Raw genomic sequence first — 72,089 nt, 5'->3', positions numbered from 1 at the left:
CCTCCGTTCCTCCAAGGAGAAAAGGCCAAGTTCACTCAAACTATTCTCATAAGGCATGCTCCCTAATCCAGGCAACATCCTTGTAAATCTCCTCTGTATCCTTTCGATAGTTTCCACATCCTTCCTGTAGTGAGGCGACCACAATTGAGCACAGTACTCCAAGTGGGGTCATTGTTAACTTTCCGCAATTAGTTTAGGGTTAATCAGGTTTGAGGGTTGCTGGGGCAGCCTGGATCAAAGGGCTGGAAGGACCTATTCCGCACTGAATCACTAAAATAATAAATAAATCAGTCACAAAAAAAATGTAAATGAAACATATGTTTTATATGAAACATATGATTGGAAAGCTGAGCTTGCTGGGCCTGAACACCTCCCTCTGTAACTGGATTCTAGACTTCCTGACTGGGAGACCTGTCAGTCTGGATCGGGAGCAGCATCTCCAACACCATCACACTGAGCATGGGGGCCCCCCAGGGCTGTGTGCTCAGTCCACTGCTGTTCACTCTGCTGACCCACGACTGTGCCGCAATACACAGCTCCAATTACATCATCAAGTTCACCGACGACACGACCGTGGTGGGTCTCATCTGTAAGGACGACAAGTCAGCATACAGAGAGGAGGTGCAGAGGTGGCTAAAGGACTGGTGCAGAGCCAACAACCTGTATCTGAATGTGAACAAAACAAAAGAGATAGTTGTTGACTTCAGGAGAGCACGTAGCGACCACTCTCCACTGAAAATTGACGGCTTCTCCGTAGAGATCATGAAGAGCACCAAATTTCTTGCTGTTCAACTAACGGAGAATCTCACCTGGTCCCTCAACACCAGCTCCATAGCCAAGAAAGCCCAGTAGCATCTCTACTTTCTGTGAAGGCTGAGAAAAGTCCATCTTCCACCCTGCATCCTCACCACATTCTACAGAGGTTGTATTGAGAGCATCCTGAGCAGCTGCATCACTGCCTGGTTCGGAAAAATTGCACTGTCTCGGATCGCAAGACCCTGCAGCGGATAAAGAGGTTAGCTGAGAAGATCATCGGGGTCTCTCTTCCCGCCATTACAGACATTTACATCAGACGCTGCATCTACAAAGCTAACAGCATTATGAAGGACCCCACGCACCCCTCATACAAACTCTTCTCCCTCCTGCCATCTGGCAAAAGGTACTAAAGTATTCGGGCACTCACGCCCAGACTGTGTAACAGTTTCTTCCCCCAAGCCATTAGACTCCTCAATTCCCAGAGTCTAGTCTGACACACACACACACACACACACACACACACACACTCTCTCAACTGAACACCACTCCACTCCCTTTGCAATTTTTGCTTATTTCTTTCTTAATTCCTGCTAAAACATTGTTTACATTGTTTACATTTACATTTACATCATTTATTATCATATTGTAATTTGTCCTTTTCTGTGCCTATTGTCTTGTTTATTAATTATTGTACTGTCTTGCACTGTTTTGTGCACTTTATGTAGTCCCATGTAGGTCTGAAGTCTAGTGTAGTTTTGTGTTGTTTCATGTAGTCCAGTGTAGTTTCGTGTTGTTTCATGTAGCACCATGGTTCTGGAGAATCGTTGTTTCATTTTTACGTGTACTGTACTAGTAGTTATGGTTGGAATGACAATAAAAGTGACTTGACTTGATTTGACTTGAAAGAATACAATTGGTACAAATAAAAGTCCATTTTACTCCACCAAGTGTTCATAGTATTAATAACCGCTCACGATTAGAGCCATTTCTATTAGGTTTTTAAGGAAACCATCTGCAGCTACTGAATGGCACACACACTCAAGATAATCCTAAATCTGCTGAGAGATGAACCTTACTTTTCCACAGGGCAATTAAATTCATGTTCATCACTTCAGGGAATATTATGAATATGATATCTGTAACACATAAGGATCTTTCCAAACATCTTTGGACACAATTTCATTTATATTTTAGCAAAATCTATTCAACATTTTATATTCAAACTTCAGCTACCAGATGTAAGTAATGTCTCACTCTGTCAAACTGGACACCTTATAGGAGACACCAACAGAAAGGTAACCCATAGTCAGGGATAACTTACAAGTGCATCTCGTTTGTTTTGACAGGAGGAGAATTTAAGATCAGGAAGGACAAGACCAGCTGCCACAGGAGAGATGGATGGAGTACAAAGGGTTTCCTTTCATGTAGTCCTTCGTCTCTGGTCTGCCAGCATGTCCATTGCTATAATTGAGAACCTGAAGAGACTTTTTGCTGAGCAACAGTGAAATTTAGAACAACATAACAACCAGAAACTCCAGTGGTGATGGATGCAAGGAGGCTAGATGTACTGATACAGGAAAATTACCTCGAATCAGCAGTTATGTTCTACACCTGAAAGCTCCTAGTCAGCACCTGTAGGTAAACTCACATTGTTATCAACATTATTTGGACTGAATGTTCCACAATAATGAAGTAGTTCAGCTTGTGTTATGCAATGTAGAAATGTGATGTAGACCTTAAACAACTTCTGTGTTCCTTGAGGTAAATTTGTACCCTAAAGGTACTGCATATAGATCATCCTTTCCTCTTCCTTTATTCTATCCATCTCTAACATTTGGTCAACCAAAAAATATTAATCTCAGATTTAAAAGTACTGATTGGCATAGAACTTGTTGCCATTTGCAGAACTGTTACATTGCCATTTTCTACATTTAAAAACATTTTCCAATAATAGCCCAGAGAAAACTAGCTCTAACTTGTAAACTTATCCCCTTTGTCCTCAGTACTCCAAGCTCTGGAAATAGTTTATTTTTATTTACTTATCAATTCTCATTAAATATCTTGCAAGGATCAATTCTCTTATCCTAAATCCCAAGAAAATAACTCTAATTTGTATTGATGTATTTGAAAATTTAACTATTGTTGTTCAGATATTGTGATCATCTATACTCCAAGGTTAATAGCATTTTCAGGTTTGATGCTCGGACTGCTTCCAGCTCTCCAGATGTGGTCAATAGACAATAGACAATAGGTGCAGGAGTAGGCCATTCGGCCCTTCGAGCCAGCACCGCCATTCACTGTGATCATGGCTGATCATCCACTATCAGTATCCAGTTCCTGCCTTATCCCCATAACCTTTGATTCTGCTATCTTTAAGAGCTCTATCCATCTCTTTTTTGAAAGTATCCAGAGATTTGGCCTCCACAGCCTTCTGGGGCAGAGCATTCCATATATCCACCACTCTCTGGGTGAAAAAGTTTTTCCTCAACTCCGTTCTAAATGGCCTACCCCTAATTCTTAAACTGTGGCCCCTGGTTCTGGACTCACCCATCAGCGGGAACATGCTTCCTGCTTCCAGCGTGTCCAATCCCTTAATAATCTTATATGTTTCAATAAGATCCTCTCTCAGCCTTCTAAATTCCAGAGTATAAAAGCCCAGTCGGTCCAATCTTTCAACATATGACAGTCCCGCCATCCTGGGAATTAACCTTGTGAACCTACGCTGCACTCCCTCAATAGCAAGAATGTCCTTCCTCAAATTTGGAGACCAAAACTGCACACAGTACTCCAGGTGTGGTCTCACCAGGGCCCTGTACAGCTGCAGAAGGACCTCTTTGCTCTTATACTCAATTCCCCTTGTTATGAAGGCCAGCATGCTGTTAGCTTTTTTCACTGCCTGCTGTACTTGCATGCTTGCTTTCAGTGACTGATGTACAAGAACACCTAGATCTCGTTGTGCTTCCCCTTTTCCTAACTTGACTCCATTTAGATAATAATCTACCTTCCCATTCTTACCACCAAAGTGGATGACCTCACATTTATCCACATTAAACTGCCTACATCTGCCATGCATCTGCCCACTCACCTAGCCTGTCCAAGTCACCCTGCATTCTCATAACATCCTCCTCACATTTCACACTGCCTCCCAGCTTTGTGTCATCAGCAAATTTGCTAATGTTACTTTTAATTCCCTCATCTAAATCATTAATATATATTGTAAACAGCTGCGGTCCCAGCACTGAACCCTGCGGTACCCCACTGGTCACTGCCTGCCATTCTGAAAGGGACCCGTTAATCACTACTCTTTGTTTTCTGTCAGCCAGCCAATTTTCAATCCATGTCGGTACTCTGCCCCCAATACCATGTGCCCTAATTTTGCCCACTAATCTCCTATGTGGGACTTTATCAAAGGCTTTCTGAAAGTCCAGGTACACTACATCCACTGGCTCTCCCTTGTCCATTTTCACAGTTACATCCTCAAAAAATTCCAGAAGATTAGTCAAGCACGATTTCCCCTTCGTAAATCCATGCTGACTCGGACCAATCCTGTTACTACTATCCAAGTCTATTGTAGTTACGACTACTGGTCTGAGCAAAACTTTGCACACTGTGATATTGGTCCTACCATCTTATATTCTGCTGCTCCAGCTGTAATGACCTGGATTCCATTAGCATTTTTGAATATATTTCTGTCTTGTCTGTGATACTTCAATTAGCTTTTAATGTTACCAATATAGAAACTTAATTCTTTTGAATTCTAAAAAAAAAACAACAGGAATTCTGCAGATGCTGGAAATTCAAGCAACATACATCAAAGTTGCTGGTGAACGCAGCCAGGGGTCTCGGCCTGAAACGTCGACTGCGCCGCTTCCTATAGATGCTGCCTGGCCTGCTGCGTTCACCAGCAACTTTGATGTCTTTTGAATTCTGTTACTCGAAGATTTTTCTAAAAAGATTTAAAATTACTCTTTTTACTAGTGTCTTTTTTTCTGGATTTCTTTTTATCAGTGTTCTTTTATTCTGTTCTGTTCTGTCCCTCTGTTTATTCCTTTGTAATGATTTTACATGGCATGTTTAATTCAAGTTTATACTTTCGGTTTGAGACTCCGTTAGACAGAAAATAGTCTTTGGTGGCTCATTTTAATGGATGAGTAAGCAGCCACTTCTCTGACCTATATACAGGAATGTACTGCTGCTGCGAAAGAGCAAACGTCATGTAATATTAGTCAGTGATTATAAAATCTGATTCTGATTCTGCAATCTGTACTCCTGTCTGCCTCAATGAAGATTTTTCAATTTAATTTGTTAAAGAGACACTCTATTCACTGATCTTCCATACAAGGCAACTGTGAGCCCCGTTTTTTCATTACAGGATGCAACATCGATGCCTGTTTTTTGAGAAAAGAGTTGGTGCAAGGAAGATCACAATTTATACATTGAATAAACCTTCACTGGATAAACTACCTACTAGGGGAATTACATTTTTGAGGAAAAAACAGGGCATAGAATTTTGTCAAGCAACACACATAAAAGTTGCTGGTGAACACAGCAAGCCAGGCAGAATCTCTAGGAAGAGGTACAGTCGACGTTTCGGGCCGAGACCCTTCGTCAGGACTAACTGAAAGAAGAGCTAGTAATTTTGTCAGTATTTTTCTGTTCAAATAATGGGAGAGTAATAATATTTTTCATTTAGCTCAACAAATATTATACACAAAATAGTAGAAGGATAACTGAAACTTTGGAAACATGCTGTTTAATGCTTATAAGAATATAAAGTCTTTGTTGAAATTCAAAATGTGGATTCTCTGATTTAGGATGACTAGGTTTTGCAGAATAGATAAGCAGTTAAACTGTTAGTAGTCGTGTGATAAGACTGTGATATAAAACACAAAGCCTAACATTGTTACCAAGTTACCATTATCATGAATGGAACAAAACAGGAAATTTAAATGGCAACATTGATTAGTAATCTTTCTTTAGCACAATCAATGTTGTAATCAATTCTTTTTAAAGTTAAAAGGAAAATCAAAATGGGGACAATTGTTTGTGATGCAGAAAAACAGGATGCATTTTGCTCCTTTGTGCCAATACATTTATTAAGCTGGACAAGCTTACAATCATAGGATTTCTCTTTATTTTACAACAAAGAAAGCACGGTTTACTTTGTAAAACAGAACATGTAGAAAATCAACAATTCACTGCAATAGAACACATCACAAGCTAAAGCATTAAGTCTTTGAGCTGGGAAATTAACATTTAACCAGATCAAAACTATTGTTTCCGCTCTTTCAAATCAAAAGGGATCAAAGCTGTTATCCCTTCCTTTCAAACCGGAATTTCTGCTTCAGAGCAGTTTTATCAGCTCCATAGGTTCTAACTTATCCCAGCACGAAACAGACATTCAGTCCCATTCTAGGGTTGTAAAACATAAGTGGCTTACAAAATACTTAAAATAGCCACAAATTATTTGATAAAACTGCACTTTGTAATTACTTCCATAAGGAAACTTCCTGATAAATAACCATTTTTATTACAGTTTCATTGAACCACAGCCTCTAAGCTACAGGGGGTACAATTAAGTAGGAGATGCTTAGCAGAATGAAGAGTCTGCCCTGCCGGTGAATACAAAATTATTAGTTATGTACACACACACAGTTTTAAGAATTCTTGATTTATAAAACTCTACATCTGACTGATCAGATGCACTTGGGCAAGATGTATGTTAACAGAAAACAAACTATTGTAGGAACTTAATGGACTGGAGGCGAGAGTTGAGTCGGTTCAGCTCTGCAATGTTTTACTTCGCTCTCTTTGGCGCTGAGGCTGAGGCTGCTGGGTGCTGGGTGCTGGGTGCTTCGTGCCTGCAATCTTTGTGGTGATTTGCCCTGCTATGTGATGAACTGAGACAATGCTATATGCCTTCTCTGGCTGCTCTGGGATTCTGATCTATGGACTCAATCTGGTTTGGATTGCTGTTGTTTGCATGTTTTTTTTGTTTTTTTTTTCTTATTCTCTGCGCAGTGGGTGTTGGTATTTTTTTAAATTGGGTTTTTTCAGGTTTCTTGCTTTATGGCTGCCTGAAAGCAGATGAATCTCAAGGTTATATAATTCATACATACTTTGATAATAAATGAACTTCGAATCCTTTGAATCAGGCAGCATCAGTAGAAGGAAATCGACAGATGACATTTCAGATCGAGACCCTTCTTCAGGACTGAAATGTATAGCAGGTTCTTCCCGAGTTTGTCCTAGAACAACGAACGACCCAATATTTGGACAATTTAAATGCCAGGCCAGATTAAAAAGGCAGTGTATCAGGCCGATTCTGCTTGCTACTCCGTGACATTTACTCGGCTCTGCACTGAACTGAGGCTGAGGCCTGCTCACAGAATGAGCCTTCTGCAGCTGCTCCGGGCTTCACGTCTACAGACTCACTTTCATTCTTGCTTGCTTTTGTTATTTGCACAACTTGCATTTTTACCTCTATGCATAATTGGTGCTTGACAGTCTTCTTTTTTAGAGGTTTCTTTTGGGTTTCTTTGTTTTGTGTTTTGTAAGGAGCCAAATCTCAAGGCTGTATATTGTATACATATTTTGATAATATATGTACTTTGAACTTTTGAAGATTGACATTCAACATTGAGGATCAATATTGATTTCCTGTTATCACCAACTCCTAACCATCATCACAGAACAACTACCTGTAAACATACAATGTTGCTGCTCCTTCATCTCTGAAACATCTTAGTTGTCAAGTAACTGGTTTAAGTTGCAAATATATTTCCACGCTGCAAGTTTTCCACTGAGAGCAATATTTTGCTGTTACGAAGGTGGATTTTCCTATGACTAGTTCAAAGTGAGCAGCATTTTGTGACATAGCCAGCATTTTGCAGCTTACATTACAGCCTAGTACAGAGGCCCCAATATACAGGATTGAAAGAGGCTGCAGAGGGATGTTGGAATCAGCCAGCTTCATCTTCAACCCTCCTCACCAGCAAGGACATCTTCACGAGGCAGTGCCTCAAAAAGCCGACAACGATCATTGAGGATTCTCACCATCTGAGACATCCCTCTTAATGTAACTACCATCGGGGAGAAGGCACAAGAGACTGAAGTCCCACTTACAGTGTTTTAGGAACAGCTTCTTCCACTCCATCACCAGATTTCTGAATGGTGCATGACCTCATTATTACTTACTTACTGCCTGTTACACAGCTGGCACTTAGAGCAGCAATGAAGGTCCTCCATCTCTGTCTGTTCTTGGCCATCTCCTCCGTTGTGCCCCATGTGTAGTTCAGCATCTTCATTTCTGCCTCTACGGTACGGCGCTAATTGGCCTTTAATCTCCTACATTTCCTCCATCCTTCAGAGGTCCAATGAATTGCTGTCTTGATGATGGAGTTGGCCTCCATTCTCTCCACGTGTCCAATCCATCTCCAGGGTTTCCTCATGACAATTGTCGCCATGTCCTCTTGATGACACTGAAGGAGTAGGGTGTGGTTTGAGATCTTTCTTGGCTGGAATATGCAGAGGACCATTACTACCTCATCATTCCTCTTCTATACTGTTTATTTATTTTTGTAACTTACTGTAATTTCCATTCCTGTTAATGGGTCTCAGCTTGAAACGTCAACTCTTTATTCCTCTCCATAGATGCAGCCTGTCCTGTTGAGTTCCTCCAGCAGTTTTGTGTGTGTTACTCTCGATTTCTAGCATCTGCAGAATCTTGTGTTGGTAGTTTTTATGTATTGCTATGTACTGCTGCTGCAAAATGACAAATTTCATGGCATTTGTCGGTGTTAATAAACCTGATTCTGAAACTAAAATGAAGAAAAACTTATTTTTACCAGTTGGTGAAATGTAAAATGATGGTGTAAATTTAAAAAAGTAACAAAGTGTTGTTTTAATATAAGTATATGAGAAATAGAAGAAGTAAGCTATTTTGCCTTTTGTGTCTGCTCTGTCATTCTGTATGCTGTGGCTGATCTTTTATCTTAAGACATTGTTTGTCTAAACAGAAACAATATGGAGGGTTGGAAGTTGGTGGGGGCGTCGGAAGCAGATACTGGAAATCTGTAAAGTGTTTACAGGAAAATAATTGAAAGGGAAATATTAAAATGTTAAAATTGTGTGGAGAAAGGAAAGGGAAATGACTCAAGTGCAATGGCCCTTTGATGCAGAACAGCAATAGTTTTGTCCTTCAGAAATATTCACACATGTAGATTGATATGTGAAGTAGATTTAGGAAAGTTTTATGAAAAAATAATATCTTAGCACCATTGTGTGTAAGTAAAGATCTGTCAGTTTGAATTGCTCAATGGTTGAATGTTTTCTCATTCATATTTATTCTAAAAGTCCTGGAGTTGTTTTATTTTGTTCCTTAATAAATACTTGAACCTGAAATTCTCTGTCCTCGTATTAGCAGAAAACATTAATTGCATTCATACATGTAATATATTCTTCACAACAAATTTGGGAATACTCGACTACATAATCCCTTTGTCTGTTATTTTAAAAATAAAGTCCTTTGTCTGAAATTAAAATCTAAATCATTCATGTGTGTTAATCATTCTTGTGCTAATATTCTCATGGCATAATTTCAGAGCCATTCTCTTTCATCACTTTCCATCTAGTGTCAGATCTTTTCTTGACTGCTGTATTTTTAAACATGTTTCCATGCCACTGTTGCCAAGCAACCTCCGCTGTAGAAGGCCCATGATTCATTACACTACCCTTGAGTTTATCTCCCAAGCTTTTACCTGTTAATGCTTCCATTCTGGTCCAGAATATCTTTAATTTCTATATTCTAATCCTCTATTTATACCTGCTGTACTCTCATTACTTTTAGAAGTTTTCTTTCCACTCCACTCGATGATAACACTGGACAACAAAGATTTCCCTTCCTGAATACCTTTAGGTGTATCTTATGAATTTTGGGCTACTGATCATGAAAATCACCATGAAATTTCCCTGTCATGCACCATTTTAAAAATAAACTGATGTTTATTATTTCAATTCATAATTCAAGTCAATTAAAATGTTGCCTACAATGTAAGCTGGAAAGTTTCCCATCTTGTCCAGGCATGCTTAGGCGGCGCAGCTGCTGCATGGTAGGACAGGTTTTAGTCATAATTATTGGGTTCAGGACTGTGAGGATGGAATTTGCTATCACTAGGCACAAAAATTTCTATGAAGGATTTTGATATTTGAGACAGATGCTTCCCAGAATAACTGATGCCAAGATTAAGGAAAGCATTTTTCTTGGTCCACAAATTAAACAGGTCATCAATGACAAGCAATTTGAAGAATTTCTAGTGCGACTGGAGAAAATCACATGGAAGGCATTCAAAGAAGTTGTTGAAATTTTTCTCGGCATCTACAGAGCACCAAAGTACATGCAGCTGGTTGAAAGCATGCTTCAAGCATATAAAACCATGAAATGCAACATGTCACTAAAGATTCATTTTCTGTATTCCCATTTAGACTTCTTCCCTGCAAATCTTGGTGCTGTTAGTGACAAGCATGGTGAAAGGTTTCACCAGGACATTGCAGTCATGGAGAAAAGATACCAGGGCAACTGGAATCCTTCAATGCTGGTGAATTATTGTTGGACACTTAAGCGAGAAGCCTCAGACACCGAGTACAAATGAAAATCATTAACAAAATATTTTTAACTTAGTTGAACTATTGCAAAGCATCAGCACCATTATGCAATTAAACAGATTATGTTCAATAAAAGTTCATTTGTTGTTTCTCCAAATTCCTACGCAATACGAGTAGTCTAAAATTATATTTGTGTTCATCTTCAAGCAGTCTACCATAAACAAAAAAAAAATTCTGAGGAAGCAACACTTTTGAAAAAAATTGTTATCCTGTTTGGCTTGGAGTTTCATTTACAAGCTCAGACTTTGGCACTCTCACCAACTACTGAAGCATCTCTAAGTATTAACTATTCATTCCTAGAAGGTTCTAGGAATTATTAGAAGTATTAGAGTACAGGAAATAGGATGTCATGTTGATGTTGGTGAGGTCTAATTTGGAGTAATGGGTACAGTTCTGGTCATCTACCTACTGGAAAGATGTAAATAAGATTGAAATAGTACAGAGAAAATTGACTAGGATGTTGCCAGGACTGGAGGACCTGAGTTATAAGGAAAGATTGAATAGGTTGGGACTATATTCCTTGGAAACAAAGAAGATAGAGGGGAGATTTAATAGAGGTGTATAAAATTATGAGGGGTATAGAAAGGGTAAATGTAAGCAGTCTTTTTCCACTGAGGTTGGGTGGGACTACAACCAAAAGTCATGGGTTCAGGGTGAAAGGTGAAAAGTTTAAGGGGAACATGAGGGGAAACTTCTTCACTCAGAGAGTTGTGAGAGTTTGGGATGAGTGGCCAGCACAAGTGGTGCATGCCAGCTTGAAATCAATGTCTAAGAGAAGTTTGGATCGGTACAAACTAGGGGAATGGACGGTATAGGGATAGGGGATATAGGGGTATATAGGTGCAGGTCGATTGAAGTAGGCAGTTTAAATGGTTTGGCATGGACAAGATTGAACAAAGGGCCTGTTTCAGTGTTGTATTTTTCTATGAATCTTTGATTCTATCTATTAAAAGAAGCATATTTTGAGCTATAACATTGTATATATTCTTTCCACTTTAATGCTTAAGATACAAAATATTCTGCAAATGTTGGAATCTGGAGCAAAAGGCAAAATGCGGAAAGACCTCAGCTTGTCACATAGCATCTGTGAAGGCAAAGGGATTATCAATGGAGACACAAGAAACTATAGATGCTGGAAACCTGAAGCAACTCACAAAGGATCCAAAGTGCCTCAGTGGTTAAGAGAGCAGATACTGAGGGAAATGAACGGTCAGTGTTTCTGGTTGAGACCTCTCATAGTTAATAGTTCAATAGTTCCATTTACTATCAGAGAATCTATACTATATACAAATTCTTGTTCTTCGCAGACATCCACAAAAACAGAACAGTAGATAGATAGATAGATATATTTTATTAATCCCGAGGGAAATTTGGTTTCGTTAAAGCCACACCAACCAAGAATAGAGCGTAAATATAGCAATACAAAAAACCCCAACAATCAAACACCAAAATGCAAACTATGCCAGATGGAAAATAAGTCCAGGACCAGTCTATTGGCTCAGGGTGTCTGACCCTCCACGGGAGGAGCTGCACGTTCGATGGCCACAGACAGGAGTCACCTCCTGTGCCGCCAAGTGTTGTATCACAGTGGAATGTGGCCGAAGTCCAACAGTAAAAAGTTCAATATCCCAGAAAATGAGTGACAGTAAAAATATTAGAACCCTAAATCCCCCTTCACCCTTCTCCCACACACAAGCAGCAACTAAGCAGCAACCCTCCCTTTCCCCCCACTTATTTCAGCAAAAAGGCATCAGCACCCACCCCCACTAAGCAAGCAATAGCAAAGCCCCCAAGGGAGACCATAATCAGCAGTACAGAAAAACTGAATGTTCACACGACCAATTCCACATGCCACAGACTCTCTCTCTCGCTAATAAAGGGGCAGAGGTGTGCCACACAGCGAGGGGGGAGACCAACGAAACAAACAACTCACTGATTTACGGCACCAAAGTTTGTTACAATGCTTTTTACAAGTTCTCTGCCTCGAGAATCGGCAGCAAACTCTTCCTCACCAATGAGAGAAAGACCGAGAGAGAGAGCGAGAGCCAGTCACTGAGTACAGTGACCTGTGACAGCTGATCTGCTGTTCCCAATATTCCGTTTTCTCCAGGGACGCTTCATTCAGCAGCACTAGCAAAGAATCGGCTCGTCTACAAGGCTGTGAAGACTCAGAACCCTGAAATGCTGTTCTAGGCCATGCCCCTGGGATATCAACGAACGGCCTGTTGGCGAGCCCTAGGAGCAAATCCCTTCGCCGCAAAGAACCACAAGTTTGAGTGCAGCTGCAGGTCAAGGGCACTGACAGAACTCATCCACCCTGAAAAGGGGAGAAATAAAGAAATATCGAAGGTAGAAGTTAAGCTGTTTCCACAGATGAGCTCGAAGAAGCTGATCTGTAGCACAATCACAGAGAATAGAGTGCTAGTAGAAAGAGGTGGGAATGAGAGAGGAGGCAGAGATTGACAGGCAACGCACATCAAAGTTGCTGGTTAACGCAGCAGGCCAGGCAGCATCTCCAGGAAGAGGTACAGTCGACGTTTCGGGCTGAGACCCTTCGTCAGGACTAACTGAAGGAAGAACTAGTAAGAGATTTGAAAGTGGGAGGGGGAGGGGGAGGGGAGATCCAAAATGATAGGAGAAGACAGGAGGGGGAGGGATGGAGCCAAGAGCTGGACAGGTGATTGGCAAAAGGGATATGAGAGGATCATGGGACAGGAGGCCCAGGGAGAAGGAAAAGGGGGAGGGGGGGAAAAAAACCCAGAGGATGGGCAAGGGGTATAGTCAGAGGGACAGAGGAAGAAAAAGGAGAGAGAGAGAAAGAAGGTGTGTATATAAATAAATAACAGATGGGGTACGAGGGGGAGGTGGGGCATTAGCGGAAGTTAGAGAAGTCAATGTTCATGCCATCAGGTTGGAGGCTACCCAGACAGAATATGTGTTGTTCCTCTAACCTGAGTGTGGCTTCATCTTTACAGTGGAGGAGGCTGTGGATAGACATGTCAGAATGGGAATGGGACGTGGAATTAAAATGTGTGGCCACTGGGAGATCCTGCTTTCTCTGGCGGACAGAGCGTAGGTGTTCAGCAAAGCGGTCTCCCAGTCTGCGTCGGGTCTCACCAATATATAGAAGTTCACATCAGGAGCACTGGATGCAGTATATCACCCCAGCCGACTCACAAGTGAAGTGTCGCCTCACCTGGAAGGACTGTCTGGGGCCCTGAATGGTGGTGAGGGAGGAAGTGTAAGGTCATGTGTAGCACTTGTTCCGCTTGGTAGATCCGAGGGAGGACTGGGATGGTGGAATGAGGTGGTGGAGTTGGATGCCTGGGGAAGAGAGAAAGAAAGGAGGCAGATGTAGCTGAATGGTGGGGTGAGGGAAGTTGAGATAAAAATCCTGGGGCATTACGGTAGCTTAGTGGCTAGCATTATGCTATAACAGTGCTAGTGACCCTGTCTGTAAGGAGTTTGTACATTTTGCCTGTGATAGCGTGGGTTTCTTCTCGGTGCTCCAGTTCCCTCCTACATTCCAAAGATGTATGGGTTAGTAGGTTAATTGGCCACATGGATACGATTGGGCAGCGCGCAGGCTTGTTGGGCTGGAAGCACCTGTTCCTGTGCTGACTCTCTAAAAACCAATAACAGCCTGAAGGTAAAACAGAAAAGAGTGCAGTTGCTGGAATCTGACAGGAAAGGAAGGTGCTAAGTGGAACCAGATAAGAGAAGGGATGATGGGCAAATGGGACCATTTGGAACAAGGGAATGAAGCAGGTGATGTAGTGCAGGGTGGGGGGAAGTATCAGAAGAAGAGAGGAAGCAGCACACAGGGTGTGGGTTACCTAAAATCGGAAAGCTCAATATTTGTTCTGTTGGATTGTAGACTATCGACAATCAGGTAAAATTGTTCTTCTAGCCTGGCCAGTGGGGACGTCCGAGGACTGACAGGTCACTATGGGAATGGGGAGTGGAATTGAACTGACTAGGAATGGGGAGCCTGAGATGGCCGCTGTGAAACAGAGCACAGTTACACCAGTACCTGAGGAATTCTGCAGATCAGGCATCATCTACAGAGAGGAGCAAACAGTTGGCATTTCAGGTTGAGACCCTTCCTGTGGTAGATTGTGTGTATTCCTTAAGAAGTCCAGCATCCGCTGAATCTGTTGTGTTTAGGCTTTGCAGAGCACAGGTATTTTGCAAATTGGTTCTTGGTCTCACTAATGAAGAGGAGCTACATCAAGAGCACTGAATGAGGTAAAGTTTGTAACATGAGCAGTTGAACCTACTTGGCTGCATCACAGTCTGGTATGGGGGACACTGCTCAAGATCGAAATAAGCTGCATAAAGTTGTAAACTCAGTCAGCTCCATCATGGGCACCAGCTTCTCCAGCATCGAAGACATCTTCAAGGAGTGATACCTCAAAAGGGCGGTGTTCATCATTAAGGACACCCATTACCCAGGACATGCCCTCTTCTCATTGCTACCATCAAGGAGGAGGTACAGGAGCCTGCAGGCACACATAGATAGATAGATAGATATACTTTATTGATCCCGAGGGAAATTGGGTTTCGTTACAGCCGCACCAACCAAGAATAGAGCATAAATATAGCAATACAAAAAACACAAACAATCAAACTACAAAATGCAAGTTATGCCAGATGGAAAATAAGTCCAGATGGAAATAAGTCCAGGACCAGCCTATTGGCTCAGGGTGTCTGACCCTCCATGGGAGGAGCTGCAAAGTGCGATGGTCACAGGCAGGAAAAACCTCCTGTGACGCCCAGTGTTGTATCCCGATGGAATATGACCGGGGTCCAACAGCAAAAAGTTCAATATCCGGTCTACAAACACGTTCCTCGATCGTAATATGACCCGGATTGCACCATCCATTGTTAACCAGAACAGTGAGCACTCAATTCCTTTACGCTTACCGCTCTCAGTGCACTTTCCGGTCAGCCCGAATGGTCTGGAAGCCCTCCATGGAAAAGATTTGATCGGGTATGTCAGCGATGATAGGGCAAGCATCAAAAAGGGCCACTTTTCAACATAATTGTATAAGGGCTAAGAGAGTTGTAAAAGAGCGCCTGAAGGCTTTGTGTGTCAATGCAAGGAGCATTTGTAACAAGGTGGATGAATTGAAAGTGCAGATTGTTATTAATGATTATGATATAGTTGGGATCACAGAGACATGGCTCCAGGGTGACCAAGGATGGGAGCTCAACGTTCAGGGATATTCAATATTCAGGAGGGATAGACATGAAAGAAAAGGAGGTGGGGTGGCGTTGCTGGTTAAAGATGAGATTAACGCAATAGAAAGGAAGGACATAAACCGGGAAGATGTGGAATCGATATGGGTAGATCTGCATAACACTAAGGGGCAGAAAACCCTGGTGGGAGTTGTGTACAGGCCACCTATCAGTAGTAGTGAGGTCGGAGATGGTATTAAACAGGAAATTAGAAATGTGTGCAATAAAGGAACAGCAGTTATAATGGGTGACTTCAATCTACATGTAGACTGGGTGAACCAAATTGGTAAAGGTGCTGAGGAAGAGGATTTCTTGGAATGTATGCGGGATGGTTTTTTGAACCAACATGCCGAGGAACCAACTAGAGAGCAGGCTATTCTGGACTGGGTTTTGAGCAATGAGGAAGGGTTAATTAGCAATCTTGTCGTGAGAGGCCCCTTGGGTAAGAGTGACCATAATATGGTGGAATCCTTCATTAAGATGGAGCGTGACATATTTAATTCAGAAACAAAGGTTCTGAACTTAAAGAGGGGTAACCTTGAAGGTATGAGACGTGAATTAGCTAAGATAGACTGGCAAATGACACTTAAAGGATTGACGGCGGATATGCAATGGCAAGCATTTAAAGATTGCATGGATGAACTACAACAATTGTTCATCCCAGTTTGGCAAAAGAATAAATCAAGGAAGGTAGTGCACCCGTGGCTGACAAGGGAAATTAGGGATAGTATCAATTCCAAAGAAGAAGCATAAAAATTAGCCAGAGAAAGTGGCTCACCTGAGGACTGGGAGAAATTCAGAGTTCAGCAGAGGAGGGCAAAGGGCTTAATTAGGAAGGGAAAAAAAGATTATGACAGAAAACTGGCAGGGAACATAAAAACAGACTGTAAAAGCTTTTATAGATATGTAAAAAGAAAAAGACTGGTAAAGACAAATGTAGGTCCCCTACAGACAGAAATAGGTGAATTGATTATGGGGAGCAAGGACATGGCAGACTAATTGAATAATTACTTCGGTTCTGTCTTCACTAAGGAGGACATAAATAATCTTCCAGAAATAGTAGGGGACAGAGGGTCCAGTGAGATGGAGGAACTGAGCGAAATACATGTTAGTAGGGAAGTGGTGTTGGGTAAATTGAAGGAATTAAAGGCAGATAAATCCCCAGGGCCAGATGATCTGCATCCCAGAGTGCTTAAGGAAGTAGCCCAAGAAATAGTGGATGCATTAGTGATAATTTTTCAAAACTCGTTAGATTCTGGACTAGTTCCTGAGGATTGGAGGGTGGCTAATGTAACCCCACTTTTTAAAAAAGGAGGGAGAGAGAAACCGGGGAATTATAGACTGGTTAGCCTAACGTCGGTGGTGGGGAAACTGCTGGAGTCAGTTATCAAGGATGTGATAACAGCACATTTGGAAAGCGGTGAAATGATCGGACAAAGTCAGCATGGATTTGTGAAAGGAAAATCATGTCTGACGAATCTCATAGAATTTTTTGAGGATGTAACTAGTAGAGTGGATAAGGAGAAGCAGTGGATGTGGTATATTTGGATTTTCAAAGGGCTTTTGACAAGGTCCCACACAGGAGATTAGTGTGCAAACTTAAAGCACACGGTATTGGGGGTAAGGTATTGGTGTGGGTGGAGAATTGGTTAGCAGACAGGAAGCAAAGAGTGGGAATAAACGGGACCTTTTCAGAATGGCAGGCGGTGACTAGTGGGGTACCGCAAGGCTAGTGCTGGGCCCCCAGTTGTTTACAATATATATTAATGACTTGGATGAGGGAATTAAATGCAGCATCTCCAAGTTTGCGAATGACACGAAGCTGGGTGGCAGTGTTAGCAGTGAGGAGGATGCTAAGAGGATGCAGGGTGACTTGGATAGGTTGGGTGAGTGGGCAAATTCATGGCAGATGCAATTTAATGTGGATAAATGTGAAGTTATCCACTTTGGTGGCAAAAATAGGAAAACAGATGATTATCTGAATGGTGGCCGATTAGGAAAAGAGGAGGTGCAACGAGACCTGGGTGTCATTATACACCAGTCATTGAAAGTGGGCATGCAGGTACAGCAGGCGGTTTAAAAGGCGAATGGTATGCTGGCATTTATAGCGAGAGGATTCGAGTACAGGAGCAGGGAGGTACTACTGCAGTTGTACAAGGCCTTGCTGAGACCACACCTGGAGTATTGTGTGCAGTTTTGGTCCCCTAATCTGAGGAAAGACATCCTTGCCATAGAGGGAGTACAAAGAAGGTTCACCAGATTGATTCCTGGGATGGCAGAACTTTCATATGAAGAAAGACTGGATGAACTGGGCTTGTACTCGTTGGAATTTAGAACATTGAGGGGGGATCTGATTGAAATGTATAAAATCCTAAAGGGATTGGACAGGCTAGATGCAGGAAGGAAGATTGTTCCCGATGTTGGGGAATTCCAGAACGAGGGGTCACAGTTTGAGTATAGAGGGGAAGCCTTTTAGGACCGAGATTAGGAAAAACTTCTTCACACAGAGAGTGGTGAATCTGTGGAATTCTCTGCCACAGGGAACAGTTGAGGCCAGTTCATTGGCTATATTTAAGAGGGAGTTAGATATGGCCCTTGTGGCTACAGGGGTCAGGGGGTATGGAGGGAAGGCTGGTGCGGGGTTCGGAGTTGGATGATCAGCCATGATCATAATAAATGGCGGTGCAGGCTCGAAGGGCCAAATGGCCTACTCCTGCACCTATTTTCTATGTTTCTATGTTTCTATGATTCAGGAACAGCTACTTTCTCTCTGTCATTAGATTCCCAAAATGACATCGAACCCATGAACAATGCCTCACTACTTTTTTCTCTCTTTCTGCCCTACTTATTTAATTTAATATTTTTATTGTGTGTGTTTGTTTGTTTGTTTGTTTGTTTATTTATTTATTTATTTATACATACACACACAGTTTTTGTTATATATTGCAATGTACTGCTGCCACATAATAACAAATTTCATGACATGTACAATGATATTAAACCTGATTCTGATTCTAAGTTTGAAGGGCCATTGGGGTCCCTGGATGATGGTGAAGGAGGAGGTGTAGGGACAAGTAACACATCTCCCATGATTCAAGGAAACTGCTGGGGAACAGGGATGTTTGGGTCGATATGGATGAGTAAACAGGGGAGTCATGGAGAGAGTGGCTCCTGTGGAAAGTAGAAAGGAGCAGGAATGGGACAATGCAACTGGCAGTGGACTAATTTTCATTCAATGTTGTAGATATCCATTATTTGTTGGTGTTAGTTGTGTGTCCCTTAAGTTAACTGCTTTCATCAAAATTGCTCAGCTTCAACCTGAAGAAATTTTGGCTAATGCAAATTTGTACTTAGGTAATATGAATGCAGAATGACCTCATTCCAATTACATTTACATAACTGCAGCCAAAATTCATTACTCTAAACTTATGGAATCTAAAAGAAAGCAATCTTATCAGAAACTCATCAAATTCAAGATTTGTTTTTCTAATCTAGGTTTAGAACAGCTTTGCTGATTATACAACACTTTACGCCAGACTTTTAAAAAATGGATTTTCAAAAAAGATATTTATAATAAGGAATGCTAGAGCAAGTCTTTAGCCCATTTCCCCTGTTTACATAATTAATAACTGCCAAGTTCATGTTGTATACCAGGGCTAAAAAAAGCTCTTAGCAGATGATGTCCAATTTAACCTATTAACAGTGTTGGATTTGCAATGAGCAAATGAAACAAGTTAGACATTTTCAATGTTTTCACCTTGGAGGATTACCTTAGGTGGCTTGGATGGGAGGGGAACGTGGAGAGGATTCTAACTGCTGCATCACCGTCTGGCATGGGGGTGGGGGGGGGTGACTACCGCACAGGATTGAAGTAAGCTGCAGAGAGATGTAAACTTAGTCAGCTCCATCATTATCACTCGCCTCGGTAGTATCCAGGACATCTTCAAGAACTGATGCCTCAAAAAAGCTGCGTCTATCATTAAGCACCCCCATCACCCAGGACATACCTTGTTCTCCTTGCTACCATCAGGGAGGAGGCCTGAAGGCACACACTCAATGACATGACTCAAAAACATCTTGTTCCCCTCTGCCGTCAGATTTCCGAATCAACATTTGGACGTAGAGCTCATTGACACTACCTTACTACTTCTTTATTTCTATTTTTACACTACTATAGATATCGACTTACTGTAATACATAGTTTTTTTCTATTATTATATATTGCATTGTACTGGGGCAAAGTCAGCAAATTTCATGACATATGCTGGTGATATTACATCTGATTCTGATTCTGAAGAAAAGCAATGAGCAAGTTGTCAGGAAAATAGGTGATTGTCCTCATGAAGGGTCTTGGTCCAAAAAGGCGACTCCTATTCCATTCCATAGATGCTGCCTGACCTGCTGAGTTCCTCCATCTTTTCTCTGTCTGTCACTCTAGATTTACAGCATCTGTAGAATATTGTGTGTTAAAATAGATGATTAGTTTTTTTCAACATTAAACTCACACATCCATGAAGAGTTATACAAAACATCTAATTTAAGAACAGAAGAAACCCCAAGAACAGTAGTCAGCCAACTGGACTCCTGAGTCTATTCCGCCAGTAATAAGATCATGGCTGACCTGATGGCAGGTCAGCTCCTCCGGACGGAATCCGGCTTTTCCGATTGCCTGATTCGCCTCCTTCGACCGGACGGCCCTACTTGACTCCCTCAGCCCAAAGGCCCAACTCGCCTCCCTCGCCTTCTCCGGTTGGCTACTATGAGCAATGCTCGCTGATGTGCTAAAACTACCATATGCTTAGTTATTACAGTCAAGAATAGTCTTACTATGTATTAAAACACATTTAACAAAGGAAAAAGCACTTCTGGTTGGCCCCAAGAGGCTGCTGTGTGTATGCGCACCACCATCTTACCTAGATGGAGAATAATCCAAAATAATGTCAAAGATCAAGCTTTTTATACTTACCTTTACCATTTTATCAGACATTGCCATGTCTCTATCATACCTCCTTCCTTGTATCATAATTCCCATTTACTGCTAAGATATTTTGATGCCAAATTTAGTTCCGAAGCACAAGACAGAAATTTCGCAAGTATTGGTGAAATGACCAAGGAAGCCAGCAGCAATTACTGCTTAGATTAGAATGCCATAATTTGGCATTTTTAAACAACCCATGGCAACCTAATAATTTCAACGGCACAAAGATATTAAAATAATATAATTAACTCTGTATTAGGACTGTGTAGTTTTACAATGTACAGCTAATATTGTTTCTGATAGGAGTGGAAATAACAAGTAAATTGAATTCATATTGTGGGATCCTTGTGATTTTAAGTGAGGTAATGCTCATATTAAAATAATGGAAGAACAAATTCATTGTTTGCTAATAACCTGTCATGTAATTTTGAGTCTAAAGATAAATGAGTGTGGTGAATAAGCAACATATGGCAAATGACTCATCTTCCAAAACAGTTACTCACCAGTAACTAGCCAGAGGCAATATTTTTTCTATGTGTTATCTTTGAGACCTATAAAGAAAACTCTTCCCTCTTATTAATTAGAAAAGAAAGCATTACCTTTGAGAACTGGATGAACTGGCAATATAGCATAAAATTTTTACTCCCAGTCACTTAACCAGGAAAGGAAGATTAGTTTTACTTGGTAAAAATGTCCAGAAATTCATGTGTGTACAATGGAATTTCATCTGAAACCTAATTAGTGTCATAGAGTCACAGAAAAGTACAGAATGGAAACAGGCCATTTGGCCCATCTAGCCTGTGCCAAACCATTTAAACTGCCTAGTCTCATTAACCCGCACTGGGACCATAGCGCTCCATAACCCTACCATCCATGCACCAATCCTAACTTCTCTTAAACATTGAAACTGAGCCTTCCTTCACCACTTGTGCTGACAGCCCTCTGAGCAAAGAAGTTTCCCCTCATGTTCCTCTTAAAATTTTCACCTTTCACCCTTAACCCATGACCTCCAGTTGTAGTCGCAACCAACCTCAGAGGAAAAAGTCTGCTTGCATTTACCCTATCTATAGCCCTCATGATTTTGTATACCTCCACCAAATTTCCTCTGATCTTCTACGTTTCAAGGAATAAAATCTTAACTTATTCAATCTTTCCTTATAACTCAGGTCTTCATCCATAACCGTACCATCCATGAACGGATCCTAACTTCTCTTAAACACTGAAATTGATATTCTCTGCACTCTTTCAGCCCTATTTACATCTTTCCTATGGGTAAGTGACCAAAACTACATGTAATACTCCAAATAAGACGAAGTGAAATATTGCGGAATATTGGTAGCTTGGGTTGGCTATTTGAAAGCTTGGCAAAATGTTTGCAGACATTTCGGCTCCAATAGAGAAGCCATCATCTGTGTGCAGTTGAAGGACTGCACACTGATAATGACTTCTCGATTGGAGCCAAAACATCTGCAAATATTTTGCCAAACTCAGCGATCAATCAAACTTCCAATTTAAGCTAAATTGCTAAACATGAGAGCAGTGTAGCCCATGACATTTATCAAAGCTTCTCATAAGTAAAATATGCTGATATTTGGAAACTATGGGCAAATACAATGATATCAATTGTTGTGTAGGAAGTCATTGTTATCATTCACATGTTCTTCTACCCTAAATACATGGTTTGTGAATGATGTGGGTCTGAAATGATACAGAGTGAAGAGGTTTCATAGAGGATTCAAAGTTCAGTTTATTGTTATGTACACAAGTACATATACGCACAGGTTCAATGAAAAACTTACCTGCAACATCATTACTAGCACATCATCAAAAATATAACACTCACAAAAAATATAGACATAGATTATACAGAATTTCAAAAAGAAAGAACACAAGAGTCACCATGGTTAGCATACCGGCAGCGTGATGCTTCTACACTCTGCAGAAGTTGTCTGCTTGGCGTCAATGGTGGCATCACCAGGACTCGTGATCTGCACCAGCTGCTCGGGTGACCATCCACCACCTGCCCCCATGGCTTCATGTGACCCTGATCGGGGGGCTAAGCAGGTGCTGTACCTTGCCCAAGGGTGAACTGCAGGCTCACCGAGGGAAGGAACGCCTTACACCTCCGTTGACAGAGGAGTATCTCCACCCCATAATCCAGGGCTTTATTACAAGAGAATTTAAATATACAAGTAGAGACAACTTGCTGTCATTATGTATTCAGCCTTGTTTTTATTGAATAGCGCAAGAGAACAAATGGCCTATTTCTGTTTCTAATTCTCATGTTCTTCTTGAAGGATCAGGTGTCAAATGAAAGGTAAAGGCTTCCTGTTTCGTTAGCTTAAGGCCAACCCAATCCACGCTACTAATGGATGTTTTAGCAACAATCTCAATGTGGATCTGAGGTTCTCTACTTCAAGCGCAAAGCTTTTCTTTGGGCAGCCTGTGAAGTGCGGGGTGCCATTTGACTGTAATGGCCACTGTCCTACATACGCAATGTAGATAATTGTGAAGTAACATCAGATATCAGTTAGAGGTTGGAGAACATACCCACGCGTGCCTTTACTCTCTTCAGGAAGAATATGCTACAAAGTATATTTGAGGTGGCATGGTAGCGTAGTGGTTAGCACAATGCTTTACAGTGCCAGCGACCCAGGTTCAATTCCCACCTCTGTGTCCGTAAGGAGTTTGTACTTCCTCCTCATGACCATGTGGGTTTACTCAGGGTGCTTCATCTTCCTCCCACAGTCCAAAGATGTACCAGTTACTAGGTTGATAGGTCATTATAAGTTGTCCCATAATTAGGCTGAATTGGTAGCTGCTGGATGGTGCGGCTTGAAAGACTGGAAGGGCCTATTCCGTGCTGTATCTCAAAAGATATTTAACTTCTGGTTAAGATGGAGCTACTGGCCTTGTGCGACAGCTTCTGGTAGTCAAAGGGCTGAGAAATCTGACTAAAAACATCACTAAAAATACCCATTCTGAGGAAATAATTTTAAAGTATCGACACAAACAGTGAAGGAGAGAACCATCGTAAGGCGAGCTCAGGGGATGAGCAGAGATGGTGTGTTGCAGAATCCCAGGCAGAGAAGTTCCGATGTTCATTCAACTGGCCCGGGTGCAAGGTTGGATCGCACTGGGCGCCGGGCTTATTTGAAGAGCTTGAGAGCAGCTTCGGGCTGAGGAGTAAAATCAGGGCTTGGAGTGAGTTGCTGGACAGCGTGGTCTAGGCCTGGGGCTTTTTGAGAGCAGCAGTGCCTGAGTCCTATTACGAAGTACAATGCGCTGTTTGGACAATTTAAATGCTGGCCCAGATCGGAGGCGAGAGCCGATTTCATTCGCTCTCCACAAACTTCACTCTTCTATCTAGCGCGATGGACTCTTTCACTGTCCGTTGTTTGGTGAATTTAAAAGCTGGTCTAGATAAGTTGAAAAGACAGAGCAACACACACAAAATGCTGGAGGAACTCAGCAGGCCAGGCAGCATTTTGTGTGTGTGTTGCTCGGATTTCCAGAATCTGCACTTCCGCTTGTTTCTGAAAAGGTAGGGTGTCGGTTGGGACGGGAGCCAATTCTACTCATTCTCTGCAATGGTCATCTCCATGGCACTGAGGCTATGAAGACTGGCCCAGCTGCTGTGCTCCATGCCCACTAATATGATGAACTGATAAGCTCGGTTTGGGGTCGACTCCGGGCTGCTCCAGAGTTCAGATCTGAGGACTCAATTTTGGTTCAGGATGCTGTTGTTCACTTCAATTGTCTGCACAATTTTTTTTCTTTTGTGCATCAAGCATTGGTCTTTTTTTAAACTTTTATTCTATTTTTTCTTTAATTGGGTTCTTTTGGGTTTCTTGGTTTGTGGCTACCTACGGACAAGCAAATCTCAAGTTGTATAATTCACACATTCTTTGATAATAAATGGATCTTGAAATAACAAATAAAAATTTAAAAAGTGGCCTTACAATTTCAAGTAGTGGTTTCCATGGGATACCTGCCAGACAATCATTTAGAGAAGTTTGTGCTTCTCTTGAAACTACAGACCTCCTTTTGTTCTTGATTCTGTGCACAAAGTCCATTATTTGATTTATTAACTCCTATGATGCTTTAAGGCTGTGGAGATCAGGGAAACACATCCCGCAGCCTCAAGCTGCATATATCTCACAGTGATTCAGTTCAGCTTGTGACCTTATGCAAACAAATATTTCTGTGTCATTAGGAATCCCAAAACAATTGTATCTATTTATGAATAAACTTGAGAACTGGAAAATAAAATGGTTGCAAAATAGCCATGACACATTTTCTGCTGAACAAGGAGACATTTTACATGTTTTCAAAAGGATTATTTAAAATTTAAATTTTTGATTTCATGTGGATTCAGAAATGAATTTTGGAATTTCACAAGATGTGCTTTAAATTAATTTAAATAAACTGGCAACTTCAAGTAGCAATGATTTGCTGTGTGTGTATTTTGCTCTTCCATTGTATTGATTGGATAAAAGATATAATTAATGATAATTATCACTGACATTTAAACCTTGGATTTCTGTGATAATTACCATAGGTTCTTAAAAATCTGGACTTCCGGCTGTGAGGATGGCACCTCTGCAGTTCATATGTTTCTATTTACTCTCCGGTTTCCTGTTTTATTCAGTCTCATGGTCTCTTTGTGATGCGCGCGCACACACACGCACACATATGCACACTCACACACACATACATGCATATACATATTGTGATTAATTATGAGCAAAATCTCACAAACGCTCCAACTAATTATTTTAGAAGATATCAATGAGAAGTTTTATTTTTCTCCTTGCATGAGAAAATGTCTTTGCTTCCAGCAAGGTTTCCTTCACAAGCATAAACTAGAGCTCAGCAAATTGTGGGAATCAACCTTTCTACCAGTATGCTATGGTACTATGTTTGGCATTCTTCACTTGTGGATCTGGAGAGTTATTGTTGGCTGGCCATTTTCCCGCGAGGAAAATCACAGCCTAGTTCATTACTTCTCTCATCTAATATCCATACAGGTCAGCGGTTAAGAACAAACAGCAAGGACCCTTGTCATTTTTACTCCTTCATAATCCAGAGTTGTTGATATTAATTGCAGTGCTCCATCAGCACAGTGACTGGCGTTGGCTCATTCAGCACACACTAGGAAGTGAACCTAGGACTTTCCTGCACTGTTTAATTCATCACAAACTATTGCACATGTTGTTTTGTCCTCCGGCTTAGCGCTCCCGTACTACAAACCCTCCGCAGGGAAGCCTTCACCAAACCTGGGCTAAAACTGCTATCTATGTGACCACAGCGCAAAATGACACTTGGGGAATGACAGAATGCTTGAATAAGCTTGGAAGTTATTTTCCATTTTAACAAACTGTCAAGAGGTAATGAAATGCATACAAATGAGTGAGAATTCCCCGGAGTACTGAACTGAGAATCACTTCACGACCTCTGACAGCAATTTAATTTGTGAGTTAAACGAGTTACTAGCTTCCCATTCTAAAAAGGCAGCACTGAAAGGTACAGGCATGCCCATGCATAAAATAACTATTATATTTCGTTCTATAATGTTCCTTTGTATTTGAACTAAGGATATGTTAAACCAGAAAATAACATGCGAACTAAACATGGAGAGAGTCACTGAAGGCTAAGATTGCAGATCAGATTCTTAAATGTTCACGTTATTCCTCAATGACAATTTACTCTAAAGTTAAGCTTCAATTATAACTATCCAGCTGTCACTGTAAAACAAAAGAGTAATTAAAATTGGAAAAAAACTTTTTATTTTAATATCAGCTGTTTTTTGCATGATTATTCATATAGGAGACACCACCGTTCTCACAGAAGCAGAAGGCATGAATGAATTAGTCAGTGGGAATTTAAATCAGTCTGAACCATGAAAGAAGATGCGGCTGCAGTCTCAGCAGTGGTAGATGTAATGAAGATCCCAGTTGAACAAAAGCAGATGATAAGGAGGGTGCAGTACAACAGCAATCATAATTCTATTCTTTTTAAATGGTTATGAAATGAGATAGATAGGAATTTGCCAACTTTTGGAAAGGTCGTTTGCAGGTAAGTGGGAGGCTTTCAAAAAGTGTGTTCCAGTTCAATGCAAACGACAGGAATTCTGCAGATGCTGGAAATTCAAGAAACGCACATCAAAGTTGCTGGTGAACACAGCAGGCCAGGCAGCATCTCTAGGAAGAGGTACAGTCGACGTTTCAGGCCGAGACCCTTCATCAGGACCCCCTCCTTGTCTTTCTTCCCGGACCTCCTGTCCCGTGATCCTCTCGTATCCCTTTTGCCAATCACCTGTCCAGCTGTTGGCTCCATCCCTCCCACTCCTGTGTTCTCCTATCATTTTGGATCTCCCCCTCCCCCTCCAACTTTCAAATCTCTTACTAACTCTTCCTTCAGTTAGTCCTGACGAAGGGTCTCGGCCTGAAACGTCGACTGTACCTCTTCCTAGAGATGCTGCCTGGCCTGCTGTGTTCACCAGCAACTTTGATGTGTGTTGTTTCAGTTCAATGTGTTCCTTTTACAATAAAAGGTAAAGTTGACATTATTAGCGGACCATACTGATGATGGATATTGAGGTTCCGGTCAGGAAAAAGAAGAAGGCATATGCCAGGTATAGACCGTTGAGATCAAGCGGGTCTCTTGAGAAGGAGAAGGAATGTAGGAGTAATCTTTTCAAGGAAATCAGGAGTGCAAAATGGGGGCAGGAGATTCTAATAGGCTGGGTTGATCAGGTCCAAAAAGACCCAAACCAATTCAAGTGTCCAGGAGATGTGGTAATAAGTGTAGAGGCTCAGCAAAGTAATTTAAGCCTAATTTATTATCATAAAATAGAAAGCACAAAATAAACCACATTAAATAGGACGTAGTAAATTACAAAGATTTCAGGACTCATGATTCTTAGTCTCCGCTTCACTGTCACTGTTGTTGGAAGGCTTGATTGTCACTGTTGTTGAGGGAACTCTGAATTCCGACTTGAGAAACTACCCTAGGTCTGGGCCATAGGCACCAATTGATCGTGATTATTTGGTCTAGGTGAAATCAGCAAACGTTTAACAAACCCACTGTTCGACTTGTACAGACACCTTGACAACTTACATGCTGCAAGCTCCCAAATAGTTAAAAGTGTCACTTGGAGCTGTTCAGACTTTCATCCAGTATTTTACAAAATTTAATACACCACAACGCAGAGATACCTTTGCCAGAGAAGGCAAAAGAGAATTCTAAAAAATCCTCTAAGTATATTAAGAACAACTGTGTTCTGCCATTTCCCACTTATTGTAAGTGGGTGGCTGAAGAATTGGAAGTGAGTGGATAGAAGAGTAGGTCACTGGAAATAAGTGGGACAATGGGAATGCTCAGAAAGACAGCATAGTTTTGATGAACCGTACGGTTTGCTTGGATTTGTTATGAAATATGGAAATTATGAGACCTTTCAGAAACATGAATCCTGACAGGATTAGCCAGTCACCTGGAGGATAATGGATTAATTATGCTTAATCTCTTCAATGCAAGTTTTTGATGAGGCATCAAATAGAATTGATTCGGGTAACATAGTCAATATAGTGCATGTGCTCTTCCTGAAGACTTTTATTAAGGTGCTATGAGACGAGGGAACATAATGCTCCCATACTAATTACTCTACACTGCCTTCATGTATCCTTTAGAATTGATTTTAAAGTTCTCTTACTTGTTTTTAAAACTTTTAATGGTCTGAGACCAGAATACATCACAGAATCATTTTAGTTTTATAATCCTGCTCAGTCTCTCAGATCTTCTTCTGCTGGTCTCTTAAACTTAAACAATCTTCTTCACAACATAATTGGAAAGTCAGCTTTTTGAACCACGCTCCTAAACTGTGGAATTCAACACCTAAAACTATAATGCATGCAGAATCAGATAACACTTCTAAACACCAGCTCAAAACCTACTTCTTTAACCTTGCATTCAACTAATAATTTTTTGTATTTTATTTTCATGTTTGTACTTTGAACTACATCATCTGTATAATAAATATAGAAGCATAGAAAACCTACAGCACAATACAGGCCCTTCGGCCCACAAAGTTGTGCTGAGCATGTCCCTACCTTAGAAATTACTAGGGTTACCCATAGCCCTCTATTTTTCTAAGCTCCATGTACCTATCCTGAAGTCTCTTAAAAGACCCTATAGTATCTGCCTCCACCACCGTCGCCGGCAGCCCATTCCACACACTCACCACTCTCTGCATAAAAAACTTACCCTTGACATCTCCTCTGCACCTACTCCCAAGCACCTTAAACCTGTGCCCTCTTGTAGCAGCCACTTCAGCCCTGGGAAAAATCCTCTGACTATCCCCATGATCAATGCCTCTCGTCATCTTATACTCTTCTATCAGGTCACCTCTCATCCTCCATCGCTCCAAGGAGGAAAGGCCAAGTTCACTCAACCTATCAATGTTCCCTAATCCAGGCAACATCCTTGTAAATCTCCTCTGCACCCTTCCTATGGTTTCCATTATTCTTCCTGTAGTGAGGCGACCAGACCTGAGCACAGTACTCCAAGTGGGGTCTGACCAGGGTCCTATATAGCTGCAACATTACGTCTCGGCTCCTAAATTCAATTCCACTATTGATGAAGGCCAATACACCGTATGTCTTCTTAACCACAGAAACTCTATAAATAAAATTATTGTTATTGTTATTATTGTTATATTTTTATTTTTTCTCAGCTCAAGCTGGCAAAACCTGAGGTACGGACATAGTCAAGCATACTCATTTCTGAAGTGCTAGAAACTTTTGAATAATTCTAGTGGTGTTTTGTCTTGGGAGTTTCTATAGATTTACATACATATTGCTGTGTAGGCCTGATTGTTTAACGCTATTGTGTCATGGCTTTGGGATGATACCAGTTGTAGATATTACTATTGGGACAATGTATAGCCTGTTCATGTTCCATAGTCTTTCAATTTCCTCTTTTATTTCAGTATATCGCTTGTGGTTTTCCCTTTCTGATTTCTGTATGTTATGTGTTTTTGGAATGGCTATATCTATTAAGTAAGTTGTTCTTGCTTGCTTTTCCTTTAGTATTATATCTGAATGGTTATTATGGTTTGTCCTCTCTGTGATAATGGGTAATAATGGATTGGTCATAATCTAATCTGTAGGACTCTTAAACTGGATTAGGCTTGTATTTATAATAAAGGATGATGTCTTTTAAGAGTTTATATTTTAATGCAAAACATTAGTGTATGATATTTGCCACTTGACTGAGCCTGTGTAAGTAATCAGAGTGAGTTAAACTGCTGCAGGATCCTATAACGTGTTGGATTGTCTCTGGTTTCTCTTGGTATTTTCTGCATTTATCGTCTTGAATTTCTCAGTCTCTTACTATGTATTTTTGATAATTATTTGAGTTAATCACCTGGTCCTGTATTGCCACTAGGACCCCTTCTGTTTCTGGGAAAATATCTCCTCCTCTGAGCCAGATATTTGACGCTTCCTTGTCAACGTCAAGTCTGCTCAGATCGTGGAGGGTCATGCTCTTCCATTTGTTAGCTTTTTTCTCCAGTAGTGATAATTTCTTCATTTTTTCTGTGTTATACTTTCATTTAAGTGTAGTGGTGTGTACTCCTTATCACAATTGCATATCCTTGCGTGGAGTGCTGAATCCTGATTTCATTGATGAAAGTATATCCTTAGAAGTTTTATCTGACTGTTGTGTAGATTTTTAATGTCCATTATTCCTCTTCCAAGGCAGTGTTAAACTAAGGGTGTTTGAGTGTACATAGTGTTTTCTAAAATTTCTCATTTTAGTTCTTATTTTCCTTTGTAAATTTTCCAAATCCGTTTTGGACCACTGGATATTATGCCAAAAGAATAACTTTATTTGAGTATAGTGAAAGTTTGCATAGCCTTTGTTAGAGTTTTAGCATTGAACTTTGTTTGAAAGATTTTTTTTAAGCCTTGAAATAAATTCGATTGAAAGTTTTCCCTTTACTGCACTATGATCTATTTGCTTTTCTTGTTGATATCCTAGAATCTTATATGGACCATGACCATGAGACATAGGAACAGAATCAGGCCAATCAGCCCATCGAGTCTGCTCTGCCATTCCATCATGGCTGATCCCGGATTCCACTCAACCCCATACACCAGCCTTCTCGCCATATCCTTCGATGCCCTGACTGATCAGGAAACAATCAATTTCCACCTTAAATATATGCACGGACTTGGCCTCCACTGCACTCTGTGGCAGAGCATTCCACAGATTCACTTCCCTCTGGCTAAAAAAATTCCTCCTTACCTCTGTTCTAAAAGGTCACCCCTCAATTCCGAGGCTGTGCCCTCTAATTCTGGATACCCCCATGAAAGGAAACATCCTCTCCACATGCATCCTATCTAGTCCTTTCAACATTCAGTAGCTTTCAATGAGATGCCTGTGCATTCTTCTAAATTCCAGAGAGTACAGGCCCAAAGCTGCCAAACGCTCCTCATATCTTAACCGCTTCATTCCTGAAATCATCCTCATGAACCTCCTCTGGACTCTCTCCAATGACAACACATCCTTTCTGAGATATGAGGCCCAAAACTGTTGACAATACTAAAAGTGTGGCTCAGCATCATCTCCTTGCTTTTATATTCTATTCTCCTTGAACTAAATATCAACATTGCATTTGCCTTCTTTACCACAGACTCAACCTGTAAAATAACACTCTGGGAATTTTGCATGAGGTCTCCCAAGTCCCTCTGCACCTCCGATGTTTGAACCTTCTCCCCATTTAGATAATAGTCTGAACTATAGTTCCTTTTACCAAAATTTTACCAAAATCAAGCATTTTCCAACATTAGAAACATAGAAACATAGAAAATAGGTGCAGGAGTAGGCCATTCAGCCCTTCGAGCCTGCACCGCCATTCAGTATGATCATGGCTGATCATCCAACTCAGAACCCTGTACCCGCCTTCTCTCCATACCCCCTGATCCCTTTAGCCACAAGGGCCATATCTAACTCCCTTTTAAATATTCCCAATGAACTGGCCTCAACTGTTTCCTGTGGCAGAGAATTCCACAGATTCACCACTCTCTGTATGAAGAAGTTTTTCCTAATCTCGGTCCTAAAAGGCTTCCCATTTATCCTCAAACTGTGACCCCTCATTCTGGACTTCCCCCAGCATCGGGAACAATCTTCCTGCATCTAGCCTGTCCAATCCCTTTAGGATTTTATACGTTTCAATAAGATCTCCCCTCAATCTTCTAAATTCCAAAGAGTATAAGCCTAGTCAATCCAGTCTTTCATCATATGAAAGCCCTGCCATCCCAGGAATCAATCTGTGAACATTGTATTCCATCGGCCACTTTTTTGCCCATTCTTCCAACTTAGAATTTAGAATTTCTTACATCCATCCCATAACATGGGAGAGTAAAATTCTTTGCGTCATGACTCCGGCACAATGTACAAACATGTGAATTTAAAAGTCTAATAGCTTGCAGAAAGAAGCTGTTCCCTAGCCTGTTGGTCCTGGCTTTAATACTGTTGGAGCATTTGCTAGACGGAAGCAGCTAAAAAACAGTTTATGGTTAGGGTGACTGGAGTCCCCGATGAATTTCTGCAGGACTTCTTTCTGCTCCTACTGCTATAAATAACCTCAATGGAGGGAAGTTCACATCCACAGATGCGCTGGGCTGTCCGTACCACTCTCTGCAGTGCCCAGTGATCAAGGTTGGTGCAGTTCCCGTACCAGGTGGTGCTACCACCCGTCAGCATGTTCTCAATAGTGCCCCTGTAGAAGGTCACCTGAGGTGGAAGAGGTGCTGTTGTGCTTCTTTTGCCACAAAACCGGAATGTATAGTCCAGGTGAAATTTTCGGTGATGTGTATACCGAGGAACCTGAAACTACTCACCCGCTCAACTGCAGGTCCATGGATGTTGATTCTCATGTAATCCACGATCAGCTCTTTTGCCTTTTGGGACATTGAGGGAGAGGTTGTTATCCTGGCATCACTCTCCTCTGTAGACTGTCTCGTTATTGCTAGAAATAACGCTGATCAAAGTTGTATCATCTGTGAATTAGATCAGCAGGTTGGAGCTGGGTGTAGCAGCACAGTTGTGGGTGTAAAGGGAGTGGAGGAGGGGACTCAGGACACAATCCTGGGGGCACCTCTGTTGAGGGTCAGAGGTAAGGGAGCTCTTCCTTACCACCTGTCGGGCCCTGGTGAGACCACATCTGGAGTACTGTGTGCAGTTTTGGTCTCCAAATTTGAGGAAGGACATTCTTGCTATTGAGGGAGTGCAGCGTAGGTTCACAAGGTTAATTCCTGGGATGGCGGGACTGTCATATGTCAAAAGATTGGAGTGACTGGGCTTGTATACTCTGGAATTTAGAAGGCTGAGAGGGGAGCTTATTGAAACATATAAGATTATTAAGGGATTGGACACGCTGGAGGCTAGAAGCATGTTCCCACTGATGGGTGAGTCCAGAACCAGAGGCCACAGTTTAAGAATAAGGGGTAGGCCATTTAGAATGTGGTTGAGGAAAAACTTTCTCACCCAGGAAGTGGTGGATATATGGAATGATCTGCCCCAGAAGGCTGTGGAGGCCAAGTCTCTGGATGCTTTCAAGAAAGAGATAAATAGAGCTCTTAAAGACAGCGGAATCAAAGGTAATGGGGATAAGGCAGGAACTGGATACTGATTGTGGATGATCAGCCATGATCACTGTGAATGGCGATGCTGGCTCGAAGGGCCGAATGGTCTACTCCTGCACCTATTGTCTATTGTCTACTGTCTAATAGGAAGTCTAGGATCTACCTGCACAAGGTGGGGTGTAGGCCAATGTCTCTGAACTTCCTGTTAAGTTTGGAGGGAATTATCATGTTGAATGCTGAACTGTAGTCCAGGAACAGCATTCTAACATATGCATCTAACGTATGTTCTGGACTGGTCAAAGAATACTGAGGCTGTCTACAAGAAGGGTCAGAACCGTCTCTATTTCCTGAGGAGACTGAGGTCCTTTAACATCTGCCAGGTGGTGCTGAGGATGTTCTACGAATCTGTGGTGGCCAGTGCTATCATATTTGCTGTTGTGTGCTGGGGCAGCAGGCTGAGGGTAGCAGACACCAACAGAATCAACAAACTCATTTGTAAGGCCAGTGATGTTGTGGGGATGGAACTGGATTCTCTGACGGTGGTGTCTGAAAGGAGGATGCTGTCCAAGTTGCATGCCATCTTGGACAATGTCTCCCATCCACTACATAATGTACTGGTTGGGCACAGGAGTACATTCAGCCAGAAACTCATTCCACTGAGATGCAACACTGAGCGTCATAGGAAGTCATTCCTGCCTGTGGCCATCAAACTTTACAACTCCTCCTTTGGAGAGTCAGACACCCTGAGCCAATAGGCTGGTCCTGGACTTATTTCCATCTGGCATAATTTACATATTCCTATTTAATTATTTATGGTTTCATATTGCTATATTTATACTCTATTCTTGGTTGGTGCAACTGCAATGAAACCCAATTTCCCTCGTGATCAATGAAGTACGTTTATCTATCTATCTATCTATCTGTCCTTCTTCTCCAGGTGAGTGAGGACAATGTGTAGTGCTGTCGCCATGGTGTCATCAGTAGACCAGTTCCGTCGGTAGGCAAATTGTAGGGGTCCAGCGTGGGTGGTAGCATGCTGCAGATGTAGCCTTTAACCAGCCTCTCAAAGCATTCGCTTATAATTGAGGTGAGTGCGACAGCGCGCCAATCGTTCAGGCATGCTACCTTGGTTTTCTTAGGTACAGGGACAATGATGCATGATTTGAAACAGAGGGCATTACACACTGGGAGAGGGAGTGATTAAAAATGTCCATGAACACCCCAGCCAGCTGTTCAGCACACACTTTGAGGATGCGCCCTGGAATGCCATCCGGCCCCACTACCTTGCAGCTCGTGACATGTTGGAATGTTCTACGTAACTCAGCCTCGGAGGTGACCAAGGTGCAGGTCTCATCGATGGTTCTCCTCAGGGGTTCAGTCAAATCAAGCGTAAAAAACCAATTAATTTGTCTAAGTCCTGCTGCAATCACATTGCTTTCTCAGCACTACCTATCCCTCCACCTATCTTCCTTTCATCTGCAGACTTTGTCACAAAGCCATCAATTCCATTATCTAAATCACTGACAACAATGTGAAAAGCAGTGGTCCCAATACTGACCCCTGAGAAACACCACTAGTCACCAGCAGCCAACCAGAAAAGGCCCCTTATATTCCCACTCACTGCGTCCTGCCGCTCAGCCATTCCGCTATCCATGCCAGTATCTTTCCTGTAATGCCATAGTATTTTATCTTGTTAAACAGCCTCATGTGTGGCACCTTATCAAATGCTTTCTGAAAATCTAAGTAAATGACATCCACTGCTTCTCCTTTGTCCACCCTGCTTGTTACTTCCTCAAAGAACTATAAGAGATTTGTCATGCAAATTTCCTTTTACAGAAGCCATGCTGACTTTGACTGATTTTATCGTTAGTCTCCAAGTACAGGTCGACCTTCACTAATCCGGCACCATTGGGACCTGAGGAGTGCCAGATTAGTGAAAATGCCGAATTACAGAAGGATCACATTAAGCATAATCAGTGCTGGATTATTGAAGGAACCGGAATACAGGTAGTTGGATTAGTGAATGTCGATTGTACCTCAAAATCTCATCCTTAATAATAATTCCAACACTTTTTCAACCATTGAGGTAAGACTAACTGGCCTATAATTTCCTTTCTTTTGCCTTCCTCCCTTAGTAAAGAGTGGGGTGATATTTGCAAACTTCCTGTCTTCTGGGACCATGCCAGAATCAAGTGATCCTAGAAAGATCATGACAAATGCAGCCGTTATCTCTTCAGCAACCTCTCTCAGGACTCTGGGATGTAGTCCAGCTGGTCCAGATGATTTATCCACCTTATGTTTCATGTTCATCCATCAGTTATATTGTATCCTACTCTATGGTTTTATGTTCTACTAGCTCTGTTGCACTTTCCTTTATGTTTAGTGTTCTGTACTTATCTAGTCCAAAGTTCATGCTTATATCTTTCGGCAATAGTTCCACCATTTGAATTAATTGCTTTAGCTCTACTGATGAAGCAGTGTATAATTTCAAATTGTCCATGTATAGAGGGTGTGTTAAGGTTCATCAGATGTTCTCACAATTATTGGGTGTAGTTTATATGTAGTACAATCTTCTATCAACCATGAGTGTGGCACAAAATTAAATGCTCTTTGTTAGTCCATATAGCAACATGAAAGATTTCTGCTTTTCCATCGGGCTTGACTTAGAATTGCCGAATCTATTATCCATTGTTCATTTCATCCTTTCATACACTTTTTGCACATCTTTAATTGTGTGAGTACGTTCTGTTTCCTCCCTAATCCAGCTTGCATATTGCTTGTGTGTCGCAGATATTAGACTGTAAGATCATTACCTCTGTGTTTGTTGGTAATTCTGTGCATTGAATTTAATTTCAATGTCCTCTATAAAACGTTTTCATTGTTCTGGAGCTGATAATTCTGTTTTCTTCATCGGGTACATTTCATGTTTCTAGTTAGTCTAGCTTTGTATGCATCAAGCTTTTGTTTTAGTGTATCTATAAATTCTACAATGCTTTTTCTTAGGTTGATCGTATCTTGATAGAACCTTACATTTCCTTAGCTTTTTTCTTAACATTTTTGCTCAAGTTATCCATTTTATACTCTCTAACATGAGCTATTTCTGCTTTCAAAGTTTAAATTTTGTTTCCTAACTCCTCTGCCATTTCAGTGTTCTCAGTTCATTACATAGTTCTCGGTTTCTTTTAAGGAGTGCCTCTATTTTTGAACCATTGCACTACACTGCTGCTAATTCTTCTTGGGTGTAGTTCTTCAAAAGTTTCAAGTTTTCCTAAATATTGTGGTGATATATCATTGTTGAGAGCATTAACAATTTTTGCAAATTTTGATGACAAGTTTTGTTTTGATCTATAGGGCCTTTTTATGCGTCGGTGCCCATGCATTCTTGTAGTGTGGTGTTAAACATTAGGATTATTTTGCCTGTAAACTCAGCTTTGTCATCAGCATTCATCATCAGAGGAATGTGAGATGATACACTTTGAAAGAAGTATGAGGAGAGAAAATATACTGCGGAATAAATTATAATTAATCTAAAAGGATGCAGGATCCTGCGTTTGTGTTTGGAAATCTTTGAACCTGGCACGTCAGATTAAGACAGTGATTGATAAGGCATATACAATTCTGGTTTTGTTGATGGAGGCATTGGTTAAAAAAGGGACATTTATATTGAACATTTATAAAACACTGGATTGTTAAACTGAGCTATTGTATACAATTCTGGTCATAGGAAGGATCTGAAGACATTAGAAATGTTCCAGAAGAGATTTATGAGATGAGGGTCAATGTTTATGGGAATCAATCACAAAGCTATTTTCTTAAAAGTTGAGAAAGCTGAGGTGAAATTTGATAAATGTTTATAATATCTTCAGAAGTCTAAAAGAGTGAATATTGTGAGGCTGTTACCTTTGCTGGAGGGGTCAAAGTCTATAGTTTACAGTTATGAAAAAAGACAGTAGTTTTAAGAGTAAAGTGAAGATAAAAATTGCAGTCTGTGGTTAGAATGTGGAATACATTGCCTGAAGATGTGACGCAAGCAGGTTCCATTGTGAACTTCAAAAGGGAACTGGATAAATATGTGGTGAAGTGAAACCATCAATTCTGTGGAGAAAGGGCAAGTGGATGGAATTAGTGAGCTGCTGTGGCAGAGCACTGGTGCAGCTCAAGATTCAAAATTTAAGATTGTTTAATGTCATTTCCAGTACATAAGTGTAAAGGAGAATGAAATAATTTTTACTCTGTAACTGAAGCAGCATAAAAAAACATAACAAAATAAGCTTAAATTCCAGTTCAAGTTTAATTGTCATTCAGCCATACGTGAAAATAGTCAAATAAAACAATGTTCTTCCAGGGCCAACATATAAAACACTGTACCAACGGTCATTCATAGCATAAGGCACATATGACACATATAAGATAGCAGTAATCAGACAATCATACAAACGATATAGCATAGCCCAAGATCCTGAGAGTCCTGTAGATTGATTGTGCACGGGTGTTTTCAGCAAGGACAAGCCCAGAGCACTTCACAAGCAAGCACAATCCATCTTGTCTTCCACCGAACGAACAATGGAGGGCAGTACCAATGGAAGGAGGCAGCTCCCAACCCAGCATGGAGGCCGCACTGCACTGCCTCTGGTGTATCCTCTTCTGGGCAGCTGCAACAGGCAAACCCGCGGCTTGAGGGCCAAGTCCGCGCTAAAACTGAGACCGCCCGGCTCCCCCGTCTCACCAATCAGAACTTGCAGTAATCTACATTACCAATGTCCAACAGGGTATTGCAATCACAAGAAAAACGTCCAAGGAATCACTCACTGTTAGAGTGCACACCACCGCCACGCACTGACTCTGACACAGCAGCAACACTATCTACACCAAGTCCAGCTCTTCTGCCATTGAGCGACTGGCTGATGAATACAATAATTTTTTAAAAAAAGCAATAAAATATACATGCATAAGTGAGCTTTCTCTGACAGAAAATGATAAAGTCATGGTAGTGAGGGTGTTGTTGGGTTGGTTAGTGTGCAAAGCTATTGATCATCTTTACTGCTAGGGAAAAATAACTGTTTTTGAGTCTGGTGGTCCTGGCATGGATGCTACATAGCCTCCTCCCTGATGTGAGTCAAACAGTTCATGAGCAGGGTGAGTGAGATCCTCCATAATATTGCTGGTCTTTTTCCTGCAACTTTCTGTATGTATGTCCTTGATGGTGGGTAGGCTTGTGATGGTGATGTGTTGGACAGTTTTGACCTACCCTGTGGTAGAGCCTTCCTGTCCATTCACAGTGCGGTTTCCGTACTACGCTGTGATGCAGCATATTAGGATGGTCTGTACTGCACACTTGTAGAAGGTTGTGCGTATTGATGTGCATAAACCTGCTCTCTTCTGCCTCCTCTGAAAGTAGAGGGGTTACTACGTTTTCTTGACTGTGCAGGATGTGTTCTGAGACCACGAGAGGTTTTGCAAGATGTGCACTCCCAGGAGTTTGAAACTGCTTGCATTTTCCAAGGCTGTGCTGCTGATGTAAAGAGGGGGGTGAGTGGTGTGAGCTCTCCTGAAGTCAATAACCATTTCCTTTGTCTTGTTAGTATTGAGGAAGAGGTTATTTACCTAGTACCAGTCTACAAGCTCTTCCACCTCCTCTCATAGACTGTCTCATTTGTTGATGATGAGCAACACCACTGTCATGTCATTGGCGGCTTGACAGTGTGATTGTGTGTTCAGCTGTTTGACCGTGCAGTCGTGTGTGATCAGAGCGCATGACAATGATCTGATAAATCAAATCTTCCGTGTTGCTACCATTCAATGATGTTTGACGGAGACAAAAGAGACTACAGATGCTGGAATCTGGTGCAAAACACATACACAAAGGCTGGGGTAGCAGTGGTACAGGCAGCGTCTATGGCGAGAAATGGACAGTCATTATGTCAGAATCAGAATCAGGTTTAATATTGCCAGCATATGTAGTGAAATTTGTTAACTTTGAGGCAGCAGTACAATGAAATGCGTAATAATAGAGTGAAAAAAGACTGTGAATTGCAGTAAGTATATATATATATATAAAATTGTTAAATAGGTAATGCAAAAAATAGAAATAAAAAAGTAGTGAGTTAGTGTTCATGGATTCAATGCCCATTCAAAAAATCATATTGCAGATGGGAAGAAGGTGTTCCTGAATCATTGAATGTGTGCCTTCAGGCTCCTGTACCTCCTTCCTGATGGTAACAATGAGAAAAAGGCATGCCCTGGGAGATGGGGGTCCTTAATGAGGCATCACTCCTTGAAGATGCCCTGGATACTACGAGGCGTGTGTTCATAATGTAGCTGACTAATTTTACAACTCTCTGCAGCTTACTTCAATCCTGTGCAGTAGTCCCACCCCATATCAGACGGCAATGCAGCCAGTTTGAATGCCCTCCACGGTACATCTGTAGAAATTTGTGAGTAATCTTGGTGACATACCAAATTATCTCAAACGCCTAATGAAATTTAGCTACCATCTCGCCTTCTTTATAGTTGCATTGATATGTTGGGTCCAAGTGAGGTCCTCAGAGATATTGACACCCAAGAATTGGGTTGGATTCTTGGATTGAGACTTGGATTGAGACTCTTCATCTGCACCAGACACATTGACCATCTACTTCATGTTGTATATGCTGCCTGAACTGCTGAACTCATCGAGCTTTTTTGTGTTGTCCTATATTTTCATTCTTTTTCTCAGATAAGTCTGAAAGAGCCAGAATTTGTGAGCAGGACATATGAATTAATCAGTGTGGAATGGTTGAAAGTTTCTAGCATGGAGTCTGGGCCCAATCTCTTCAGAAATATATTGTATTTGATTCCCCACAATCGGCACTGTCAATAAGACATGTTAATTGTTGTTTTGTTTGCCGTACAGATTCTGTATTCCAGTGACAGCAAGTTATTTGGAATTACAATTAATGATTGCAGCATTGAAAAGGAATTTAGCATTTTACTGAAAGACATCTTTACGTTCCTTGCAAATGACCTCAAAGATGAAATATTAATCTATGAGAAAATGATCTGGAGCCTTTGTTGCATTTGGTCTGGTGTTGTATTAACTTCTGCAGGAAATTAATCACTACCTATTATGGATGATAGGTGACAACTGTTTGTGGTATGGACCACGATAATTTACAGCTTTGAGACAAGGTCATCACTGAGTTATAGTAATTGTGGTCAGAAGTCGCACAGACTTTATATATCACTAACATTCTTTGTGTATTCAATGCTTATCACGTTTGTGGCTCTGTCATGTGAGAATTTATTAAAAAGAAGTTATGACACAAATTGTGGTCTTGATTTTTAATACTGTACAATCCCTCAAGCTGTCTGTCACATGCATGTTATTACGGAGCTCTGCTTTCCAAATATTACATTGTTTTAAATTGAAAAATTACAGATTTCATCCTTCAGGCCACATGCTGTTTTAAAACTTTTCAAACTGGTTTTGGCCCTTCATTATCTTATGATTTGGAGGGAATAAAAAGTTTTTCTCATTTATTTTGTCTGGATTAGAACTGCAAATCATTTCCCTAATGCTTAGCGGCGGAACTTCCCTATATCCCTCATTTTGTTACATTTTTTCTTTTGTTTTTTTAATCTACTTTCCAAGAGGAAGGGAAGCCAGAGGGATGGTTTCTGGCTGCTCACAGCCATAGTAAAGCAGCAGCACAAGACCACTTCACAGAAGGAGCAAGAGATAGGTAGCTTGAGAAATGAAGTGGAAGTGCTAAACTAGGAACATATTATGTAGAGAGCATTGCTCGGATAGCAGAGACTTGAACAAAAGAGTTGGAGGATAGGAGTACACAGGTGGCCTGTTAGCTAGTAAAGGTGACACACACAAAATACTGGAGGAACTCAGCAGGCCAGGCAGCATCTATAGAAAAGAGTCAACAGTTGGCGTTTCGAGCCGATTCCCTTCATCAGGACTGGAGAAAAAGATGGGCAAGGGCAAGAACGTGGGGGAAGAGGAGGAAGAAGTACAAGGTGGTAGGTGATAGGTGAAACTGGATGAGGGGGAGGGGTGAAGTGTAGAGCTGGGAAGCTGATAAGTGAAAGAGGTAAAGGGCTGGAGAAGTGGGAATCTGATAGGAAAGGACAGAATACCATGGAAGTAAAGGGAGATGATTGGCAGGTAAGGAGATAAAGTGAGAGATGGAAATGGTGAGGTGGGGAGCAATTACCAGAAGTTCGAGAAATCGATGTTCATGCCTTCGGGTTGGAGGCTGCTCACACGGAATATAATGTCTTGCTCCTCCTATCTGAGTGTGGCAGTAAAGGAGGCCATGGACTGACATGTCAGAATGGGAATGGGAAGTAGGATTGAAGTGGGTGGCTTCCGGGAGATCCTGCTTCTTTTGGCAGACAGAGTGTAGGTGCTCGGTGAAGTGGTCTCCCAGTCTACATCAGGTTTTGACCAATATACAGGAGGCCACACTGGGAGAACCAAATACAGTAGACGTCCCCAACGGATAGCAGCAGTTGGATGTTGCCTGCAGTGACCCAGACCCGGTTAAGGTCCACGCACTGATATTGCTGGGAGGCGACCCTGTCACGTGGGTGTGAGATGGGGACATTTGGTTAAATGGTGAGAATGTGGAAGAGAGCCTTGAGGTTCTCCCTCTAAGTGGGCACCCTTCCCCCTGTGTAGCTGCATCAGACCAGTAGCCACGCAGTACCAGACCTGGCAAAGGGACCACTGGCCCAAAGCCCCTCCAGCCTCCATGGACCAAGTTGAGGAAGAGCAGCAGGCGTGGGTAGAGGAACAGCATGACGGAGAGGGACCTGGGAGAATAAGACAGTGGGTCTCACTGAGGTGACCTCCATCAGAGGGTCCTCCACTAAAGAACAGGTGGAGTTGGGAGACAGGTATAGGCAGAAGCCAGGGAAGCCTCCCGGTTTAGCCAACGGGGAGATGTGTGACCTGGGGGGGGGGGTGTTGTTATCCTACCACACAATTAGCAATGCCCTGAGAGTGCCACTTGCTTCCCATGGGGTGATGAATTGTTATGGGGCAAGGTTGGGTATCTCTTACTCTTCGAGTGGGATTTGTAGGCCCAAGTGGAATGGATAACAGTGGAGAAAGGGACCAGAATCCTTCGTGGCTTTTGGTCACAGGGATCTATTACGACAGGAGCAACCTACTGGAGGGTCATAAGTTATCCTCACCTATGGTGGGGTATTTAGTTAAAAGAGCAGCTCACCATTTCAAGGGAGTAGGGCTGCCCTTACTGGGACCAGTGATAGGGGGATCCATAGATGCCGCCATCAGTTTATTGGAGGGATTAGGCTACGAGGGGGAAGGTGCCCAAACTGGACAAGCAGCCTAGGGGTGGAGGCCCCTATGTGACCCATAATGAAATGTTTTTGGTATTGCTCAGAGCCGGGGTCTGGAGGGAGCAGATAGTTGGGCTTCGCACTCTCACCCCCTATTGGAGGCAGCACTGTCATGGGAAGAGGGGCAAGGAGGCTGTTAAGGGAGAAGGGTCATTCTCCAAGATCTTCCCCCGATAAGGCCTCTTTCTGTCTTCTGCAGGATTCCTCGCATTTGCTTCAGGTTCTCTAGAGTGGAAGCTCTACGAAAGGCACTGCGGCAGCAGAGATTGGACAGTGGGTGGCCCCTTCTTGTCCTCAGCCCACCATATGGAGAGGATCATTCGCCTTGTACCTCCCTCCCATAATAAAGTGTAAGTGGCCTGAGTTCGAAAAATGTTGCATAAGGTGTGGCCACATGTGAGTTCACATGAGTGAGAGAGAGAGAGAGTGTATGTGTGTGTATAGGTGTGTTAGTTAAATCTGTATTGGAGGGTGTTTGAATTAATCCAGACGAAGATTGCATTACTTGATGTAAAATGAACTGACAGGATAGCATATCATGAGCAGAAGTCTCTAAGAAATTGTGTGAATGTGTGTGTGGGGGGACCCAATCCATCAGTTTTTTTTTCTCCTGTTCTTTTGAACATGTTTACTGTTTATGAAATGCTTAATCAAAGTATTTTTCAGTTTACCTGTGAAGCATCCAGAAGAAGAAAATTGTTAAGTATCGATCTTTGTTTTGTCTTACCTGGGTTTTAACTTAGTGCCTACTTATTTCTTTGCTGTGGAATTTGTATTAGAGAGAGAGAGAGAGACCCCCAGATTCCACACTTCCATGAGAAATCCAAGTTAAAATGATGGAAATGTGAGTGTATCTATTCCGGATATGAGCTTCTAAAAAAATTATAATTTTGAGAGGTTGGTGTTTTGTGTTTGATCATATTGGGAATTCAAACTTTGTGCTGTTGGAGGAAGATTGGAACTATTGGGGAGAGATCTGAAGCATTGTTTCCCTTAACAAGAATGTTCCATGAGGCAAAAAAAAATGTATTCGGTATTGTCAAAACACTGAGTTTTACTTCTTTTGGAAAGAACTTTACAAAGTCAAGATATAGTCACAGAGTGTGTCATAAAATGCAAATGAGTTGCCAGAATTCAGGTCATTCCTGTCTCCAAGAATGCAAATGTAGAATACGTTTGATGTCCAGTGTCGGGTAAAATGCAAACATGAGTTCACCATTGCTGACCATAGAGAACCACAGGGAGAAGGCGAACCAAGTAAATCAGCCACTGACAATCTCATTACAGGAACCTTGACCTTCAATGTCTTGATTGAAGAAGACTTGTGAATGGAAAAGAATGGGAACGCGAATGTGGAAGACACAGAAAGCATGACAGCAAAGCAGGAATAACGCGTTAAAATATAATTGTAGTGCTACCTTGTAATGAAGGCTGATTCTGGAAGGTCAATGAATGGTTATATAGATCGGAATAGAAAGCTATTGGGAAAATAAATGGGAGGGATCCGAGTTATCTCAGAGGCATCAGGTTACACTCCTTGTCCGTTCCACAACCTCAGTGGCAAGACAAACTGAGAAAGAGGAGAAATTGCACACAGTGTCTAAAGGCAGCCACACCAGCCTGCAATGGGAGTGAAGGCAAATGACGTGGGCTGAGCCAGCAATCGAACGGACGGTCCAATAATGGGTGCCACCAGGGCAAGCTCCTTGCAGCTATTCGAACAGAGACCAACCCAAACCCTCCTGTATATCGATCAAAGAGACTGCGAAACTGGTTGTCAGATTACTCTCATAATCTTCTGTCATGGCAGAGAATGTGAACTGTTGCCTGTGAACCTGGAACAAAGTTACCTTGCTGTGATACTGCCCAGCGCATAACTACTGGCAGCCACTACTGGTAGTTTTAGCTATCAGAAAATGAGAGAGGCAACAAGCACACAAATACTGAAAGGCTGTTGGAAATCGAGAAAACAAATGTGTCCATGAAGAAGATGTGATCAAATTTCTAGAATGTTTTATAACAATTATTACCCCTCAACCACCAGGCTCTTGAATCAGATGGGGTAACTTCACTCGCCCCATCACTGAACTGTTCCCACAACCTAGGAATCACTTTCAAGGTCTCTTCATCTCATGTTCTCAATACTTATTGTTTATTTATTTATTTATTCTCTTCTGTTTGTATTTGCACTGTTTGCCGTCTTTTGTGCACTTGCCGGGGAATGGTCTTTCATTGATTTTATTGTGTTTCTTGCATTTATTGTGAAATTCCACAAGAAACCACCAGGGTCTTGTCTGGTGACATATACAGGATGTACTTTGGTAATAAATTTCCTTTGAATTTGTACTTTGAATTGGGGATTTAGATGGTGTAAATGTAGGTATATATAGGGAGATGGCAGGTTAGTAATTGGGGGAGGAATCTGAAATAATGGGCATTTTTGTTGCCCTACATAATTAGATCCTCCTTAAAGTTTGGTCTTCCCGGAACAGATTTCAGTCCTGGGACCAAGAGGAGCTTATGTTAGGAAGTATTCTGGAGTTATGTGAATATAGCAGATATTATTTCAAGCAAGCAGCAGTCTTTAGTTTTTAATGTAGATTGTAAATTGCAAGCAATAAATCATAGTTAAAAGCACACCTGAGATGTTTACATATATATCAGCTAAATTTTAAGATAATGGGGCACTAAGAGGTTGGCAGACTACTGTGGTAGATTGGGTAGCAACCAGTGGGCTGATAATTCTGGGTATCATAGTGTTACATTTTGTATATGGCAAACTGAGGCATCCAAGGAACCATACTAGCCTGCGGACTGTGTATGGAGGAGTGGATGCTGTACTTAATGTCCATCTTACCTGTTCATTAAAAGCCATGCCTCTATGCACGCTAGGAACTGACCCATTTAAAGAGCATTGCAACACTTCCCACTAGCTGACGGTTAGCTGATGGCTTCATGATGCCAGCAGAGATTAAATCTAGTGTGCGGAAAGCACATGCTCTCTTTATGTTCTCCAGGTCACCATGTCATGCCATGAAACAGTAAATAGTGGAGGTGTGCTGCAATAAAGAGAGTCTGGGTGCACACTTTGGATCAGTATTTTCTGTCTTGTCCTGTCTCTTTCACTTTGAGCGCACACTTTAGATAAATATTTCTAACTGAGTGTAATGCGGAGGATTTTTTGAAAGTTTAGTGTCTGTCCAGTATAATTACCTAGTAAATACTTACTGGTAATGAGTATCTACTGTGCCCACTCACAGAACCTGAGAACTTGATTTCATACAATAGTGACCCCTTGTCCAGGGCAGCAAGCGATGGCTCTAGGATTCCAGAAAGTTCTGATGTAAAGGGCCTTTCTCACCACCAGGCAATGTGGCCTAGGTGCTTATTTGAAAGCTCTGGCGATGAAGTATTCTGCCAAATAATTCTAATAGTCAGCTTGGGGAACCATCCAACAGAATCCACCATCTGACATGCCCTTGAGGATTTTCCATGCCAATTGATCAAATTGAGATCAAAGGGATTTTGCACAAACTTTTCAACTAAATGGAAAATTCTACTGCAATGTACCAACATCCACCCTGTGCAAGACTGGGAACAATAGACCAAAGGCTGGTGTCTTCAGGGATTATGCAGAGATCAATGCACCCACACACAAAAATAGCCACATTGCATACACTTTCTCTACCTTTCACTTGAAGTTTCTTACATTGTGATTCTGAAACCACAAGGCTGTTTTGTTGGATCTCTGGATGAAATGGAATACAGCTCACGTAACTGGGGTATGGGCCACAACTGTGCTTCAAACACAGAGGACCGATTGGCCGACCCTCATACCACCTTTGGTAAAAGCATTCAGATTCAAGGTTCCTTGGGTTTCTGTTTCAAAATTAACCTCCTGCATGATTCAAACAGATCCTTTTTTTTTTTGGCAGTGGGGAGGGCCGTTTATGTTCCCCTTCCAGCTGGAAGCATAAATGTTTATCATTGCTCAAAATTTAAGGAGTCATTTGAAGAGTGAACAATTCTTCTGAGGAAATTCCAATGACATTGGCAGCAAAGTTTTTAATCTACCAGTATTAGGCATTAACACTCATATTACACCACTGCTCTGGAATCCACACATGGTTCTGAAAAAGATAAACCACCTTTCCAAAGACCCGTTCATTTTTATATGACAGAAATCTTTATTGCGGTTTTAATAATAAACAGGAGTACTGCATTAATCACAAAGGGACATGTTTCAGTTATTAAAAAAGTACATTTCCTCTGTAGTGAGGGTATAATCAACCAGACTACCCAATCAAAGTGTTCAGAGCACTGTGCAGAAAATACTAATCCTTTTGATTATCTGGAACAATTGTCTCCAATTGTTTGATCCTCGAGGGTTGACTTTGATCTTTATGTCTGTAAAGAGGCCTGGAACCTCTGTTAAAACTAGTCAGAAACACTTTCAAGTTGGAATAGAGGACAATGTTTGGTTCACAGTCAGCCCAGGTTTTGTTTCCTTTCAAGGCATCAAAAAGGGTTTGAAAATGATCACTTGCAGACAATGTCCCAGAGCCAAAATTGCCTGAGACACTTTGACACTTTAGCTGATGTCATGGGAAATGATACCAAAATGTAGTTTTTCCCCCAACTGTCACTCTGTCAATCTTTGTCCGTTACATTTAATATATTGACCGCAGTCAGGATCCGTAAATGAATACTCTTAAATGTTTTTCTTTCTTTAAATTTGCATTAAAAGTGCTGAATTCAATAGCAAGTCTAGCAGGTATGTATTTGTATCTTTCATATAAACATTGAGACAAACGTATGAAAAACACTGAAAATCTCTACAGATGTATTACGGAGAGCATCTGGTATGGGGGTGGGGGCTACTGTATAGGATCAAAGTATGTTGCAGAAAGTTCTAAAATTAGCCAACTCCATCATGGGTACTAGCTTCCATAGTATCCAAGACATTTTCAAGGAACAGTGATTCAGGAAGGTGGCATCCATAATTAAGGATCTCCACCACCTAGGACAGGAATCCCCAAACTTTTTTGCACTGCGGACCGGCCGACCGGGGGGGGGGGGGAGTGGTAGGGTTGCCAACGGACAAGAGTAGCAGTCAAGTAAGTTGTGTTTACCCCAAGAAAGACTACCATGACCATGAAGCCTTGCACGGGCACCTGTGTGCCCATGCGTGTATGTGCCGATATTTTTTCCCTACAAATCGTTTTTTGCAATTCTGTCCCCGGGGGGGGGGGTGTGGGGGGGATGTTAATCAAGACCGGAAAATAGGTGATAATTGGCTAATGCACTCAATTTTGTTTCTAAAAGGGTTTATCTAACAAATTTAATATTAAACACACAGCGCATATTTTCCTCGCATGGATATAGTGATAAATCAATTATCAGGGGAGGACAGGGGAGCTTGAAGTAAATGTTGAACGAACTTCCAGTAGAAGTGGTAGAGGCAGGTTTGATATTGTCATTTAAAGAAAAATTGGATAGGTATATGGACAGGAAAGGAATGGAGGGTTATGGGCTGAGTGCGGGTCAGTGGGACTAGGTGAAGTAGCGTTTGGCACGGACTAGAAGGGTCGAGATGGCCTGTTTCCATGCTGTAAATGTTACATGGTTATATAAGTCACTTATAAATCAATAACATCATAACATTTTAAGTAACGTTTGGATATTAAACACACAGCACATATTTTCCCCGGATGAACATATAAAATCATTAGTGGGAGCCCTGGGCTTGTTTCCCTGCAACAACACAGTCCCATCGAGGGGTGATGGGAGACAGCGATACTCGAAGGGGTTCCTTATGTCCAGTCTATTCTGCAATTTAGTTTTCGTTTCATTCATTGCAGAGATATGTTGGAAATGGAAGCAACGTTTTCAGTGCTTTTGTGGCTATCTCAGGATATTTAGCCTTTACTTTGATCCAGAATGCCGGCAGAGATGTTATGTCAAACATACTTTTCAGCCCGCCGTCATTTGCAAGCTCGAGGAGTTGATCTCCTTCCCGCGCCGACATGGATGGCGCACGGGTAATGACCTCGCGTGCGTTCAAGCTCAACAGTGCGTGACAGGGAATGAGGAAAGGTTTCCTTGCGGTCCGGTGGTTGGGGACCACTGACCTAGGACATGTTGCCTTCTCATTGTTACCATCAGGGAAGAGGTACAGAAGCTTGAAGGCACTCACACACAGATACACACTGTAATTCAGTTTTTTTCCCCCATGTTTATCATGTATAGCATTGTACTGCTGCCCAAAGTTAGCAAATTTCATGACATATGCCAGTAATATTAAACCTGATTCTGATTCTGATGACTCAAGATAATATCAAATTTAGAACAGTGGAGTTGAAGTCAATTAGGTCTGTGGACTGATCTGTGTTCAGGAAAATTGTTACCAAATATCCTGCTATGCAATATGGCTTCATGTTATATCCTGTCGGCCAATTTAGCTTGAGATTATTTCTAATAATGTGAAACATATACGTATAGAAAACTTTCTTTCATCTTTTATTTTTAAGATTTTAAAATTTTACTTTTAAGGAGATTTTCAGATGAATGATCTCCTATTTTATTGCCGAGTGAAATATCCCAAATCTCCCTGGGCTTGGATTGTGTTATTTCACATCACATCACAAGTAGGCTGATGCACCAAAGTGGGTCACTGAATTCGGTAGATGTCAGAAGCAGTCATCGACCTGACAGCTGAATGCACAACCCTTAAGTGGGTCTGCACTTGCTTCTGTCCATATGGAGGGATCTGCTTATTTTCTAAAGTGCTGGCCAAAAAGAATAGCTGAACAGTTTGTTCTAATCCCCTGAAGATGGTGCTGCACATAGAAGACAAACATGACCTCATGTCACTCAGTGGCCATTTTATTAGGTACCTCCTGTAGGTGGTCACTGAATATAAGTTCATGGTCTTCTACTACTGTGGCCCATCCACTTCAAGGTTCCACATGTTGTGCATTCAGAGATATTCTCTGCACACCACAGCCGTAATACATGGTTATTTAAGTTACTGTCACCTTCCAGTCTAGCCATTCTCCTCTGACCTCTCTCATTAACAAGGCATTTATGCCCACAGACTGTTTTGCATAAAAATCCCAGGATATCAGTAGTTTCTGAGATACTCAAGCCTCCCCATCGGGCACTAACAATCATTCCACGATCAAAGTCACTTAGATCACATCTCTTTCTTATTCTGATGTTCGGGCTAAACCATAGCTGAATCTCTTGACCCTGTCTGCATGCTTTTATGCAGTGAGCTTCTGCCACAACATTGCCTGAGTAGTTATTTACATTAATGAGCAGGTGTATAGGTTCATCTAATAAAATGGCCGCTGACTGTATATAATATTGAAATGACTTTACATTATAGAATATGCTTATCATTTCATGAGATTCTGCCTTCTTTCTACCCCTCACAATAATTTACCAGATATTCCATTGTAACAAGACTGCATAGCTACAGAATGCAGCACACTCATAAACATGAGGAAGTCTGCAGATGCAGGAAATCCATAGCAACACACTCAACATGCTGGAGTAACTCAGCAGGTCAGCCAGCATCAGTGGAAATGAATAAACAGTTGATGTTTTGGGCCAAGACCCTTCTTCAGGACTCAATACACTGACTTATTTGCTAACAATCTCAAAATTCACACCTGATCATCAGCACATAGCTGTTTTGTCATTGAGCTCTGTTTCTCTTGCTGCTGGGACAGATGCATTATTCTCTGTCACTCACCTTTCCTAACCAGGGCACTTAACATTATGATCCAGTGCTGCCTATAAGGAGTTTGTACATTCTCTCTGTGACTGGGTGGTTTCCTCCCACAGTCCAATGATGTACCAGTTGGTAGGTTAATTGGTCATTGTAAATTGTTCCGTGATTCAGCTGCCATTAATATTGGGGGATTTCCTGGACAGGATGGCTCGAAGGACTGAGAAGGCCTATTCTGTGCTGCACCACAATAAATAAGTAAATACCAATCTGAAGAAGTCCAAATTAAGGAAAATTCATGGAACCTGAAAGTATCTGAAATGGAAAAGCATGTTCAAATATCACTTGAAGTTACTATTTGTCAGTTTGCTTTACCAGCATTCTTCATTTACTGGTGCACAATCTTGGGTTTTGCATTAGTGGCTATTTAAGTAACAGAATCCTAGAGCTATTATAAATCTGATTACTGACCAAGAATGGATTTATGACATAATGCATTTGGTCCTAAAATCTATGTTTAATTTAGGGAGGTAAATACGTGATGCTCAATTACAGTTTTGCAGTTAATTATAATTGATTATTTTCCTTGCTCTGTGCTTTGGTTGCTAGAATCCTAGTTATACACTGCAAACTCCAATGATTTTATTATGCCACACGCAAACTAACCTTATTGTCTCACATGAGTCTCTCCTGAATTAAAGGATATCCAGTTTTCATGGAAAGGAAATGCTTAAATCTCTCAAAACACTCATGCCCCATTAACTATGTGATTATATTTCTCTTATCTTCTCTCCTGTCTTAATTTAAAACTGATGATTATCATATATGTGCATTCTCATAAAAGTTAATGAGTTCATATTTTCTCTTGAAAAGTAGTTTCTAGCTGACCTGTCACAGAGGCTTGACATAGTACATCAACAGTTCCTTTCCGCAACAAATACTACTCAACCGCCTGAGTTCCTCCTCATTCGTCTTTTTCTTGGGCCCTTAACTCCGATGGAGCATAGACCATTGATGACCTCCCATCTCCATCATCCAAAGTCGATGGTGTGCTTGGAGTTCATCAATGTTTCTGTAATCCATTGTACCCACTGTACAGGAGATTGACCTCTCCACCCTCACCAGAGCCCTTTTGGCTGGCCTTACCCGTTTCCATCTCTGACATTGGGGATGTAGGATTTGACTTTGAGAGGCACTGAGTTCCTCCAGCAGTTTATTTTTTGGTCTATATTCCAGTATCTGCAATCTCTTGTGCCTATTTTTCTAGCATTATTAGATGGTACCCAGGGGGAATGACTCCCATCTTCAGATGCAACCAATGGTTCATTGGCAAGCGGAAATGGTTTCAATTTAATATCTCCGGTCAGGGTACCCACGAGGGCTTCCATAATTTACTTCAGAATAGTGCCATGGGATGTGGAAAAATCAGCATACTTTTTTTTCACATTTCACTCAATACAGTCAAAATGTGACATTCTTTGTAACCCATCCAATCCAAAGTAGGGGTTGGAGACATGCCAGATATAAGAGAAGAAAGCAAAATCTCATCATTTGTGGTTGGTGGAATGACTTTGAGGAACCTTGGGCTAGAAAATTGATCTCTGCTACATGAGAATTAAAGCACTACTAAAACTAGGAGTAAAATTAATGAAACGAATTTTAAAGATTAATTTCAGGAGTGAAGTTCTGCTTGCTTAAAATACTTCCTCACAAACAAGAGGATGAATTTCCCTGCAATTCAGATTTTATTCATATAAAATAAATTTGAAATTTTCTCATTATCTAAACCATTCTAAAACAAACTTTACAATGTCACTTTGACCAATTTTTACATCGTCACAGGGAACAGGAAGAGGGGAGAGTAAATGGAGACTAAATAGTGCAATTTTGTGGAGGCTTGATAAAATCCATGTGGAGAGAAGTCTTCCATAGATGGGATTCCTAACAGGATACAAATAAAGTAATTGGAAAATGTGACAGGAGGAAGATAAGCTTTTTATTTCATTGTGAGTTGTTATAATCTGGAAAAATCTGTTCACAAGGGGAATGGAAGTAGATTTAGTTATAACTTCCAAAATTGGTTAAATGTTTGGAGGCTGAAAATTTTCTGGACAGTAAGAAAAGAATAAAGTCGTATGATTAATTTGATGGCTTACTGAAAGAGTGTGTACACCCATAGATAGTTGAGTGACTCCTTTCTGTTCTTTCAAGAGCAATTTCATAGGTTGTTTTCATTCACTGAGGTGATAGCACTCCAGCTGCAAACTATTTCCAATCTGTCTGAAGTGGGAGGACTTTATTTTCCTCTGTAAGCTATACATCTCCAGCCTTCTTCTGTACAAATGATAAAATTGTTGCCAGCCTCCCATGTGATTAATCCCTTTCTCTGTACTTATTTATTGCTGCTCGTGCATAAATAAAAATGAAGCATTTGCAACCAAATACAATTAGGAGAGGTTGATATCCAATATAATAACATTTTCTTTATGCTTGTACTTCAGTGATTTATGAGAATATTTATTCTGTAGGAAAAGCATCCTACTTTCTGAATCCAAACCAGAATATTGCCCCTATTATTTGGTTCTTATAGTTCCCTGACAAACTTTGGATTCATTAAAAATATTCCACAAAGCGCAGTATGTTTGAGCTGTTTTGCAGATTACAACATTCTAATATTGTAGAATTTTATCTCTAGTTGCCAGTTAAAATTAGGGTAAATGTATAAAATATGAAGAAAAGCAAACAATACAGTAATTCCGCTTGCAAATCGCCCTTCCATACAGATAGAAAACTGGATTACACAGGTGTATTTACAGAGCCAAGATGAATGTCTGGACAGAAAAAGATCCCCAAGAGTCAGACTCAACCAAACCACTCAGTAATCTCTTGTATGATGCAGCATTTGTATGCTAATCACCATAACATCCAGTAATGCTTCACTGTGAGCTATAATTAATACCGGTTTGCTGAATTGACCATGTTGGGTTCCTGATCCCTCCAGCTGTTGCTATTTAGAAGTTTCTCATTCACTTTCATAATATGCCATGCCATAATCGATATCGTTCTTATTTGTATTCTGCAATCTGATAATTTATATTTCCAAGAGTACAAGTAAAATAGTTTGTAAATATTGTAACTTGTTTTCTACTTTACCCGTATTTTGCTATATCCTTGCATTGCCACATTGCAAATATCCTCAATATCTCCATAGATCACAGCTGAAGTGGAAGAATAGAAGGTCAAAGAAGCTCTCCAAACAGTGACATGCTCTTTCAAGAATTGCCAATTGGTGGCCAATGTAGATGACTCCGGAAATTTCATAATTCATCTTAACAAGGTCACCAAGATTGCTCAGTCTGAGATTTTGTAGACATTCCCTTGTGTTTAGAGATCACTGTAAAAAATATTCTGGAGGAATTCAGTGTTTATTGGGCACCACCTGTGAAAGGAAATTGACAGTTGACTTTGCAGATCAAGACCAAGTTGCCTGGATGGCAGTATGTGTTGGAGTAGAGAAAGCTGATGGGATATATGATTGAAGGACACAAAATTATGAGGGGAACAGATAAGGTAGAAACTTTTTTAGAATAAAAAACTGTGGGAAGAAAGTTTGATTAAAAAAAACTTTCCCTTTAGAGCAGAGGTGTGTAAAACCTGGGGGCTTGGGTTTAAGATAAGGGTTAGGACATCTAAAGGAGTTCTGATGAAGATTTTATTCACCCAGGGAGTGGCTGTATCTGGAATACATGGTGTAAGCGGGGGGGGGGGGGGTGGTGGAAATCAGGCAGACCCTTTAAAAACTACCTGGGCAAGTATCTACATCATGATGGAAAAGAAGACTCTTGTGCAAATGATAGAAAATAGCAATAGTAAAGATGGGATACTTGATGGTCAGCCTGGACATTGTAGGAGCAAATGGAAAGGCCATGCAGAATTGGTCTTCAATTTAATATAACCGGTTGCACAAGGAGACTAGTCGAAGTTAATCTACCTGAGCATACATTCAGAGCATCAAACGTAGAGCAATCCAACACAGGAACAGGTCCTTCAGCCCACAATATTGTGCTGAATCAAATAAATTAGTAATTAAATGGCCAAATAATTTAATACCCTTTGCCTTCATAATGCCCATATCTTTCCATTTTCCTCACATTCATGTGCCTATCTAAACATATATTAAAAGTTTGCCTCTACCGCTACCCCAGGCAGTGCAGTCCAGGCAGCCACCGCTATCTGTGTTAAAAAAAACCTGCTTCTCACATCTCCTTTGAAATTAGCCCGTCTGACCTTAAATGCATGACCTCTGATTTTTGACATTTCAACCCAAGGAAAAAGATGTTGTCTGTCCACTCTATCTATGCTTCTCATAATCTTATAAATCTCTATCAGATTTCCCCTCAGTCTCCACAGCTCCAGAGAAAACAAACCAAGTTTCTCCAGCTTCTCGTTTTAGCACATGCCCTCTAATCCAGGCAGTACCTTGGTAAACCTCTTCTGCGCCCTCTCCAAAGCCTCAAAATCCTTCCTATAATGGAGTGACCAGAGCTGTATGCAATACTTCAGATGTGGTCTAACTCGAGTTTTATAAGGCTGCAACATAAATTCCTGACCTTTAGGCTCAATGTCATGACTAATAAAGGCGAGGATGCCTATACCTTCTTAACCACCCTTTCAATCTGTGTAGCCACTTCAGCGAGCTGTGAGCCCAAGATCTTGCTGGTCATCAACTCTGTGGTCTTGCCGTTAACAGTGTAGTGTCTCTTTATGTTTGACCTACCAAGGAGCAACACTTCACATTTGTTTGGGTTAAACTCCATCAGCCATTTCTCCATCTATAGGTACAGTTGATCGGTATCTCACGGTATTCTTTGCCAAAGAAGAGAAAATCTGCAGATTTTGTAAATCCGAGCAATACACACAAAATGCTGGAGGAACTCAGCAGGCCAGGTAGCATCTATGGAAAAAAGTACACTCGACATACACGGGGACTCGCATGGGTTTCAGCTATGCCTGTCCGTTTGTCGGCTATGTCGAACAGTCTATGTTCCAACCCTTCACTGGTGACTGTCCCATACTTCCCCTACTCTATATCGACAACTGCATTGGTGCTGCTTCCTGCACCCGTGCTGAACGTGTCGATTTCATCCACTTTGCCTCCAACTTCTACCCTGCCCTCAAATTCACCTGGTCTGTTTTCGACACTTCCCTTCCTTTCTCAATCTCACTGTCTCTATCTCCAGAGACAGCTTATTCACCGATGTCTATTATAAACCAACGGACTCTCACAGCTACCTGGACTATACCTCGTCCCACCCTGCTACTTGTAAAAACGCTATCCTCTATTCTCAATTCCTCCATCTCTGCCACATCTGCTCTCAGGACGAGGCTTTTAATTTTAGAACAAAGGAGCTGTCCTCCTTTTTCAAAGAAAGTTGCTTCTCTTCCTCTACCATCAATGCTGCCCTCAACTGCATCTATTCCATTTCATGCACGTCGCTCTTACCCCATCCTCCCACCACGCTACCAAGGATAGGATTCCTCTTGTCCTCAACTGCCACCCCACCAGCCTCCACGTCCAGCACGTTATTCTCCGAAAGTTCCGCCACCCCCAGCTGGATCCTACCACCAAATGCATTCTTCCTTCCTCCCCCTGTGGCCTTTTGTATATCGGTGGGACTTGACACAAATTCGGAGATCACTTCACCGAGCATCTACACTCCATCCATCAGAACAGGCGAGTTCTCCCATTTTAATTCCACTTCCCATTCCCATTCTGATATGTCCATCCATGGCCTACTCCACTTTGGGATAAGGCCACGCTTAGTTGGAGGAACAACACCCTATATTCTATTTGGGTAGCCTCCAACCTGATGGCATGAACATCGATTTCTCAAACTTCCAGTAATGCCTTCCCCTACCCCTTCACCATTTCCCATCTCCTTGTTCCTCTCCAATGTTATCTGCTTGCCCCCCCCCATCAACTCCCTCTAGTGCTCCTCCCCCCCCATTTTTTCTTTCTTTCATGGCCTTCAGTCTCTTTCCCCAATCAACTTCCTGGCTCTTTGCTTCATCTCTCCCCCTCCAAGTTTCACCTATTGCCTGGCGTTTCTCTCTCCCCTCCCCCCACCCTTCAAATCTACTCCTCAGCTTTTTCTCTCCAGTCGTGCAGAAGGGTTTTGACCTAAAATGTACTTTTTTCCATAATGCTGCCTGGCCTGCTGAGTTCCTCCAGAAAATTGTGTGTGTTCTTTGCCAGTCTTCTTCACTATCCACACCGCCATAAAACTTCATGTTATCTGCAAACTTACAAACCACCCATCTACCTTCTCATCCAGATCAGCTCTATACATCACAAATAGCAGAGGTCCCAGTACAGATCCCTGTGGACACCATTAATCATTGACATACAGCTAGAATAAGACTCTCTGACCTACTACCTCTATCTTCTATGGGCAAGGTAGTTCTGAATCCAAACGGTCAATTCACTATGGATTCCATGAATCTTACTCTTCTCGATTATCCTCCCATGAGGGACCTTGTCAAACACCACTAAAATCCATATAGACAACATCCACAGCTCTACCTTCATCAATCACCTTTGTCACTTCATCAAAACACTCAATCAAGTTGGGAAGACACGACTTGCTCCGCATAAACTCCTCCTGGCTCTCCCTTGTTAGACCATGGTTGCCCAAATGCTCATAATTCCCATCCATTAGAATTCTCTGCAGTAACTTCCCTACCACTGACGTGAGACACAACGATGTATCGTTTCCAGGATGATCCCTGGTTCCCTTCTGGAATAATGAAACAACATTAACTATTCACATTAACTACTCACCATTTCACTGGGGCCTTGTTTGTTTCTAGAGAGGACACAAAAATATTGGTCAAGCCCACAACAATCTCTTCTCTTACTTCCCTCAATAACCTGGGAATAACCACCTAACACTCTTTAAGAGACCCAACACTACCTCCTTCTTTACTTTGAAATTCCCCTAGCATATTAATACTCTCAGCACTGGCCTTCCTATCTTCCACATCCTTCTCCTTGGTAAATACTGAAGCAAAGTACTCATTAAGGACTTCGCTCATGTCCTCTACATCCAAGCAAATATTCCTCCCTTTATTCTGGAGTGTTCTTACTCTCCCCCTAGTTGTCCACTTGCTACTGATGTATGTTCAGAATATTTTGGGATTCTCTTTACTCCTTCCTAATAAGGAGTTTCCATTGGCCCTCCTGGCTTTCCTAATTTTCTTTCTTGAGTTATTTTCCAGTTGTTTTATAATCCTTAAAGACTCTGTTTGAATCTAGCTTCCTAAGATCTACATACTTCCCCTTTTTCTCCTTGACTGAATTATTACCTCCCTTGACATCCAAGGTTCTCTTACATTGTCATCCTTATCCTTCCTCCTGACTGGAACGTACCTGTCCTGTACCCTCAGCAGTTGGTCTTTAAACACCCTCCACATGTTGGATGTGGACTTTCCCAAAAATAACTGTTTCCAATTAACCTTCCCTTGTTCCATCCTAATGCTCTCTTAATTTGCCTTGCTCCAACTTAATACTCTCCCACATGGTCCATGCTTATCCTTATCTATACCTTAAAAGTTTAGTGAGCTGTGGTCAGTGTTCCTTAACCGCTCACCCTCTGAAAGGTCAATCACCGGGCCAGGCTCATTACCCAACACTAGATCCAGAACAGCCCCGTCCTCTTCTTAGACTATCTACATAAGAATTTAAGAAACCACTCTTGATGCTCCTAATAAATTCTGCCTCATCTAAACCTCTTGATTTAAGAAGGTTCCAGTTTTTATTAGGGAAGTTAAAATCCTCTATGACAACAGCTCCAAACAAGAGAAAATCTGCAGATGCTAGAAATCTAAGCAACACATACAAAATGCTGGAGGAACTAGAGATTCAACCAGAGTGTAGAAAACACTAAACTGTGCAAATACAAAAAGAGGAAACAATAATAATAAATAAGTAAGCAATAAATATCGAGAACATGAGATGAATAGTCCGTCCTTGAAATTGAGTCTATTGCTTGTGGGAATGCTTCAGTGATGGGGCAAGTGAAGTTGAGTGAAGTTATCCCCTTTAGTACAAGAGCCTGATAGTAGAGGGGCAGTAACTATTCTTGAACCTAGTGGTGTGAGTCCTGAGGCTCATGTGCCTTCTCCCTGATGGCAGCAGTGAGGAGAGAGCATGTTCTAGCTGGTGGGGGTTCCTGATGATGGATGTGAATTTTCTGCAGCAGTGTTTCATGTAGATGTGCTCAATGGTTGGGCGGGCTTTAGCTGTGATGGACTGTGCCATATCCGCTGCTTTTTGGAGGATTTTCTGTTCAAGGGCATTAGTGTTTTCCTGCCAGGCTGCGATGCAACCAGTCAATGTACTCTCCAATACACATTCATAAAAAGTTGTCGAAGTACTAGATGACATACCAAATCTCCTTAAACTCTGAAGAAGTAGAAATTGAAATAATAGCACTTAGAAATTTAAAGTTGCTTACCCTCTTATGTACCACTGGTTCCCTTCTCCTGAAGTCAATAATCAGCTCTTTGGTTTTGCCCTGACATCGAGTAAGAAATTGTTGCTATGGTACTACTCAGCCAAATTTCCAATCTCCCTCCTATATGCTAATTAATCACCACCTTTGATTTAACCAATGACAGTGGTGTCATCAGAAAACTTGAATGTGGTGTTGGAGATGTGCTTGGCCAGTCAGTCATAACTGTAAAGCGAGTAGAGCTGGGGATGGACCACGTAGACCTGTGGTGCACCTGTGCTGATGGAGATTGTGGAGGAGGTGCTGTTGACAATCTGAACTGATTGGGGTCTGCAAGTGAGGAATTCCAGTGTCCAATTGCACAAGGAGGTATTGAGGCCAAGGTCTTGGAGTTTATTGATTAGTTTTGAGGGAATGATAGTATGGAATGTTGAGCTATAGTTGATCAAGAGCATCCTGATATACACACCCTTGCTGTCCAGGTGTTTCATGATTGAGTGGAGAGCCAATGAGATGGCATCTGTTGTGGACCTTCTGCTCTGGTAGTCAAATTGGAGTGGATCTAAGTCGGTTCTCAGGCAGACATTGATATGCTTCATCACCAACACTTCATCAAAACACTTCATCACTGTGGATGTAAGTGCTACTGGGCAATATTCATTGAGGCAAGTCACCACAGTCTTCTTGGGTACTGGTTTAATTGAAGCCCGCTTGGAGCAGGTGGGTACCACACACCGCCAAAGCAAGAGGTTAAAGATCTCAGTGAATACACTAACCAGTTGATCTGCATAGGTCTGTAATTTGTAATTACAGAAGCAGCACACCTGAAATGATAGTGCCCTGCAACTGATTAAACATATACCTTAATAATGCGGATTACTAATTCTCTTTAGCATTCTACTATTAACAACCAGTTCTCCAGGACCTCAAATGTGAGTCACTGAACCAGAGAAAATCGCTCAAATCTTTCAGTTTGATGTGGAAGTATGAAGGTTGTGCTCTAAGGGTCATCAGTCAATGGTGTGAATGTCAAATAACATTCCATATCCCAACCAATGCTGAGTTGAAAATATTACTCAAGAATTATTTGGCTTCAAAGGTATGCAGAATTCTTTAGTTCATGCTTATTTGCATTAAAAAAACAGAGGAGCATCTCACGCCTTCAAGCTCTCTGCTGTTAGTGCAGTGAAAAGCATTATGTTCATCACAAGATCAACCACCCTTTATGAGACACTTGTTCACTATTCATCAAGCGTCTTCAGATGCCTTGACTGATTACCCAACTAAACACTTAATTACAACTTTTCATTTAAAATGTTATTCAAATTTCATTATGAATAAATAAATAAACACAATTTGTCCAATTAACACTTCTTGTTTCGGGTCAATAACTTTTGAATTATTTTCTAACAAATTTCATTGCTTAATTAGTTTATTACATTCTTGGATTTGATCAGTAATCTCACAGTCAAAGGCTCTTTTGAGAAATGTGAACCCAATGTGATAGAATTTTGTATGCAGCCCAAAGCAGGCACAGATCAGACAGAAATGAGTCTTGAACTTAAAACAATGCCAATTATACTGGAATGAGAACTGCATTGATTAAGGTAGATTGAGAAATTAGATTAACAATTCTGGCATTAAACAATGACAAATATGAAGGAAATATTTCAAAATTCTCTATGAATATACATTCCATTGCAAAGTTTAAAAAATCATGAGAAAATTGATCAATATGCAGATAACAACAGTGGTTAAAGTATTGGTTTAAAACAGGGATTACCAACCTTTTTTATATCATTAACCAAGGGGCCTATAGACACCAGGTTGGGAACCCCTGGTTTAAAATAAACCCATATTGATGCCAAGAAGTGAAAGTGGGGATTGGTAAAGTTTGAAAAAGCAGAAATGAATGGCCAACAAAATGATCTGTGCAGATGACAAATGGTTCAAAATGGCTAAAATGGTTCAATTTCATATAAAAGAATGCATAGAGTATACAATCTGAAATCCTTACTCTTTGCAGACAGCCACAAAACAGAAAAAAATCCCAAAGAACTCCAAGGCTACTCCTCCCCTCTCCTATGCACAAACAACAACAAAAGCATGCTCCAGCAAATACACTGACCCCCCCCCCCACCGCACACCATGCAAGCAATAGCAAAGTCCCTAAAGAGACCATGACCTAGAGTCCATCAAAAAAAAACTACAGTTTGGAATACATATGTCCTGCACTTTCCTCAGAAACGTGCACTATTGCCTTTCTGCTAACATCCCTGCCAGCAGCTCCTTCCAATTTACTTTGGCCATCTCCCCTCTCATACCACTGTAATTTCTCTTCCTCCACTGAAATACTGCTACATCAGACTTTACTTTCTCCCTCTCAAATTTCAAGTCGAAGTCAATCATATTGTGCTCACTGATTCCTAAAAGAACCTTAAGCTCCCTAATTGCCAATTAGGGTGTTCATTTCCAACACCCAGTCCAGTATAACTGTTCCAGTAGTAGGCTCAACAACAATCTGCTCTAAAAAGCCATCTCTTTAGGCATTCAACAAACTCACTTTCTTGAGATCCATTACTAAACTTATTTTCCCAACCAACCTGCATGTTAAAATCTCCCATGACTACCATAACTTTGCCCTTCTGACTTGCCTTTTCTATTTCCTGTTGGAATCTGTGGTCCACCTCCCAGCTACTGTTGGCAGACCTGTTTGTAATTGCCATCAATGTCCTTTTACCCTTGCAGTTTCTTAAATCAACCCACAGCATCTTCTGATCCTTTCTACTGATTTGATGCCATTTTTTACCAGTCGAGTCACACCACCCCCTCTGCCTACTTTCCTATCCCTCCAATATAATATGTAACCTTGGACGTTCAACTCCCAACTACAGCCACGATTCAGTGATGGCCACAACATCATACCTGGCAATCTGCAATAGCGCATCAGGATCATCCACCTTATTTCTTATACTACAAACATTTAGATACAACACCTTGAGTACCGTATTTGCTATCCTTTCTGATTCTACATCCCTAATGTTTTGATACTCAGCCTACTGGCTGCAACTAAGTCCCATCACCTGCCTGCCCTTCCTGACAGTCTGACTGCACGCTATCTCCCCAACAACTCTAACAAACCTGCCAGTGAGAATGTGGTCCCTACGGTTTCATTCCCTATACCATCAGATTTCTGAACAGTCCATAAACTCATGAAACCCCTTAACAACCTCAGTACTTTGCTCTTTATTGCTCTGTTTATTTATTTACTCATATTTTTACTGCAATTTATAATTTATTTTTATGTATTTCACTATACTGCTGCCGCAAAACAACAAATTTCACTACCTACTGTCTCTCAGCGATAATAAATCTGATTTTGATTCAGATTTTTATAACATATATATAGAACATTCTGATTCTGTTTTTTATTTTACACGCTTTAAATTGAAACATTTAGGCCTAATAGCTTTAATGACCAGCCAAGATGAGGACAGGGCGCTTACAGCTGCCTGGGAAGTTACGGGGACAGGAATGAAAAAAGATGCCTTGCCCTTGAGTCCAGGATACTTCTGGCAGCAAGATAAGCCCTTCAAATGTGGATTGGAAAAGGGATGACAGTGGGCAGTGGGCCTGTGTTGCATAATTCAGACCACTGCCAGGCTGTTTACTCTTGCTGGCACCTTTAACCTTCGCTACTCTCCAGACTTTTGCCATGCAGTTAATTTAAGCTGCAACTCATCCAGAGCTCAGCTTAACTGCCTAAAGACTAAACAACATTGACTTCTACACAATTGTCGCCCTTGACTGGCTTCCTGTGATCACATTTAAATTATTTATTGGCACTAAATAATACCTAAACAGTAACTCTGAATTTATATCTTGTCTTCCTCTAAGGTCTTCCAATTTTGATCTCTCATGAATTCTCCCCATCTCAGTCACTCAATAAAAGGTTAAAACTTCAAACAGTTTGGACACTTCAAATGTCAAACATTTCTATCTAAATGTAAATTGATATTGTTAATGGCTCCTGTATATTGATTAGAAGCTATTGACTATGATTAATTAGACTGAAGTTTTTTTTATTCACCAACATCTAGTAGTATGGGAGAGTATGAACATTCTAAATTTAAAATTAAGAGCCAAAACTGGATAACTGGAATGCGTTAAAGATGAAACGATCTTTTCATTCACTTTGATGACTGGCCACATTAAGCATCCAAATTGTACGTACTGCCACGTATAAACTTCTTAGTTCATGTTAGAATAACTTTTTGTACATATAAGACTATAAGACCATAGATATAGGAGCAGAATTAGGCCATTTGGCCCATTGAGACCACTCCAACATTTCAATGGCTAATCCATTTTTCTTCCTAGCCCCAGTCAAATGCCCTCGCCTCATATCCCTCATGCCCTGACTACTCAAGAATCTATCAACCTCTGCCTCAAACATACCAATGACTTGGTTGCCACAGCCACCCGTGGCAATGAATTCCACAGATTCACCACTCTCTGGCTACAGAAATTCCTCCTTACCTCTGTTCTAAAAGGACACCTTTCTATTCTGTGGCTGTGTCCTCTGGTCTTAGCCTCCTTGACCATTGAAAACATCGTCTCCAGATCCACTCTATCAAGGCCCTTCAACATTTGATAGGTTTCAATGAGGCCACCCCCCATTCTTCTGAATTCCAGTGAGTACTGGTCCAGAACCATCAAACACTCTTCATATGACAAGTCTTTCAGTCCCAGAATCATTTTTGATTGTTAATTCACTCTTCGCCATTTGAACTGGTATTATTTATTAAATGCTTCCTGATGGGTCATAAAAGTTTAAAGGAGTTGTGATTAGACATTGTTGAATTCATAAGGGATTAATAATCTATGGTTATATCTTTGTGTTATTCTTTAGAAATGTTTATGATGATTTTACAAACATAGAATATTGCTTCTGAGTTTTGAAAGGGACTTGAAATGGGCTCTGTAAATTTCTGGCCATTTAAATCAACTTTGCTCAGATTGCCTGTTGGGACCTATTAAAGATAAACAATTTCCTAAAATCCCTTACAAAATCTTTAAATGCCCATTAAAATGGTTGCTACAGTAAGTTCAACTTAAAAACAACATGACTGTTTATTAGTAGATACATCAAGGCCAGCCAAAGTATCAAATAATGTTTATGACATCTTAAAATTTGTGCATAAGTATGCTTTTCATTCACATTGATCACAATTTGCTTTGTGAACATTGGATGAATTGTCTGAGAAATTTAACAAAATTCTACCTCAGCTACAAAGGGAAATTATTGTTTCCTTCCATGCCTTGTGGGGCATCAGGCATTACTTTTGCCATTTCCATAGCATTTACTGTTTTTTATGAGACCGAAGTGCTAGCTCGTTGCTCAACCAGGCACAGATGGAAAGCATGCAGGGAGTTGGCTAGGTTCAAACTCAGGACCATTCGCCTTAAAGTCCAGTGCTGATGCCACTACATCACTGGCCGGCTTAAGAAGGGAAATAATCCACATTAAATCCATATATAAAGTCAATCACTGTATCCATTCATTCTGAGAATGGGAAAATATGTTAAAAATCCTAATTTTATTCTTAACAGTATGGAGCAACAAAAGGATCTTGGGGTTCCCATCCATAGATCCCTCAAAATTGTAACACAGGTTGACAGGGTGATTAAGAAGACATATAGTATGTTGACCTTCGTTAGTCGGGGTATTGAGTTCAAGAGCTGCGAGATAATGTTGCAGCTCTATAAAAATGGGGTTAGACCACTCTTAGAGAATTGTGTTCAGTTCTGCTTGCATCATTATAAGAAATTTTAGAGAAGGTTCAGAGGAGGTTTACCATGATGTTGCCTGCATTGAAGAGCATGTCCTATGAGGATAGGTTGAGAAAGCCAGGGCATATTTCTTTGGAAAGAAGGAAGATGAGAGGTGACTTGATAGAGATGTACAAGATGATACGAGGCATAGATAGAATAGACAGCCAGAGAGTATTTTCCCAGAGTGGAAATGGCTAATACCTTTCAGGAGGTTAAGGGACATAACTTTAATATGTTTGGAGGGAAGTATAGAGGGGATGTCAGAGGTAGGTTTTTTTTAATACAGAGTGAGTGCATGGAATGCACTGCCAAGAATGGTGATACAGGCAGATTCATTAGATAGACCTGTGGATGAAAATAAAACTGGAAGGCAATTTGGGTGGAAAAGGTTAAATTGATCTTGGATGAGGTTAAAGGGTTGGCACAACATCATGGGTCAAATGGCCTGTACTGTGCTGCTCTGCTATATGTTCTATGTTCTAATCAATTTCTTGTCTTCAGTATGCCATAAAGATTGAGTATGTTAATGACTGTAGCCCCTTCAACCTACAGTTTAGTTTCGCAACAAATAAACTTAAACATGCTTTATTGCCTGATTTACAAAATGACTTGGTAATTTGTAATTCAAGAATGTTTCAATGCAGACCTGGTTTGGGATTAGGTGTAAATAACCAAAGTGAGGCAGCTAGGAGGTGGACTGTGGTGGAAATAAGACAAGAAATGTAACGATATACTTCAGGAAATGAGGAAGGTACTTGGTAAAAGGTAAAAGGAAGAAGGAAGGAAAATGGAAAGATGACGAGAAGACAAGAGAAATCATTTGGACAGATGATTCTTACTAAAATTGTACTCAATTGAAGAGTGGTGAGATGAAGAGGAACGGATGCTGTGGGGAGATTTGTGCAGTAAAGGTGCGGGGCTGGGATGCATAATGCATCTGTTCCATTACTGATTTCTTCTTGCTTGATGAATTCAATAAACCTTCAGTGATGTAGTTTTGTTTGATGCATGCAAATTATATGTCTTCAGTGAAGAACTGGGATTTTTGTGTGATTTGTTCAACAACATTGTTTTTAATCGATACATCGGCTATAAATGATATCTACATCCGGCTTGAAGCCCGAGAAGAGTTCATTCGTCATATACGCCAGGAAAGAAGTAAATCTATTTTTATACTTCGTGAATCTTCAAACAGTTCACGAGCCTGAATGTGAAGAGGAGTAATAGTCTGGTTAAATCATTCACAGCATTATTAATGTGAAAATTAGCCAGTATTTTTGTGGAGGGAGAGATTCCCCATGAATCATGGACCATCACATATTTCTGGTTGATGTTACTACTCCACTTTGTTGGCAGGGTTGAGATATGTGTCTTCCTTTCTATCCTGCATGTCACTCTTGTGCAAGGTGTAGCACCTGTTTAGCTCCCCCCACCCCCGATCAGGGTCACATAAAGCCATGGGTCATATGAACAACTGGTTCATATCACAAGTTCTGGTTATGCGACCGCTGATGGCAGGCAGGCAATCTCTGAAGTATTGATAATGGCTGGGCTTTCCCGTCTTGTAAAGGCACTGCCTAGAAGAAGGCAATGGCAAACCACTTCTGAAGAAAAGTTTGGCATGGTCAATCATGCCTACGTCATATGACATGGAATATAACGGCAATGACGACAACTTGTGGTTTCAAGAAATTTGCATCCTGTCCAATCCCTCGATGAGTTTCATGATATTGTTGACTTTGCATATTAATTGTGTATTCATCTGAGGACAGAAACTTAAAATGCAAAATGAACAGCATGATTGCTTTTAAATCAATGTCATTCTGATGATGTTAATCTACTTTTCTGGCTGCAACAGTAAATGGCATGCAGATTGTGAACTCTCAAATGATTCCAATGGCTCAAGTTCATATTAGAGAATGTATACAGTATACAATCTGAAATTCTTACTCTTAAAAGAGACAACTACAAAACAAGAAACCATAAAGAATGAATAATATTAACATCAGAACCCCAAAGACACCCTCCTCCCTCCCACACACAAGCAGCAGCAAAAGCATCAATCGTCCCCCTCCCCCATAAGAGATTTGAAAACATCTTTTTCTATCCCTTTATTCAATTTTCTCACCCTTCCTTTTTTTCTGCACTGCCCTGGCATTATATTTACTCATTATGATTCATCCTCTTACCTCAATTTATTTCTCGGTCCTTGATCCAGTTTGGTTACCAACGTTCTGGATATGCTCTCTCCCCTTGTTGTCTCTTATCAGCTAACCTAGCTGGCAATTTACAAGGCAAAATGTCCTGAAGATGAGAATGCAAAGATAATGTTACAAGGTACACAACTTCTACAAATACTATCCTATCAACTCATTCTGAGATAAGTTCAAATAGAGCATTTTAAGTGCAGTAGTGGTTATGGTCCGTTTTGCACTATGCATAGCCTGTATGAAGTAAGCAGAGGTGTTTTGCACCATGGGTGATTCTTTGGAATGTAACGGCGTTGTCTCGGAGAGTGCTGATTTGCCCTTTGACTACAGGGACCAGCTGGATCTCCGAAAGCTTTAGTCTGCCAGATTAGTTGAAGTCTTGGCACCAGTTTGGCAACCAATTATCCCACAAAAGAGGCTGATCTAGTGTACATGGAACCATGTAACAGACCAAAGGAGCCTGGCGAAGTAACAGTGCAATAATTGAATTGCTGCCAGAGGTTACAATAATTTCTGATAAAAAGTTCCTCCAAAAGTTCCTCCAAAAATGGACACAGTTTTTTAAAAGATAGACATAACTGAATGGCCGCTTGCTGCTTTTTTATCATATTCCTCATTCTAATAATCTCTCACACTCAGTAATTTCCCTGAAAATCTTTCTTTCATACTTCTGATGATGTTAAATTTTTACTGGAAAGTTACTGACCCGTGGCAAGTAATTCACTCATTTTCCTATGAAACCTAACTGTTTACAAACCCATACAAAGGTTTTCTCTTAACTTTTCTACTTCTCTTGTCTAAGGTCGCTAAATGTAAAGGTAACATTTTCTCTATCTGGGTCTACTGGAAGTTATACCTGATCCTGTGATATGTAGTTTAAGAGAATCTAAAGTAAAACGACCTAACTTCTACGTTTCACTTAACATCATTTCTTTTTAAATGTTTTGCTGATTTTAGGAAAGGTTCTTCCGAATCAGAATCAGAATCAGGTTTAATATCACCGGCATATGTCATGAAATCTGTTGTCTTCGCACAGCAGTACAATGCGGTACATGATAGTAGTAAAAATTGAATTACAGTAAGTATATATTTACTAAATAATTAAATTAAATAAATAGTGCATAAATAGAAAGAAAAATGTATTGAGGTAGTGTTTATTGGTTCAATGCCCTTTGGGATACAGGATGGCAGAGGAGAAGAAGCTGTTCCTGAATCGTTGAGTGTGCGCCTTCAGGCTTCTGATGGTAGCAATGAGAACAAGGCATGATCTGGGTGATGAGCTGGGTTCTTGGATTGTTCTATTCTTGTTCACTTCAGTACTTTGTATTAGCATCATGAGTGTACTTTTTAGAACATAGACTATAGAACATAGAAGTCTACAGCACATTACAGGCCCTTTGGCCCACAATGTTGTGCTGACTATGTAACCTATTCTAGAAACTGCCTAGAGTTACCCTACTGCCTAGCCCTCTATTTTTCTAAGCTCCGTGTACCTATCTAAGAGTCTCTTAAAAGACCCTATTGTATCCGCCCCTACCAGCATCACTGGCAGTGCATTCCAAGCACCCATCACTCTGTGTGAAAAACTTACCTCTGACATCCCCCTTGTACCTACTTCCAAGCATCTTAAAACTATGCCCCCTCACGTTAGCCATTTCAGCCCTAAGAAAAAACCTCTGGCTATCCACGCGATCAATGCCTTTCATCATCTTATACACCTCTAGGGTCACATCATCCAGGATCGGCGCAGTTATGACAGCATTTATATTTGATTGATCTATAAGCACATACTGTACTCTTAGTTTTAAAGTGAGGAGCAGCTGGCTGGGCAAGAAGGTCACGTGCAGTAGATCACATTGCAGAAAAATACTAGTTTAATTAATCTTGCAATCATATTTTTTCATTATCTATCCCTTCTCCTACCCCACTAGTCTCCCATCTACGCATAATCCCCTTAGTTTATCAAGTTTCATCTATTAACCTGGAGCTATTGTCTGATCTTTCTTTTTTTTATGGGTACAGCTAGGCTTACAAACAAGCAGGAAACTTGTTGATGATGCCAATGGCAAAAACCTTCAATACATTTTCTTCACAGTGGTCCATTCTCACAATTTATATCCTCTACCCAAAGAAAAGAGGAAATAATGGAAACCCAATTCTATATTCTGTTTTATATCTGTAGTCAATTGCAGAGAAATCCATCTGTAGCTAGCACCTAAGAATCAAAGGCATATTTAATCATTTTGGGAATAGTTGAGATCAGTCGCTGTGGAATTTGATGGCTATTGAGTGGAAGTCCAAGTAGGATATAAAGGCATTTTCCAGTAAACATAGCTGTTCATTTCCTGGAAACAAATTTCACCCAGTAAAATCAGCTCATACAAAGAGATGCCAAGGCTGTAATTTTATGCTTAGCGAATGATTTATATACAGTGTTCTGACAGATAGTCCTGATCAGTATCTCCCCTGATACTGCCACAGCCGCTCAGAATCCAGCAAGGTTTCCAAATGAAACAAGGTCAGAGAGAAGATGAGTGATAGAAACAAGGAGAAGAGATATCATCATGTATCTATTTCTCAGATATACATTGAACACATTAAATTAACCATTCTCTTACACTGCTAGGAGAAGGCTGTGGAATGGAGTTTGAAACAGTTACAAAATGCTATAGTCCCCAATGGTTAGTGTGCTGATTGTAACAGGTTCTATATCATACAATGTCCCATAAAAGGGAGATGGGCACATCACTCATATACATAAATAGGACTCCTTGTTGTAGTTGTGTCCAAAAGAAAGTTATGCAGTTGCTATTTTGTTTTCCTAAATTTTGGGATGCTGTCAATGAACCAGGGAGAGTTTTCTGTGTGTCTTATAGATGAGAGAACGGGAATGCTATCCTAAGGCAACTAAGGAAGGCTGCTTCATGATGTTTACTCCACTCTGCGCTGCACTGAGGCTGAAACAGTAGCCTGCTCTGGCTGCTCTGGGCTTCGTGTCTGTGGGCTCTGTGGCTTTCTAAATGCTATTTGCTTACTTTTATTGTTTACACGATTTGTTTTTGTTCTCTCGACACAGTGGGTGCTGGTCTTTTTTTTATATGGACTCTTTTGGGTTTCTTTGTCCTGTGGCCCCTGTAAGGAGATGAATCTCAAGGTTGTATAATAAATGTACTTAGAACTTTGAAAAGAAAACTCGGTTTTGGCTCACTTCACTCTCCACCCTCCTCACACCAGTTCAATCAGCAACCTTCATTCAGATATATCATTCCCATCCGCAATTACCTCTACTTATATTCCAGCAAGGCCTGATTTCTCCCTGTGTCATTGACCCATTTTAATCCCTTACCCTTCTACCTTGCTTGCTTCCTTACTCCTTCATTCTTTTGTTATGCAATCTCACCCAAATTTCAATATTCATGACCCCTTCCTCACTCTCTTCCTCCTCTTTGATTGCATCTTTGTCTGAAACCTCTACATCCTTTTAACTCATGTAACCATCCCACCAGACTTAATCATTCAAAGTCTCCTTCCTGTAATGACCTTTCTTCCACGAGCTTCTGTATCTTTCTCTGAAGTTCTAAGGAATCTTATCTCCCTCACCCCTCAACCTGCTTTCTTCTGAGAACCACTTCATCTGTATCCCAATGCCATGGCTCCCTCTTCCTACCTACAATGTTCTCTTTTGATTCTGTTCAGCTGTTTGTCAGGGAACAGAAGGAAAAGATCATAATAAAGCCTTGTCATTAAATTTGACAGGATCTCCACTGTTCTCCCATTCCCCCTCCCCTCAGAGAATTGCCAAATAAAACATGTACTATTACATAAACACGAGGTATTCTGCAGATGCTGGAAATTCAAGCAACACACATCAAAGTTGCTGTTGAACGCAGTAGGCCAGGCAGCATCTCTAAGAAGAGGTACAGTCGACGTTTCGGGTCGAGACCCCTCATCAGGACTAACTGAAAGAAGAGCTAGTAAGAGATTTGAAAGTGGGAGGGGGAGGGGGAGATCCAAGATGATCGGAGAAGACAGGAGGGGGAGGGATGGAGCCAAGAGTTGGACAGGTGATTGGCAAAAGGGATATGAGAGGATCATGGGACAGGAGGCCCAGGGAGAAGAAAAAGTGGGAGGGGGGGAAACCCAGACGATGGGCAAGGGGTATAGTGAGAGGGACAGAGGGAGAAAAAGGAGAGAGAGAGAGAAAGAATGTGTGTATATAAATAAATAATGGATGGGGTACGAGGGGGAGGTGGGGCATTAGCGGAAGTTTGAGAAGTCAATGTTCATGCCATCAGGTCGGAGGCTGCCCTGATTATGCGACCACTGACGCCAGGCAGAAAATCTCTGAAGAGTATTGATAATGGATGTGGTCATCCATCTGTAAAGTCACTGCCCCGAAGAAGGCAATGGCAAACCTTTTCTGTAGGAACATTTGCCAAGATCAATTATAGTCATGAAAAGATCATGATCGCCTACATCATACGACACGGCGCATAATGAACGAATGAAATATTACACTCTCTGCCTTAGGATCATTGAATTCTGAGTTTTACATTTCAACTATGAATTCCTAATTACTCATTTATAGTGGAACTGCATGTGTGAAGCTGTCATGCAAATATTACGCCCCCCACACTGGTGTTTCTGCAGCAATTCTAGTTAGGAGGAGGATACAATTTCAGTATGAGAATTTCACACTGGAAATTTCATTAGAACTATACGAAAGGGTGACAGGAAGCACATGCAGATACAATACATTTCAAACATTATAAAATTATGAGCACTGTATAGTAGTCCGTTACACTTTACTGTAATATTTACCAGTGCTTTTGGCCCTTTCTCATTATCGGTCTTTCAGTATCTGCTGTCCTTTATTTTTGGTTCTATCATCTAATACTGTTGGAAGTTCTACTTCTCTCTTTCAAAACATTTTGTTTGCTCCTTTTCACAATGCCATTTCTCCTTCATGATCCCTGCCTAAGCACCTGTCTCAATTTCCCCCACCATCAATTGTCAACAACTTTCACTTTCGTCTTGGTCCCTAAATCGAAAGACAACAGTATAAGAAAGAAAGATTAGGTTTATTTGTCACATGTACATAGAAACATTAATACATACAAGGAAATGCGTCGTTTGCATAAAATCAAATCT

Source organism: Mobula hypostoma, chromosome 9 (assembly GCF_963921235.1).
Source record: "Mobula hypostoma chromosome 9, sMobHyp1.1, whole genome shotgun sequence".
In the NCBI taxonomy this organism is placed as follows: domain Eukaryota; kingdom Metazoa; phylum Chordata; class Chondrichthyes; order Myliobatiformes; family Myliobatidae; genus Mobula; species Mobula hypostoma.
The sequence above is the reverse complement of the archived record's forward strand: the minus strand, read 5'-3'. Positions refer to the sequence as shown.